The sequence below is a fragment of the Elaeis guineensis genome, chromosome 1 (genome assembly GCF_000442705.2).
Source record: "Elaeis guineensis isolate ETL-2024a chromosome 1, EG11, whole genome shotgun sequence".
In the NCBI taxonomy this organism is placed as follows: Eukaryota; Viridiplantae; Streptophyta; class Magnoliopsida; order Arecales; family Arecaceae; genus Elaeis; species Elaeis guineensis.
In genome coordinates, this window is record NC_025993.2 from 144,149,482 (window position 1) to 144,221,570 (window position 72,089).

Below are 72,089 nucleotides of genomic sequence, written 5' to 3' on the forward strand. Positions count from 1 at the left end.
CGATAAGGCTCTCTCGAAGAAGCTCCAACTCATGTGATTATAGGTTTACTCCATATCAAGCTTGATTATCATGAAACTGCGACAGAGTTAGCTCACCCAAGATCATACATGAACTCCTAGGTAGTGAGCACGTTATCAGATATACTCCGCTTGCCAATAAATGCCCCCTGCTCAAGGCAAATCAGTCGAGGGAGAACAGGCTTCATCCTGCATACCATCACTTTAGCATAGATCTTATATAGAGTAGTACATAAATTGATCAGTTTGTAGTGGCCAAGCTCCGATGCATTTTGTCTCTTTGGGATTAGGGTGATAAAGGTCTACTTCCACACTCTATATATCTGTCCAGTGGCAAAAAACTCCTGTACAGTTGCGACAACCTCAGACCTGATAAGAGGCCAATATCTCCTGTAGAAGAGAGGAGGAAAGCCATCAGAATCCAGAGCTTTATCCTCGGACATCGTCTCTGCACCTCATCCTCAAACATAGCCTCTACCAGACCCCTATTCTCCTCCTCTATGACCACCTCACTGGTAAGGGGGGAGCGGTCCAGTTTCCTCCCAGTGCATTGACCAACAGGATCTAAAGAACTGGATAACTTCCTGTCTAATCTCCTCATCTGCCATCATCCATCACCCCGCCGCACCCTTGATCGCCCTGATCTGATTTTTGTGATGATGGTAGACTGGTGGAAAAATCTCATGTTCCGATCTCCCTCTCTAATCCACTGCATTCTAGACTACTATCTCTAGAGAGTCTCCTGCTACTGCAATAGGTAGTGATGGGTAGACAGTAAACTTCGAATCTCAGGTAGCTCCGCCTTTGCAAGCCTACCCTCATAGTCCTCCCACTCTTGAAGCTCCGAGTTAGAAGCTTCAACTATCTCAAGCCTCCTAAAGATGTCACCCACCTTAGTCCTATTCCACCTCAGCAGGCGCCTCTTTGTCAACTCTAACCTCCTGCTCACCCGATACCTGGCATCACTCCAAACAGATAGTCTCCAAACCTTCATAACAATCTCCCAAGACCTGAGGTAAGAGAGTCAAAACTTCTCAAACTAGAACGGGCTTCGGTGAGAGGAAGAAATATCCGAGACTAATAGCAATGAACAGTGGTTCGAGGCAATTCTCGGGAGGTAGTGTACAAGGTAGGAAGGGTGATCCTGGATCCAGCTAGTTGTGGCGAACATCCTATCAATCTTCTCTCATACCTTAGCTGCACCAAGATGGTTATTGCACCAGGTAAATCTTGATCCAATAAAACCAAGATCCACAAGGCCGATCGACTGGATAAAATCTTTGAATTCTCTAGAACTTGCATCCTCTATAAAGGGCCTGCCTCCTCTTTTATCTTTAAGGCCAATGGTACAATTGAAGTCTCCAGCCACAGCAACAGGGATTCCTTGATCAATCAGACTGGCTATCTCTTGCCATAATATCCTTCTCTTAGGATACTCAGTATTGGCATACAACCTAAGATAAAAGCCAATTAAAACTATTCATTTCTCTAATAACAATAAAAACTTGTTGAGTACAGCGATGGAACATGTCTGCAGAGGCAACCTCAGTCTGCCACACAACAATGATCCCCTCCGACAAAGCCTAAGACTCAATAGTGTAGAACCCCCAATTTAATTTCCATCAACACATAAAGATCCGGGTTGCATTACTGCATCAGCCTTCTAAAGGTGGAGCTAAAGGACTAGTTTATTTCTTCAGTTGTGGAACCTTGCTGTAGTTAGAATTGGAACTAGTTTTTTACTGTGCAGCATCCCAACACTAATTTTTCACCTCTTAAGATAGGGGAGTGGATCCATCCGTCAGCGTTGATGAGACTTGAATCCCAATCATCGAATACCATGGCCTAATGAATTCAACATCTAGAATGGCTGGCACCCGTTACCTTTTTGTGGCCTCCCATCCTTACCGCAGACAGCTGACCTGAAAATAATTTAAACCTAATTAAAGACATATGAGCAAATTTGTCAAACAGCTAGTGGGACGATAAACTTCAAAATAATACAAGCCCCATTTAGGATCCGAGTAGTTAGGCCCTCGGCAGAAATTAATCTACTTGAGGGCTTCAAATAATGCTGCAATTCCTCCACCCAAACCATCGTATTTACACCTGACACTTCAAAATAACACTGAATTCCCTAGATCCAAATTAACTAGGAGAAAACTTCGAACTTGAAGCTTTGCAGGCAACCGATTGCTCAGTCCAACTGACTGAGCAAAACAAGCAACCTGCTAGGTGTATTAGGACCGAGTATATTACCATCCAAGTGCCAGGTCTTCACCTTGCCATCACCTGCCCTGCAGAAACCACTTTTCATGCCACTTCTCCTGTAAAGCTACATAATAAAAGAGTAACCTTGGATTAGTGAATGAGAGCTACAGATTCTATAGATGGCAGATCCTAGCATCTCCTGTTACATGCAACCATATAACTCCTGCATCCAACCTTTTCCACAAAACTCATTTGCAAATTAAGCTCGATTTTCTATGCATAATAAAATTCAATCAACATTTGAACCACTTCATATTCCGCTATAAACTTATGCAACTTATCAAAAAGCAAGGAAGGATGTTTTGCATTCTCTGTAATTAAAAGAAAAAAGAGCACACGAACTTTCTCCACCCCTTTTCAGGTGTACAGAAAGCAACTATCTTTCAGCGACCTATTATTTACAGCTAAGGTCCTAGAGGTAGTCTGCTCATCATCTGATGATAAACTGACCCTCCATTTGACATGGGCAGCCTGGACTCCGACATGGGTTCCTCCTTGGGTTCTCCTTTCGGTATCATAAACCCTGATTCAGCAACCTGGCGATGTCCCAAATAAGGATGGACTGGAGGAAGAACCGGCATCTTCATTGAGGCCATAGGACCTAATCCAGCCATCGCAAAGTTTGCCAGGCTTTGTTGACCCATCCCAAAAGAGAAAGTGGCAGCAGCTGGTCCTAGCTGTTCCCTGCCAGGCAGGCCAAATGAGCCAAGTGGTGCCGGGGCATCAAACCTGACCAGGCCATCTTGAGTTGGTTCCAGTCTTCGATGAAGGTTATGAGATTGGGATGCAGGGTTGCCTGCTGTTCCAGGGGGTGCAGAGTTTGGGTGGCTGCTGTTTCTTGCAGCAGGGACATCATGATTGTGCTTTCCCTCGTAGGTTGTGATCACTGATTTGAGATCATGCGATGCCCTCTCCACATGCTTTCGAACTGTGCATCCTGGATTTGTGCACTTGTAATAGCTCCTGTGCCAAAAAAAATCATTCATATCTTAGTACATACTTGTTTATGACTTCTTCAACAATTGAACAAAAGCAAGTATAACTGTTAGATTACTAAGTAGATAAGAGCATTGGCTGCAGAATGCTTACAATGCTCAGGAGCATTACTCAATATTATGGGCAGATTTATTTATAATGTCACAACGTACCTTGGATTTGGATTTCCTTTCACCACCTTTTGTCCATATTTGCGCCAACGATACCCATCATCAAGGATGTCAACCTCGCTTGTTGTCTGAACCACGACCCTTGGTTCACGAACAGCTCTAGAAGCAGCACTCATTTCAATTGCACAAGCATCAAGCTTCCTAAGTCAAAAAAGGTCAAAACAATAAATGCTGTACACCCTAAAGCCATAGCAAGCTTAAACAAATTAATTTCCAAACTCACTAATTAGAAGTTATCATTAAGAAGCTAAAGAATATTAACCTTCTTTTCGACTCTGTCTCATCTCCCTCACCATCACAACCCAGCGAGACGCTGCCATGAGTTGCCTGATCATCCTCTTCTTCATCATTGGATAGAGTGGATGAAACATCTATAGCATCTTGGGATTCAAAGCGAGGCCCATCTTGTGTCTGTATGGATGTTGATGGGTCACAGAATTCAGCAGCAATGGTAGCTGATGACGATGCCTCCAGGCCATCACCTCGCCATTCTTGGCCTCCAGTTCCATTCTGTGTGCTTGCCCATAACGGCTTGCCTTCAAAGCTTGCCTGTGAGCCAGGCTGTTCTGAACCATCAATCTGTGGATCATTGAATGGGTGGGAAGATGGAACACCAGTCCGGCGATTTGGAGGCGGCTTGGAGTGGTTGTGAGCACCCTTGTAGATTATCTCTGTGATATGGCCTTCATGAGAGCGCTCAACCTTCTTCTTCACCTGGCAATTTGGGTGAGTGCACTTATAGTAGCTTCGGGGAAATTCACTACCTTTTACCTGTTTCTGCCCATACTTCCTCCAATTGTATCCATCCTCAGCTGGGGCACCAAATGCCACAGAACAAAGTTCTCCTTTTTGATCGGCTTCACCATCTTGTTGGTCATCAGGAGGTGGTGACTGGTCATTTCCCATAAATGAATCAGACATCCTCTGGTTGAACATGACATCATCAGTGGCATTTTTTCTATCAGATGAGTCAGAAAAGCCAGCCTGAAGGTTGAATTGCTGTTGATTTTGCAAGTTCACAGTGCCAGTTTCTGGGCTTGATGTTTGAACCGGTTTTCCCGATTGAACAGAGACCTCTATACTTGGTAATGACTGCTGCTGATCAGCAGTTGAAGCACCCTAAAATACAAACTAATCAGACTGGAATACTGGGAAGCAGTTTGCAGACAAGGGTCTGCGAACCATTAATTTGTGCAAATGCTCAGATATATAACAGATTATATGCACAATTACTAGAGAAGGAGAGATAGAAAAGGTGGGGGTGCGCGGGGAATAACGAATTAGAAAAGAAAGACTGCCAGTTTTTATGAATATGGTAAACCCTAGCTGGTACAGAGCTACCAATCCTTAGAGTATAACAAATCCATAATCTCAGCACTACTGTAAAGCAGGAAAAGTTGCATTAATCTGACGTGCCATCTTGATTAGATAATTTGTTCCATTACATAAAGATGAATATCTCTTATGTTACCTGGAACCAATTCTTCCCGTCAACAAATCTGAGGTCATATAGAATATGAGCTTTTGCTAGTACATCAAAAGACAAAAAATAACAGTGTGGTGAACCAGATGTGTCATAGCAAAGAACTATTCAGTTATATACTTGGGTATGTTGATACTATCATAATAAGGTCTGATTTCAAGAATATATTGGGAATATCATACCATAGAACAAATTCGGCACCTTCATATACCAAACATGTCTGTACCATATCACAAGGTGCATGCATTGTAAAGAGGCCAACTTAAAGCCATGGAATCCTCACACAAGGTTAAAGAGCACAACCAATAAATGACATGTGGCATGGAAGAACCAACTAATTCATGGATAGAGAGAGAAGGAGAGAAGTAACATCTTGTGAGATTTCGAAAATGTGTTCTTGCAAACAAATGCCCGGAGATTTACAATTTGTAGAGAGATTGAAGTGAACAAACATTTGATGGAGAGGACCAAGGAAGCAGATACTAAGCTACATACCACAGCAAGCTCACTAGCATACATGTTCCTTCAACATAAATCAACGTAAGAAGTTTACAGCATAATGATGGACTGAAAACAATACTGGGTCCTCTGCTAATCTGCACTCTCAGGACATGAGTTTCTCATTGAGTTCATTGTTTAAAATTCAATGAAAACTTATGACTAGTCTTGCAAAAACTAATATAAGGTACTAGTGCCACATTAGCAGGATGTACTGATGTAATATATAGTGGAAAACATTGAATAGTTTGACTTGATGGATTGGGGACAACAAATGGCATGGATCTGAAAAATGAATTCTTAAGAGTCACCTGCATTAAAATAAAAAGTTGCTGCTATTGCAGTTGTTAGTATTCATGCGTAAAAGGGTGCCAGTATTGCAGAGCATGATAGAATTAGCTGTGTCATAAACCACAACAACAAATGTTTGTGCCATGTGTTGTATGAAGATCAATGACATATAAAGGGTTCCTATTATCCACTGTGTTGTCTAAGAAGCACTCTCGTATGTAATTTAAGAGCATCCATCCATTGTTTTCCAATTAAAAAAAGGGAAAAGGAAGACCTCACCTAATACTGGCTGGCTAATTGATTAGCACTAACACCCCTTAGAAATTTAAAAGCAAGAAATCCATTCAGAGTATTCTTACTCACCTCTTAATGGGGAAAAAGAAAAGAAATTAAATTCTTCACTGTACCACATGCATCCAGGCCATTGTTCAGTTCCCTATGCTCTTGTCTACACAAGGTCTCCACTGTATCATGGCTTGTTCACAAAACTCATTAATATTCTTTCTCGTGATTATACGCTTGGTTTTCAACACACATCAACCTCAACAGAATCATTACTGCTATGCACCAGTATCCTTTCTTTTTAATCCCTAAAAAACTCCAAAAGCAAGCAAACAATGTACTAGACATATCTCTAATAAAACACCATCATTAAGTCACTCTGTTGTATATCTTTTCATTCATCCAGCTAATGTTTACAAAGATAGAACCCAGTTGGTGAGATGATCAGCAGTCACCTTTTGTCCATTAGTTTTGGCTACATCCTCATTTTTATTCAAGCTCTTACTAGCATGTGACAACTTGTACTCTTTGTTTGTTTGACTAAAATCTAGGCCATCATTTTCGACTTCCCTCCATCTCATCGTTGTCCACATCATATAACAATAATACAGAACAATATTCACTATACAAAGTCCTCTTTAATATCATCAGTCAACTAAGCAATGACAATCGAATGCCAATGGCTTAAGTGGACATTTGTGGTAAGCTCAATGTCTAATGAAACTGAAAATCATAACAGCTTCTCACACCAATGATATCGACCACTCTTGACCATAATGAATCGACAAAACAGAACAAAAAAAAAAAAGAGAGAGGCAAAGATAGATAAAAAATTAAAAGCCACAGCCTGCATCTATAAGAATTACCACTGTAATGATGAATGTCAAATAAAAAGATTTGCACACTAGTGAGCAGATTAATTACTTAGTAAGTTAGTATTATACAGTATAACTACAAATGATAAAATCTCTAGAATTATGTAATAAATATTAGAATGCAGAATTGGCAAGCTAACAATATAAGCAGAAAAGCAGCTTATCCTTGCAATTTGGGGTATTTGTGACATGATAAGCCCTCCAAACTAAAACTAAAGTAAACAAAAAAAGGGTGTTATAATATAATTTTGTTGTTTTCCTGAAACGAAACACTTCATTGTTAGCTCTGTGGACATTACCCCATCATGACTTCCTATCTGATACTGACTGACCAGGATTCAATTTTGATGTACCTAGAATTGATTGAACAAACTGGGCATATATACATAGATTAAACCTATGCTAGATTATTATATATAAAACGGCAGTTTTGAAATCACGGGATATTCCTTCTTGATTCCGGCTATCACTTTTTATACCAAGAATATACCTCCAGTTTATCTTAAAAAATACTTTATTTATTCTACCAACTCTCTAGCCCAGGTTTAACAACCATACATTCTATCCTTCTTTTCCAATCAAATCAGACTACTTCCATAAAGCTGCCAAACAGATCGGACTTCATCTCTCTCTAATTTGACTTGTAAAGAATGGACTCTTTGGTTTGCCTGCTAAATAGATTGGACTCTATCACTTACTCTCTTCTCTCTTCCTTTCAACATGCAGTGGACGTGCTGACTTGCTAGTTAGTTCTAATACCGACAAATTGGACTCCATCAACATGCATTGCGCATGACCCATTGCTAATTGCTTCTAATATCTTGCCAGTTTCTAAAATGAATGAAAAGTCATTAAGTGAATTTCTTAGCACGATCTACTCTAAAAGAGCACAATTTCACAACTAATGAACATGACAGATATGTTCAAAGCAACAAAAAATAACACATCAGCCGATTACCTTCTTTTCTGCACTTAGGAAACTTGAGGAACTTGAATCCAGATGAGGCTTGAAGGTAAAAGCTCCATGAACATCTTCATTTTTACTAGGAAATGCCGATACTGAGGATGTGATTGGGTTTGAATTGCTGCTCTGCACAAATGGAAACTTTCCTGTAGTTGGAGATGGTTGAGACTGCAGAAATCACAAGTCCAAAACAGTCAGGTGACAACTTGCACAGAATTGATCCAAGCTGTTCTCAAGAAACATACTTGATATTCTCACAAAAATTACGACAATGTATCAACATAAACGGAAATAACAGAATTTTAACTTGAAAATTACATTAATCAAGGGACTGGATCTGCATATGCATTCTCATGCAACACATTTCAAGACACTGACTATAAATAAATACAGCCATGAATCACCACAGTGACACTCATTACATGGTTTCTTACAAAATTTATATCACATATAACCTAGCTTTCTAGTTTGATTGCTACATTTAATATCCATAATTACATTACAAAATGAGGGTGTCTTGGTGCAATGGTAAGGTTGCTCCATTATGACCTAGAGATCACAAAATCGAGACATGGAAACAACCTTTCCACATGCAGGGGTAAGGTTACATACATCCAACCTTCCTTAGATCTAACAATGGCAGGAGCATTATGCATTGGGCTGCCCCCCACGTTGTAGAGTACTTTGCATGTGCACACATGCATATGTAATATAGAAGTGCCTACGCACACATAAGAACTGAATTCAACAATGTTCACAATTCACTAATCGTACCTTTAAAGATCTTTGGAAGAACATTTGCATTTAAAACTATGTTGCTCGCTTATATTTTCCACAAATATCACATAGTAACTCCATTAGATAAATACTTAAGTGAAATTATGCTTACATAGCAAACAGAGTACTAACAAAATTAATTGGACTTAAGAAAGGCAATGCCACAATCCATCTAATACCAAAAAAAAAGACATGGTCCATGGTGAAGGATAATTATCTACATACTTCCAATGTGGCACTCGATAAGGCTATCACACAATCTGTATGACTAATTAACTCAACTCAACTAAGCCTTAATCCCAAACTAGTTGGGGTCGACATTCTATATGACTCCCCCCCGCCCCCCAAAAACAGAAAAAACACACAAAAAAAAAAAAGGAAAAAAAAAAAAGGAAAAACCCACAAGAATGAAAGATATGCATCAACAAATTCTTTTGAGGACATGTTAATCACGCTTCAAAATGCATTGACTAAGAAATTAAGACTTTTTCGCCACATGAAATCTAACAAAGGATACCTCAACTATTTAACAAACCATGACTCAGATTCACCGTGCAATCTCCATTTTTCTATTAATAACATATTCATATCCAATTGACATAAATCACTAACAACCAATTTAGAACCCGAAATATGAAATCGTACCATAGAATTAGAAAGAAAAACCGGAGACTCCAACAATGTTGTCGGACTGAGACCAGGCGGAATCGTCACATAAGGAGAACGAACATCCGAGGATGACGATCCCATGTTGGCCAACGAAATGTGAGCCATATTGAGTTTTGGAACACTAAATCCGGCCCTTGCCGCCATTCTCTCAGCAAGACCCCCTTGGGAGATTGATTTGTGAGCACCAAACAAGCTCGTTTCTAATGAGAGATCGCTCGAGTACTGGACTCCCTCTCGACCCTCTTCTTCTTTTGGACCCATAACCGTTTTCTGTTTCTCAGATCCCGGTGGCAGCCCCTCGATCCCATTCTCTGACAAGAGATCGGAGAATGATTTGGAACCAAATTCGCCGTTCAAAAAAGTGGACAGAAAGGTCCTTGGGCTGGGATTCGGAGGAGGCGCCCAGTCACCGATCATGGTGATGTTGTCGTCCGACGCAGCCATGAAGGATTCAATCCTTCTCCCGATTCAGGAACAAGGCTTCTTCCACCTAACAAGGCAAATCAACAAACAGGTTTCAGTCCCATCGAGCTGATGAGCAAATGCCACAAGTTACATCGATAATCAAAATAAATCAGCCTCCAAAAAAAAATAAAAAATAAAAAACACAACCCACCTTCAATTCCTCAGATAAACAACTGCTACACCCATCGGAATAGGGAAAAGAAAAGATTTCCCCCCTCAAATTCTACCCGAACCCTGCAAAGAAAAAAAGGAAATTAAAAAAGTTTCAATTTTTACGAACCTACCAACAAAGCTCGATTAACCTAACCACCCGAAATCACACAAAGACTTAAAAAAGAAGTTAAAATTTATAAAAAGAAAAAAGAATAACCACAAACCAGCACAGCCCTAAAGAGCCACAACCATCGAAATGAAACGTGATTTGAGCACTAAGGTCGTAACTTTGAAAGAAATGGAGCAGATTTGGAACGAAATTAATCAAACCCAAACAGCGAATCACCCGGATCACTCTACTAACAGGAAAGGAGAAAGGAAAAAGTTGCCAAATAAGAAAAAAACGAAACAAAATCAAACACATAAACTAAAAAAAATGAAAGAGAGGTGGGGAGGCGAAGGGAACAAACCCAATCACAACAAAATCGGCAGAGGAGGGCTGCCTCTTGGGAAACCAATGATTGGGCTCCTCCAAGGAGCTCTCAGTCCCACGTCACCGAAGAGGAAAGAGAAGAGGTGAACATAAGGAAATAAGGGCAGAGGAGAGAGAGAGAGAGAGAGAGAGAAAGGATCAGACCAAAATCATAGTGTTCTCCTATTGGGAAAAGAAAATTCCCGCAATAATTTGCTCCCAGAGGGAGAGAAAAAGAAGGGCGGTTTGACCGAGGAGAGAGAGAGAGAGACCGAGAAATAGGAAGGATTCGTTGGAACGGGAAGGGCGTTGATGGCGAGCTGTTCTTATCTCCGGCGTTTGTTTTCTTTAGTTTCCCCTTTCTTCTCTTAATTTGTTTCTCCCTATTGTTTCTTTTCTAATTTTTTAATCTAAGGTAGTATTATAATATGTATTAACCTTCGGTTTGTTTGGTTCGGGGACCGAGGCGTGTCGGAGTGCCACGTGGAAGGGGAAGGGTCGTCCGTGCGTGGGAACCGAATCACGCGGTTTCTTTACGTGGACGGCCAGAGCGTCTAACCGCGGTGAGAAAAAGAGATGGATGTTAAATTTACTCGCGCTTAATGGCACCCAGCTCTGCACACTGGGGCCCACATGTGAGGCCCACATTTTTTTTTTTTTTTTTTGTTAGAGTTGTGGCCCGGTCGCTTAAATATTTGATAAATTGTTTGAGTTTTAGCATTACTGCTTTTGATGTTTCTCGTATTTCATGCATGGTTATAAATTGCCCAGCGGATACCCCTCAAGTAATGGCCGCTTGTTCCACTGCATTATCTCATAATGATTTTAGAAAATACAAATTTCAAATAAATTTTAAATTAAATTATAAAAATCTTCTTCAAATTTATATTTATTATATTTATATTCAAAAATTTGTAATTTTTTTTTAACATCTAATTAAATTAATAATATTAATAAATCATTTATCTCACGTAGAATATCAAAATTATCCTTACATGAGAGGAAGGATACATATATTTTCTAATATTTCTGGATGGTCGCAATATCACCTAAGATTATTTTAGTTATTTTTTAAAATTTTTTTGATATGATATTTAGATTTTATTTAAAAATTAATAATTTGACTAATATTTTGTTAATTTATAGATTAAAATGTTAAATAAAAATAAATTTAAAAAAAAATAAGCATAAATTTTCTAGACCATAATATGTAAATACAATTTAAATCTAATCTCAAAAAAAAAATTATAATTTACTCAAAATTCTGTAGTACTATTGTTGGAGTTATAATTAACATTTAGAGGATTTTTATTATTAATTTGAATGGTTCATACCATCATTCTTCCCAATGAAATATTGTAAAACTATTAATAAAATAGATTGATTTTATATCCTTTTGATTTAAGCAGTCTTATTTATAATATAATTTCGGTGGGATCGAAACCAATACATCAAATGTTAAAAAAATCAGAAGTTCATATATACTATTTTTTATTCCAACATAGAATAATAGCACTCACCGGTCAGGTAGCGACTGGCACTGCCCCTTGGATACGTTTGGAGTTAATTTGTTTCTTCCATGGGTTGAAAGAGAGCCAAAGTGTTCCATTACCAACACTAGGGATAACTTGTTCAAATTGCTTTTGAGAAAGTATTATGTTGAAATCGTTCTCGAAGTCTTTTTTTTTTTTTTTCCTCCAAAAGGTTTTCTGATGGGGACAATTTTGCTCCATATTTCAACATACATGGAATTTGTTTGGACGAGACAATGGAGTCCACCGGATGGCATATCTTGACTCTACACTTGGTGGTGAAAGCGGCAGCAAATCTTTCTACTGTTTACCATCATTTTTTCTTGGTCAACAATATTCCTGAAAAGAACATTGGCTCTGTTTTTTTAGGTGGCTTCTAGGACCTGCAAGGTCCGGTGAAGTCTTAGGCAAGGTTGACAAAAAGTATACACTGGGATTTAATTTAAAAGAGATGAGAATTTGGAGTGGATGCATTATAATTTAGAAGGATAAAAAGGGATTTGAATCGCGAACAAAATTGATGAAAATCTAGTTTGTGATCAGAGATGGGAAAAATTGCGCACGGAAAATTATAATAAAAGATTATGTACTATCAGCATGGCATGATGCAAATCTTGAGATTTTCACAAAAGTACTTGTTTACTACGATTATAATGCAAGATTTATTTTTCAGTTAGAAATGTGATTGAAAAACAATTATGTGAAATCAGAAAAATTATGGTCACCTATCTCCCTCGGTAGCTCATGTCTTGTCACACTCATCGTAAATTAACAAAAAAAAATTATTTTATTGATAAAATCTATTTATTTATTTTATAAATGATCCTAAAGAATTTTGTTAACCCATTTAATTCAAATATCTAAAAATAATTTTTTTTTAAAAAAAATTGATGAAAGTAAGATTAACATCCTTTTTCTTTCATTGATGGTCACAAAAATAAAATACGTGGTCCTTATTTACAATGATGAGGTTTGCTATTGCACAATCCCAATTGAATTTCTCATCTAATTCAACAAAATTAGTTTTTCAAAAATAGATATAACTAATAAAAATAAATATAAAAAGCTCAAATTCTATGTGATGTATATGTCAAATTCTACATCAACTTTTATCTTCTATCAATTCTTTCTAAATTAAGAGATGTTTGGTCAAGTTTTTTTCCAAAGAAAAAATTTTTTATTGACCAATCTATTTCAGGATCTAAAGTATAAAATTTGAGTCTCATTGTTAGGAACAAAATCTCTTTTTGGAGAATTGCAGCACATCATAGATATCAAAAAATTATCTAATTTATATAAAAAAATAAATAAAATATTATATGATCAAGTTATAATTTTTAAAAATTTGATGTATGATTCAATTTCTCGATATAATGGATCTTATTTCTAGATCCTAGTGCTATCTGTAGTGGTCGAATTAATTCATATTGAGTCTGATCATCGCTGTCACATCATCTTCCCAAATGTGCTCAATCTACTGTACAATAAGGGAAGGCTTGATACTTATTCCACACATATACCTAGCTCATCAAACAGATCTTAAAAGTATTGGTTGGATTGTACATGGTACCATGTTCTATGACACAAAGAAAGGCTTGGAAGCCACTTTAGCCTTGCCCTCATGACCTTGAAGACCAACCAGCACATCCTGTGGCAAATAAAGAAAATCCCGTCCTTGCCCTTAAGAGCATGTGCATCGTTGTCCTATCAGCCATGCAAAGTTCATTCTCTGAACTATGTACCATAAACACATCTTTAGACTTCCTTCTCTCCATCATTAGGATTCGTTGGTATCTTTAGTTTGCCCCACTGCATGCTGTCAGTAGTGGGATCCGTTTTCAGTAGTACCTCACATGATGAGGATTCTCTGAAGCTTTCTTGCAGTCACCACCCTCCACCCAAGTCTCAACCGTTCCGCTTCCTTGTCTCCAAGTGAGGCACTGGTCCTTCTCTTAGGAAGAATGCTACCTATGTATGTTCCTTTTTTGAGATTATAATATAGTAGCAACGTTGGATTTCCCTTGCTAGATTAGTTGTTTTGTTCCATTTAAACAATGCCATGCATGTATGTATAAAATAAGTATAATAACATTTCTTTGTTGTTTGGAGACAGCTCTACCATTTTCCAAGTTCTTTCTTCTGAAGTCCAAGCAGATATTATTACAATATAAAGACCAACTGAATCATCGGCGGATCCGATGTTAAGAAAACCCTATAAATGGCCGGTTATACAGATAATTGATCAGTCTGACAGTTTGCTAATTAAATATCTGCAGCAAAGCTGTTGAGATGATTTAAAATAACATGCCAGTAAGAGCTGAAGGCTGGAAGCCTCTTGTTGCTATTGGCGACGGTATAATTGGCTTTATTATCAGAACATAGAAGTTGGTGGCTTCTCCTTAGCTTCAAGACAAGCCAAGATCTGAGAATTAATGGCTAATGAAACCTGAAGGAATGCTAAATAATTGTTATTACCGGGTAAGATGCTCGCTTTCAACTTAACTCGATCGAGTTTGTTTCAAATCATCCTACATCTTCGAAGAAAAGTTCACTAATAAGCATATAGAACATAAGCACAATAATTTTGTTCATTAAAATCCTACAATCTGATCGATAAAAGGAAAGACCTATTTCACAAACTTTAATTAGCTTGCAGTGAGGCCTTGTTTATTTCCCTCCTGCCTTTGGCTTCCTTAAAAATCCGGTGTGCTTATGTTCAAGTATTTGTACACGTCAGCAAAAGCCAAAGCAAACTTGGGAATTGATGAACTTGGATGGTTGCAACTTGCAAGTAATGATTTAAGGTCACTTTTCAATGGAGCTTGAATGAACATTGGCCTAGACAAAGCAACAATGGTGTTGTGGGATCCATGCCAATGAAAACAAATGCAACAAGATGAGAGCGATGTGACATATATGTGAATCTCAATCAGCACATCTAATCATGTGACTTCAGTGCTAAAGGGACAAATATTCCTTTCTAGAACACCTTCTACAATAAAGACAATGTGGAAATGAGCTTAGGATTAGAGGATAAGAACGAAAGGGGAGAGGCTTTTTTCTTTCCACAGCACCCAAAGAAAGAGCCCGAGGAAGTGGAGGTGGTTGATACGGGCGCTAACACCACTCAAAAACATAACTTTAGGGAGTGTTTGGTTGGAAGGAGTGGATGTCTGAAATCGAAATCGGAATGAATGACTCCCATTCCAATCGTTTAGTTAGGAGGAGTCCCATTCTGATTCTGGGGTAGAATGTGAATGGATCAATCTATATAGAACTCAATCCCTACTCTCCTTCATGGATTCAATTTTTCATTCCGATTCCGATTTCGATTCTGGTCACGAACCAAATGCTTCGAAGGATTTGACCATTTCGATTCCGATTCTAAGTCATTCCGATTTCCATTCCTATTCTGACTTCGGTTACGAACCAAACGCCCCCTTAAAGTCTTCTCCGAAAAAAGAATCAAAGGAAATAGGTGGCTTGTGAACTCTTTGTTGGTTAAGCCTCTTAGTTGCTAATTTGCTTGTGAAACTAGCTAATGCAAGGTTAAGCTGGGTAGCTAACAAATACGTATGCGTAGTTAACAATTGTTAAACTTTACTTGGTGTCCGCGACATTACGTGGATGGTCCCTCACTACTGATGTTGGTTTACATCAAATAGACTACAATTTGTTTTGCTTTCCTTCAGCAAGAAATAGAGGCACTGCCATCCTTGAAAAAGCCAAAACTTTATGACATGCTACCTTCTCTAATCATTCTTAATGCACCAGACAATGGCACCAGATTCCATACCGACTAATATCTGTAGATTATATTAATCAAGAGTTAAAGGAGAGGTCCATGGAGATGACCATATAGCATCTTCCTTAATTAGCTGCATTAACCTAAGCAATTGTAAAGCAGTGTCTTAAACAACTCAAGCCTAATCAAAGGCAGGAGCAAAAAGAGAGGGGTATCAGAAAAAGATGGGCACCAATAAAGCAGTCATGACTCTAGACTTGTGAGCCATGAATCATGACAAAATTGAGAGAGACAGAGAGAGAGAGAGAAGGGTACAAAGTTATGTTTGCCGTTTGGCATGACCCAGATGCTCAACGGAACACCACATGGTAACACCAGCCTTCTCAGAAATGAGCATCTTCTGTACGAAGGGGAATGCAGAACGAGTGAGAGGTCGGTCAGAAAAACAGACCGAGAAAGCGCCAGGGCATCAGAGTAGTTTGAAACTTCTTTCTTTTTAGAAAATCTTGTTAAGAAATAGTAGAGTTCTTTTTATTATTATTATTATTATTATTTTGTTTTGCAGCAATGGAGTGTTTTTTTTTTTTTTTTTTTGCAATTAAATGAAAATGACATTAGTCCTTGTTACGGTGCCTATTTAAAAATTATAAATTATAAATATGAAGAAATGAAAGATAGCATTTTCCTTGGCATCAGACACATATGATGGAGAATTATCCAATAATTTGTTCTATTGGTCCTCAATTTGAACAGGGACTGAGGAAGCCAATAAAGAACAAAAAAATTCTTCAACAAGTTGACAAAAACATCATTGAAAAAAAAATATGCTGCATCATACTTCCACAAATGCGATTAAGAAGAGCCCGAGTCATGTTTCTTCCAAAATGTTAGACCCAGTACCAAACCTATCAAAGAGAGAGTTCTTATTTATGCTATGCTCATTATTTTGGTAGAATTTATGCTACGGCCATTAGATCTCCCTTTTTAAACGTATTGCAACATCTACAGAAGTCTGTACGTAATTCCAGCAATCTGAAGACTGCAACCACATGAGAAGAATATTAAGGTATACATCATACACAAGCATCAGCTCTCCAGTTCATTTTACCAGCTCTCTGGCTTTTCGCACCACAAAAATTTTCTGGCTCTTGGTCAAAATATACAAGGAGATTTATATACAAGGAGACAGAGTCCACCTACTTATTGTTGGTTCTTTATCTTGGATTTTCCAATAAGATTTAGGCTGAAAATCATATAGGATTTGTGGATTGGACTAGCACAACCATCAGGATTACAGACTATAGACTGGGCTAGATTTATATTTATAAAATATCCAAAACTAATTTTGGAGTGAGCGACCAATATTTTATAGCAAAAAAAAAAAAAAAAAAAATCTCAACAGATTTTTTTTTTCTCCACAGAAAGATCTAGTTAACATGGATTAAGCCAAATCTTATATCCTGTAATCCAAGAAAAGCAATAAACCTTGAGAATCTAATCAGAGTCGCAGAAAGTTTCTAACCCTTTTAAGTCAAAAATTGTTACTAATAAACCTTGTCAAATGCTTTACAAATGAGCCAACTTTGCGCAAATGAAACTTCAGTGTTTTTTTTTTCCCGGTGAGAATGTTATCACCGAGACCCCTGGAATTCCACAATTGTGTATCCATCGCTGAGGTACCCTTTCAGGATCAAAAGCATGCTTTTTGTGTATCTTTCTGTTCTCTTAGTTTGTTAAAAAAAATCTTGATTTCATTTCCTGAACGAAATCAGGTTAGGTTCGCAAACCCTCCCCCATTCACCTCCAAAGTAACACAAGCGTACTCACTTGGAACAAAAAAAAACTCGGCATTAAAAACAAATGGAGACCTTTGCCTCAAATTATCCCAAATTAATATGGAAATGTTATACAAATATAAGCTGCTGCCTGTCAGACATAAGCAACAAGTTTATCCATCATATGCTTTAACAATTGTTGATTTTCCAAAAACTAGTTAAGAATCTACGACTGGTGCTATATTCACCATACTACTAACATTAAAATCACCTGTAATTATGTAAAAAAGAAAAGAAAAGAAAAAAAAAAAGAGAGAGGGTATTTTGTGATATTCCAGAAGCATTCCATCTGACTGCAGACTCAACGGAGTACTAAATTTTGCATTCAACAAAACAAAGGCTGCTATTGTTGATGATTACCAGGAGCTTGCAGAATACAAGGCAACCTAGAGGGGAATACCCAGGGGCACGGCTTGTCCAACATCATCACCATCATCATTAACTCTGCCCTGTGGTGCCTGGGGCATCTTGATAACCATCCAAGAGATGGCCATAAAGCAAGCTACTTGAGTCACATATATAATGTCAAAATGGTGTTGCAACAAAGATGCTGCATCAATAAAGAGACAGAATGGCAACCTGGAGCAAAAGAAAAAAGATGGAATTGTGTAAGAGACACGAGCAAACATGCAGGCCCAGCTTTCATGTCAACAATTTAACTAACCAAATCATCATGATGTGCTAATACAGGAAATTTCCAATGTGTTTTACCACATATGAGAAGCATCATAGAATGTAGCAACCATAAAAGTGCACATGGAACAACAGATGTTAACAAATTTGTTCTTTAGAATGCAATTTCTTACTTGGACATTTACTAAATCAATAAGTATATAGATGACTTAAAAACTTATTTGGTGTTGGATTTATTACCAAAAAGTTTGTTGAGATTGCCCATTTCTCAATGTTGGTCACATTGATGTATGTAATTTGTTCATCCTATTATTTCTAGTCATATTCCAATTTATGATTGTTAAGTCCTCCCCCCAGAATGAGCTTCCAAGTTGGTATCAATGTATAAGCGTTTGGCTTTAGTATCAATATCACTAGCTATGTAATGTACCAATACCATGCCAATACTAATACAAAAATATGCACTGCTACTAATTAAAATGGTTCATATTAATATACATTAAATGAGGGATATCTGTACAAGAATGACCAACAGAACCACTAACAAGGCCGGTCCCTAAAGATTGTGAAGTTTTCTGCAAATTCATAGATCAAAAGAAAGGAAGGTCAAGAAGATCTGAATTACAATAACAGAATGCAACTTGCTTCTTTCTCTGAGCAATGTACGGATGAAAGGGATTCAAAACCTTCGTTTTTTTAAGTTCTAATACGTATGCACTGCTTTAACAGGAAAATCCAACAACATTGTCAAATTCTAATGGACTGACAGCGTACAAAGTTATATTGAAATTCCACACTTCAAAGCACCATCTACCATCAAGAGGTTTTAGAATTTGAGTGAGAAGAGCACCCCAGACTATTCCACCTCCACAAAACACACACCCTCCTCATCCACGTTAAAGTTGAACGTCTGCACAATCAAAAGCTAAAAGTTTGGTTTCACCTTTTGTTTACAGTGGCAACATACCTTTGTTTTCATATATATGTACTGTGCTCTGGGCACTCTACTCCTTGCATTCCTCTTCCCATTGGCAAACGTTTTGAACAGATAAATGGCATTTTTAAAGATCGAATATCCAAAGACATTTCTCCTGAATCACTTTCCTTTGCTCCTATTCCTCAGAATTCAAACAATACTTAAGAACTCTTAGAATTTGCTGCCCTCCTTGCTTGGCACTTCTTTATATGCTTGACAGACCACTCAAATGACATCCAATTTAACATCTAATTTACCTATCAAGAAATAAATAGAAAACAAGTTAAGCAGCAGACAGATACATTCCACTGAATCTACACATCAAAATAAGTTTATTAATCATATTTACCATCAACATCGACATGTGTCTCAAAAAATTTATGGGGCCATTGCTTGGTCCAATGGTAACAGCTTGGGATGACAAGTGCAACAACACAGGTTCGAGTCCTGGGACAGCTACTTTGTGTAAAAAAATGCCGAACGTTAGGCCTTTCCCCAGGTTTTTATGCATCTCAAGAAGTCAAACACTTAATTATTCGTTTCGTAGATAAGAAGATCAACATGAATGGCCAGCTAGTCATGTTGGTCAGGAAAAGGCTATCATAGCAAGTCAAGAACTAGTTAAACAAATTGTTACCCCATAAGTAATACAACAATTTCTAGATTGAAACAGGCAAAGCACAGTGAAAGATGTTTTCAGCAAGCGTATGGACCTTAACTTTCAAGATAAGGTGCCTATTATTTTGGAGAGAGAGGGAGAAAGGGAAGGAGACCCACCCAAACTACAATTACCCAGATCCAGATTTTTGTGAATGCATCACCTGGAATTGAACCCAGAACCTCTGGTTGCTAACTGATGGAGAGCGAACACTGGAGCAAAACGTGGTTCACTTCAAACAAGGTGCCCTAAAATGATAAATTTGTAGTTTTCTATTTCAAATAGAAAACAATCAATTTGGCCTGAAAATATTTTTTTGACTTTTGAGTGCCTAATTTATTTGAGACTTCCATTGGGTCTTATATCTTGAATTCTGACTTGCATAGTTTGCTACATATGAGACCTTAGTTGATAGTCAGGAATTTTCCTATCACAATAAGAATGCGCTTACAGTTTGAAATGGAGTTTTGCATGTGGTCAGTTGGAGCATAAGTAAATAAAGCAAACAAGAGGGTTCCTTTAAAAAATTTAATGCTTGCAAAGACGTTTGGAAAACAGTTTCTCATTCTGGGTTCAGTGTAATATTGTGGGTTCTCCTCCGTGGAGCTGATCAAAATGAGATAACAATTTCCCCTTCAAATTTGCTCCCATATGTGTTCATTGCACTCTCTGTTCTCCTTACTACTCGTCGATGAATTGGTTGTCATTACCCCCTTGTATTGAATTAGCCAATCAGGTAGTTTTCGTTCTTCTTGTTAAAAACTCAAACCAAATGTCTGATGGAAGAACTAAGAAGCCTTGCTTTAAAGAATCCATATCAGCACCAAGATGTAGATTGAACTAGTAACATAGTGGGGCAATATCAACAAAATATAGTCATACTTTAGTTGCTTAAGAATTTCTGTGCTGCAATTTCTCTTTTCAGATATTGGGAAATGCAGAAATTAGAAAAAAAAATAATTATAAGATAAACTCTACGGCACATCATATATATATATATATATATATATATATATATATATATATATATATATATAACAATACTCTGTGAAGGAGTATTAGAGTGTTGTCAACTCAGCTTCTCAAATGAATTTTGTTATGAACACCTCCTCAAATTCAATTATGCTATTAATGTATGGTATTATTATACTCTTATAATTAAAACCAATTTATATAGGTAGTTGAGAATATGAAGTGACCCTAAGAATTTGAATGAATATTATTTTATTATTTATATATATATTTTTTTTTCAATCTGATCATATTTAGAAGAAAAATTATTTCGTACATTCGGCCCCGTGCAACGCGCGGGTCTTCGACTAGTTATTCTATATAAAGTCAAACAAAGAGACAATACAAATATAATTTTGTTAGAGAAATCAAAAGAACTAGAAAGCAAAAATTACATTAACAATTATATAGAAAAAGAATAAATTTCATATGATGAATGAAAATGTAAAACTCTTACATTAATTTACGCTTTGAAGAACATGGTCAGGAGCCTCTACCACATTGAAAAATTGTGCATGCGCAATTAATGATCCACATAAATAAAAGAATGCGAATAAAAGTGTTGCGGCTCTTCTTAATCTGTAGAGGTACATCAGCAAATGATACCCAATATCAATGCTGTTTCTTCCTCCTGCCATAAGACAATATGTCCAGAAAGGACTTCATTTGATCAGCTGAATAAGGAGATGTTCTTGCCTTAACCAGCTTCATAATTTCCCTAGCATTTCGGTCCTTTGAAATGGCCATAAGACCTTTTAGCAGTTTATCAATGGTGTCAACGCTTGGAAACCAATTTCTTTCCATGCTATCCTTGCACAACCTGAATGCCAAATCAAAGTCTCCTTCTTTGCAGAGGTAATGAACCATGGTCTGATAGATCTTGCTGTTTGGTTTGCATCCCCTTCCATGCATAGCATAAAAAATCCTCTTTGCCATTTCGAGCTCACCCATCATACAGAAACCTTTAATAATCAGATTATAAGTTAATTCATCTGGTTTTATACCAGAAACATACATCCTACGTATCAAGCTATTGGCTTGCCAAGCCCTTCTTCTGTTAATCAGATACTGAATCCTAACATTAAAAGTGGCTAAATTAGGTGAACAGCCCTTAATCCCCATTAGATTCCATAACCCATCACCAATCTCACCCTGACCACACTTATAAAATGCTGATATAAGTGTGGTATATGTCACCACGTCTGGTTTAAGTCCTGCCTTCTCCATCTCCACCATGACCAAGTAAGCAGAATTCAGACTACCCATATCACACATAACCTTGATAATAGTATTATATGAAATCACATCCCGCTCGATTCCATATTTAGCAGGAATCTCATCAAAAAACATCCTGACATCATCAAACCTGTGAGCTTCAGACAAGACCTTGAGTGTGGCATTGAATGATTTGACGGTCCGAGGGCACTCAAACAGGTGCATCTGATGGAAGGTCCGGAGGGCATGATCCGGCATCCCAGCTTTCCCATAGAGCATGAGGATCCGAACAATAAACCCCTCACGCCGGCCTTGGGGAAGGGTTTTCTGGTGCTCGAGGAGGTGTTCAATGAGGTCAAAGCGACGAGCACCTGCAAGGCGGGAGACTGTATCCTCGAAGGCAAAGCGATTCTCCACTACAAGGCAGTTGTGGGCATTGGCTTTGAAGAGTTGGAAGAGCTTCTCCGGGTCTCTCTCTGTCTTAATCTTCAAAAGGGCAGGCTCACTAATTGAATTAATCTCCGAAGAGGCTATGGGATCGGTATCAGGTTTCGGGCTTGAGTAGCTTTTCGAAACTGCAGCTTTGCAAGCGGCAATTGTTGGGAAATTTTCAGGAATATGTGATGATGGGCAAGCAGCAATGGCGAGGTCGGTTTTGGTTCGTGATTTTGAAATATTGGCGGCTATAACGGTGACAGCAAGAGCATCAACAGCAGCACAGAGTCTGCGAATAGTGCGCAAAGAGAGCATGATCTGATTCCAAAGTTTTTCTTTTAAATCCCCCTATATAGCCTGAGTTAACACCATATCTTCCCGCACACAAAAAAATGAACAACGAATGCAAAATACCGATTTTAACAGATGACAATGCAACAATAAGCCATCTGCTCGGCCAAAAAGTGGGGAAACAAGCAAATTGGAAAGCAAAAATCCTACTTTTGATCTCATTTGTTTCATTCGAGGTGTGGAGATGAAGTGAGAACTCGATCCATGACCAGAAGGTGATCTATATATTTAAACGAAAAAAATAGCTTCGAAAAACTGAAAAAAAATGTAGGTGACAGCATTTGGGGAACAAAAGAAGGAGAAGAAGAAGAAGAAGAAAAAGACCTAGAACAGTCAGTACAGGGGCAACAGTATCCAATAAAAAAAAACGAAGAAAATAGGAAAATTACAGAGGATGGATATAGAACCCTACCTCTTGATCCTTCGTTCAACGCGGGTGGGAATCCTAGGGTTGCAAGAGCTATCGATTGGTGCGAGGGTGGTAGGGTTTTGTGGATTTTTTTGGGAGGAAGGAAGGAGAAGTAACCCTAGAGGAAGAGACAGCGCGAGAGATCGGAGAACCAGAGGCCACAAGCCGCCAGATTCGACGTGGAAGCTAATATCGTCTTATTACCGCAACCATCAGGTTTATGCTTCTCACGTGAGATGCACGTGAGAGAATTATGGGCCTCTTTTTTTTTTTTTTTTTTAATTAATAGATATATTATTGTTCAGAACACTTATTGTTCATTAAAAATTCTGCAAGAGAAATCCATTTTATTTTGTTTTTCTTCAAAAGTATATTAGTTTTCTTGAAAAGGGAAGGCCTATTTTGGACTATGCTATGTTTTCTCATATAGTGTAGAATCTTTGGGAGCGCACGTTCATACTCTTTGGGAGTAACAAAAAAAATATCTTATAATATGGAGTCAATATTCAAAGTTCATTACATAATATGAGTAGGCCACTAGAAAACTTAGTTGTTGTTTCATATATGATAATTTAAATCATGCATGTTTTTCTAGGTATTTTGGACATAGAGAATTCTATGATGTAGGTTAACTCTCTCCTCTAAAAGAAAGAAAGAAAGTGGGAAAAAAAAAAATATTACAATGATTATGATGTGATTGCATTGGTTTACAATCAATTTTCGTTGTTTTGCTTAATAAAGTACCATTAAGCACCATAATAATAAAAGGTATCAAACGTTCAAAGTTTCAGTCTTTAAAGCTTGCAGCATTGTGTCATGATAAGCATGCTTCAACACCAACAGCAGCAAACATCATGCTAACTCCAAAGAATCATACGACAATTGTTGTTTTATAAATTCTGAGCACTTCTAACCATTATGTCAAGGGATTAGAACTATAGTAACCAAGTTTATCATTATGCTTTTGCTTCATAGTGTCTAAGTGAATGAAATTGTATCAACAAGAGCTGTAAGATACGCAGTGATGGCTCATAATTTAGTTGGTGATGGAGACAAAAGCATTCGTAAGTATAGTGTGAGCTTGCCGATTATGGAAGTAGGCCCAGCGTATTGAATAAAAATCACAAACTGTATGAGCTATAGCCTGTGATATATTGAGCAGCATATCTTCTTGCTTCTTTGGACAATTTATTTGATAAACCAAGTGCTCAGACTAATTCAAACCAAAACATTCGACCTACTAACAAGCGTGAGTTGAGGAAAAGGATTAGTTCTCGTGATTTGGTAATACTTTAACTATGAATCCTTAATTTGGGCTAAGTTTTAGATTTCAATTTTTTCTATTTCCCAAGTGAAGTTTAGTGATTAAAAAGGAATGTTTACAATTCACAAGAACTAGAACTTATTTTTGATACCAAATCATGAGATGAGAACTTTATGATTTTGAAACCACCTTTAAACATATGTTTTCAAACTTTGGAAACCTATCGAGTATATAAAGTTCATGAAGAACAAATATTTATCTGAAACATCAAGTGTAAAATTGTAGATTTAAATATTTATTGAACTATTCAATTTTTAAACTTGCAGATTCAGAAGAAGTATTTGGTTATGAAAATAAGAATGCCTATAAGGGATAAAAGAATTTTTCAAGTGATATAATGATTTGAAAAATCTTTGATAACAGAAAATATTTGCAAGCTCCTCTCAAGAGGACGGGATGTTGATTTCTCTCAACTCCAAAATTAACATTTGGATATTTAAACTAAAGATTAACACCATCGATCATGATTTATAATATTTAGAAACAAAAGATCATATATTATGGTAGTCTCTACCCTATTCATTAAGTGGATTAAAAAATGAATGTTAAAATATGATATGAGATTGTGTTTTGCTATGATCTAAGAATTAAAGAAATCCATAAGCTTTTCATGTTTTAACATTTGTAGGTTATGATTATCAAGGTGTTTTCTTAATTTTAAATATTATATTATTTATTTTAGCACTATAACATAATGAAAATAGTTTATTTTTATGTTTGCATTATGCATAGGTTAGAGGTCAACAAAATATATAATATTTAATTTTTAGATATATCTAGTGGTATAAATCATGATTAATGGTGTTCGAGTCGGAAAATTAATAAAGGATGAATCAAGTCCACTTTGTTGCTTTTCGAGAAAAACTTCAACAAAACTACTGGAGCTGCTCATAAGTACTGTTGTGAGTCAGGCATCGGGAAGCCGAGCTTCGAAAGTCCCATATCGACCACAGTCGAGAATGTCTACTGCTTAAGAGTGTGGACTCTCCTTTGCCCACGTGAGGCACTTTTTGCAGGGCAAAATTGTGAGGGGTGGGGTTATAACACCGGATCATGTGGTCTGGACCTCGCTTCAGAGCGAACAATACCTCACGTGTTTGGTGGAGAGAGGAAGGTCCCGCACTCTGGGTACGTAGCCTCAACATTGGCGTGCCAGGAAGGAGAATCCGTCCCTGCACCCACGCATAGACCCTCTCGACTGGAGGGGCTATGTTGTGGGTCAGACATCGGGAGGTCGAGCCTCGAAAGTCCTATATCGACCACAGTCGAGAGTATCTACTGCTTGAGAGTGTGGACTCCCCCTTACCCATATGAGGTGCCTTTTGCGGGGCAAAACCGTGAAGGGTGGGGTTATAACATCGGATCATGTGGCCTAGGCTCCGCTCCAGAGTGGACAATACCTCACGTGTTTGATGGAGGAGGGAAGATTCTGCACTCTGGATACGTAGTCTCAACAAATATAAATCGAAAGAAAAGGTAGGAAATGTCCACACTGCATCACTGCATGGTGCTTACTGTCTGAAGCTTCAGCAAAGCCATCCAGTACCTGATAAAAGGACCCTTGTCCCAAGTTTTGGTTGAAAACCTAAATGGTGAAGCTGTCTGATGAGATGAGTTTCAGCCTACGTTCAGGTCGTGTACTTACCGACCCGGATGTCAGATAAGCTTGTCATGGCTATAGTTGCCCTTGAGGCAGGTTGCCTTACCAAAAGATCCTAACTCGAACGGAAACCACGTTTGGCATTCTCAAAGCAAGTTTAAATGTCACCTAAAAGGACTACTTTCTACGGTTCTGCACCTGGTGCTCCATAGTGCTCCGATTTGATTTAAAAAAATATTTTATAGAGTTTTAAAAGATTAAAATTTTTTTTGTGTACTGCAGATGATGTAAAAAATTTGATGTGAAGCGCATCATTTTATCCGATTGATTTACATAATCATCGCTTTTCCACATACATTTAATATTAGTAGATCGATTTTTTTATTAAAAAATTTTATATGATGAAAATATCATTTCTAAAAATTATGACACCTCTTCTTTAAAATTATGACATCCTTTCATAAAAATTATCATGCCCCCAGCATAGAAGGTTAAATTGAAGTGGGATGTTATAATTTTTATAAAAGGATGTCATAATACTATTTCCACATATATTCATTATTTTTTTTCCTTCATACAGTATTATGACATCCTTTCTTAAAAATTATGACATTCATTTATAAAAATTATAACATCCCACTTCAGTTCAACCTTTTATGCAGAGAATATCATAATTTTTGTGAAAAAATGTCATAATTTTTAAGAAAACGTGTCATAATTTTTAAGAAGAATATTTTCATCATATAAAATTTTTAAATGAAAAAACCGACTTGCTGACATTAAATCTGTGTTGGAAAGTGATGGCTATGTAGATTAATTGAAAAAAATGGTGTGCTCCATGTTGGATTTTCTACACCACTTACAGTGCACAAAGAATTTCTCTTTAAAAGATTTAATTAAGAAGATTTTCAATAAAAATTCTGATGGCTATTGTCATGCCTCTTAAAGCCCCCCATCTGTATTGCCCTTTTTCCTACATTCTTTCTGTAGCATTGTGCTACCATCTTTGTGACAGCCCTACAGAGTGCTACCTGTAACAGACTATGACAAAGGTGATAGTGAAATAATTTTAAGAAATATTCTTTTACACCACTCATAGTATAGAAAATCTGACGTGGAGTGTATCACCTCGTCTGATTGAGCCACATAACCATCGCTTTCTAACGCATATTTAATGTCCGAAATTCTATTTTTTTGATTGAAATTTTGAATGACACAAATCTCTATCCTTCTGAAAAAATTATGACATCCTGTTATGGTATTATAACATCTTATGTTGACATTATAACTTTCTGCGTAAAATATCATAATTTTTTGATAAAATATCATAATTTTGATAGAAACATTTTAGTTATTAAAAAATTTATAAAAAAAATTTAATGATAAAAATATTTTTTTCTTTAAATGATATCTTATGAAAAAATAATGACATACTGTACAAAAAAATTATAATTTTAATAAAAATATCATAATATCGACACATAATGTCATAATTTTTTTAAAAAAAATATTTTCATCTTTCAAAATTTTAATTAAAAAATAAAATTTTAAATATTTGATGATGCTCGACAGTGAATTTTCTACACCACATGTGGTGTATAAAAAATTTCTCATAATTCTAAAAGCTTGGGGGACTTCTTTTCCACCGAGAAATTGATTGGTTTGCAGCACTTGTTTTGACTAAAAACCATCATACATCGTTACCGGCCTTCTAATCTATAGTCAAATCCACTCAAATCCCAAATGTGCTGCATACATGGCAAATGACATGTAGCTGTGTGCATCCAATATTTTTCAAAAACCAAACCAAAATCTTAAAAAATCAAACTTCCAAATTTACATTTTATAAAATCAAAAATCAAATCAAAATAACTTAAAATCAACTAAATCAGACTCAAATAATTTTGATTTGACTCAATTTAATAATTCAATTTTGAACTTCTCTATGCTAGACTTTTGATTTTGATTTAAATTTATTAAATTTTTTAATAGCATCATTATTTAGACTGTAAAATTATATTTAAAATTAATATTATTATTCATATTCAAATTAACAACAAATTATTTAAAAAAATAATTCAATAAAAATATCTCAAAATCTTTATAATCTATCAATATAATATTTATCATAAGTCGATAATTAAACCAAACTAACTCACAAATAATATCTTAATTCTTGAACAAATAATCGTAAAAAATACATAGCTAAATCTATTAAAAATCAAACCAATTAATTAAATAAATCATACAATTATTACAGCACTGACTACAAAAGTCAAAAACAAAATCAATCAACCACAAACCGATTAAAATTAAACCAAGAGGTATTAGATAATTTTAATTTTTGATTAATCGAAATTATCAAATTAGATATCGAAGATCGAACCGATTAAAAAAATTTTAATTCTCATTTAAATCAAAACTAAAATTTTCAAAAAAAATCGAATCAAACATCAAAATAATTAACAATTTGATTCAATTTTCAGTTAATCGAATCATTTACACACCCCTACACACGTGCACACTGCTTGTCAGAGGCGGAGTCACGAAGATGAACAACCGCATAACAATCTAGAGTTTCAATTTAATAGTAGAATAGTTATTTTTCTAACCAGCATTGTGCTGTTCCTACTTGAACCTTCAACACCACCTTGCCTGTGCGCGCGCGCATTGGAATATGAGTTTGTAAAACACTCAAGTTTAAAATGCACGAACTGAAGTATGAGGTCGATCTTTGATGGACATACAAATTTCATAAACAATAAAAAAAACTTGATACTCCAATCCGGAGGCATCAAGGCCAAAAATTGGAAAATTAATCAAGTTTAAAACTTTGAAGCATATGACAAGCCCTTCTATCTGCATAGCTGAGAACCTTAAACTCTACAGCCAATTCTTGATGGAAAAACTTCTAGATTAGAATGCCAGTAAAACAAGCACGCCAACTATATGAAAGCGGTCCGGCCTCCCCTTCTACTGTGTCTGTCATAAGTGGTGTTGAATTTATCAACCAGCTCATTCATGGTACTGCAAAGTTCAACAAAAAGCAATCATCAAAAACCTGAAATAACTTGATAAACAGTTCAGATATATAAATTTCCATGGCTATCAAACAGGTGCAAAAGAATAAAATCTCACAAGACAACAGGCTTTCTAATTTTACTGCAACATATCAACTGTACTGGCAGTGGCAGAGAAGCAAGCAGAAAAGGTCACTTTGGTTCCTATAAAGGACCTCTAAAGAGAACTTGCATGAAAATAAACAAGCATCTGTATTAATTCTAAGTTAGGGATCACATATCAAAATTTCAAGGGACCACTTGGAAGCACATTAAAAAACATCTCCTTTTGTAACACGTGTACCATAAGCTCTACCAGGAGTGCAGATCTTCAAATTTCTGTATCTCCATGTAACAAAGGATTGGAACATAAATGAGTTACGGTACAAGGAGGTGCCGGGACAAGGCTTGATGGGCAGGGTCATGGAAAAGATGTCCAAGCTTAACATAAGTGAAAATCCAATTGGCACCTAAGAAGTGGAACTGTTGCAAAAATATAGCTAAGCACAATCCATTCAAGTCCATCAACCAATGAAACTCTTAAAGTTTAGGGTGGCTTCCTTCCAGAATGAAGCTACTAACCTCAAAATAGTAACATGGCAACCCCAAATCTGGTAACACAGTCATATGCAACAGGCTTTGACTTTTGAACTAGGGTGTTTTTGGTTGCAAGAAAGATGCATGCCCAAAAAGAGCAGTTTTCCGGAATTGGGCACTTCAGGCTGTTTGGTTGGTCCCAAATGACCACCAACGTGCCTTTCATGTCAAAGTAGGACTTCTCCCAAGTTCAGTGGGTTATAACCATAAACTCACTTCGGTGCCGAAAGGGAGCAACTTATGCCACTTTCATGCAACGAAATACGCCCTTAGGTTGAGTGCAAAGCTGCCATGTACCCATTTCCAGGTCATCTGTGCTATTATTAACTGATAAATCAACTAGTTCAATAATCCTTCTTGGATACAAATATTAATTGACACTGCTGTCGCGCACACCCCCCCCCCCGGCACCCTTTCCTCATCTTGCTGAAAAGTTCCTACTTAATGGAAGATGCATTGCAAAAAGGGTGACACAAGTTTTAAGCCTTCATTTATGAAAGCTGTTAAACCTTTTTTTTTTTTAACAATTAAAAGAGATTTTTTGCATACCTTGAACAGTTTGTGAACATTGCAAGGTAAGTCACAAGTAATGTGTCATTGAAGTCCTGTAGAGGAAAAATTAATATGGTTATGGAGGAACTGATGGATAATTAGAAGATAGCATCTCGAGAAAGAAAATCAAACCTATTATACTGCTTGAAAACAATAGTACTGTCATGATCATGACCTTATATGCATAAAGTAAGCACTATCCCAAGGTAGCCCAGCTTAGTGAAAATAGTAGTGTAATGCATCAAATCAAGCAAGTGCACAAAGCAAAGTGGGCATGCAAAAATTATTCAACACATACCATCAGAAAATCGTCTTGGAACTTCTCTGATTCCATGGCTGGCAATCTTCTCAGAAGGCTCGAGACTTGCCTAAGCAATGAATTGTCAAGGGGAATATCACCTGCATGTTTAAAACTGAGCATTTACTGCAAATTCAAGGAATGACACCATCAACAACAAATAAAAGCTATGGCACAATAAGCAGGAAAAAGTATGAGAGGGATTCTGATTATTTTCCATCTCTTTTCCTAAGGTATTTCATCATTTTACATTAAAGCCATCCATCACTAATAATAAATAAGATAAATTACCTGCGCAAAGAAAAAAAAAGATTCTACTATTAAGGATACAGTGGCAAGAAATGCAATTTAAAATCTTGGCGGTCTTCTCTATTTAATGAACGAGGAGTCCGTTTGGAAATCGTCCGCCCTCTCTTGATTTATAATTTCAATACACAAATAAATTGGTTCCATCAGGTTAGCTATTTGTGGTGTCGTGTCAACTATTTCCATGTAAGGTGGTGAGATAGCCCTCAGCATAAAATTTTGTGAAATTGGACAGGACTTAAAGAAATGGTTGATGCAAACTCGAAGCAGCAGGGCATAAAGAACCTCCACAAGCACTATGAGGAAAATGCTTTAACATGCCTGTTAGCACACGCAGAGTTTCTTAGGCCAACCTAAAGCTAGTTTGGAAACTCCATATTCAAACCCCATTCCTCCCCACCTCCCCCATTGTGTTGCACCAATTCCCAAGAGTTACATCATTCCATGTATGGCAGGAAGACCTTTTGTGTGCATGAAACAAGCACCCCCTACCATACTCCTATGAAAATTGTCCATTAAAGTCACAAATGAGCTTGAAAAAAAAATACAATATTCAATAAGTCTGAAAGGTTATTTTAAGTCATATAAAGGTACCTCTCTGCATGGCAAGCAGATATTGATGAACAACTCTGACTCTGCTATTTAGCATTTTGATGGCACTATGTATTCCAGTAAGATGGGCAGCCACTGCTCGCATAAATCATTTTTTGTCAAATGCAAAAGAAAAATAAGATAATAGAAGCTAAAAAATGAAACAATAAAATTCAGTTAAATAAGGAAGCCTCACATTGAGTTGCAGCTGAACCGCCATCAGATGGCTTGAGATGAGCTACATGATCAACCGAAATTCGTTCCGCCTCTACAGTCTTAATTATTGGAAAAAATGTCCATTTTAATAAATCTTTGCCACCTCATCTGGTTAGCGATGAAAGTCAATGGAAAGAAAAAGACTAACCTCAATGGTGTAGTTTGATCTAACAAATATGAGCTGAGGAATTCCATCAATGACATGCAACTCTTGAAAGCAAAAACATATTGCCAGAAAAGAAGACCAATTGTTAGTCATATTCCTGAATCAAATACTTCTGAAACAACATAATCTAATAGAGAGGCACTATTATAACTACTATTTCCTTCCTGCAATTAAATCAGTTTTATTAGTTTGTAGAAATGCAGGTCAGTGTATCAAATCAAAACCATAGAACAAGATTAATTAAAGATTCAATTACACAGACTGACCGACCAGACTGACAGAATTAAGGAGAACTTAAACACTGACATTATGTGGCCTGCTACCAAGAATTTGAAGTTAACCCACCTGTTTCATCATGGGAAGATCACTTCCCAATGACAGCAATGAAACTTTATTAGCACACTAATTCCACCACATGGGTTTCTGGTGACAAGTCCGTGTTTGAGTTCAACAAGTTAACACTATTTTACCTACTTTGTAGTAGTTTTACATAAATTGCAGGGTCATATTTGTAAAGCAAGTTGTCATGTCGATATCTAAGTCATGTCATAGGCCCTCAAAATTGTTATGTTTAGCAGTCTAATCTGGATAGGATTTATCTAAGAGCTTTCCAGTTTGAATTAAGTGGGCAAGGTGACTTCTGATTTTAAATAAGGTACTTTTAGTCATGACTCGCAACATGTGACAAGCTTGGTGAGAAAGAGGTATAAATCCATAAGAGCACTTATATAGAGCTCATCATTTTGAAAAAGAAATGTCTTGTAATTCATTCAACAAATGTTTCGGTACACATCCTGTAAAGAGAATAAGTCAAGACTAACACAATGCATTAACACAATTTAAAAGATTAAGAAGATTCAATGTGTTATTTATGAAATTTAGCTAACAACAGGAAAGAGATACATTTACCAACCCCCACATAAGATATGTGAAACAAGATGGTTGTGCAGTCAAAGTTTAACAACAAAAACAAACCTTGATTTTGCCCCAACAAGTGAAATATACTTCCATTAGGTAAGAAAGATGGAAACATATAATAGTTACATCCATGAGCTAGATTGGTTATATGCATTGAATGGCACCATGATTTAAGGTTTATTAAAAAAAACTGTGTGAATATAGTAATGGAAAAATGCTTTAACATTTAAACATAAGGGTTGCAAACCATTCAAGAAATAGGATAGACAACCAATAGTCTCTAAGGCTGCATTTGGCAGAAGGGATAAGCAGGTGGTCATCCTACCAAATGCTAAAAAATGGCAAGAAATAGCACTATTTAGAAAAATGACTTATTCAGATAATTCTATTCCACCAAAATTCTGGAATAAAATAATTCCATGAAATAGGGGAAAGCTTATCCCTTCCAATTACAATTTTGCCCCTATTCGCTCTTTAAACACACCAATATGAGGGAGGACAATTTTGTCTTTGTGATAAAATCCAAATAATTGCGATAATCTATGGATTCACTTTTTCCTCCACTTATCTATTCAACCAAGTAGCAAAAGGGAACTTATTCCATGGAATAGACTATTCCATCTACAATGGAGGAGATAACCCTCCAAAAGTTTTCCCTTCTACCAAATGCAGCCTACAACAATCCTAAAGTATTTAGACTATGTTGGAAGAAGAATAAGTTAAACCTAGAGTAAATTGGTTAACTTGCCCGCCTCTTTAATCCAGAATAAATTACACTATCCAGCATGGTGGAGTAATTTATTCCTGGGTTAACCGGGGCAATTGGGTTAGGAAGGCAATAAACTGTATGCCAACTTTTCAAAAACATCTGTTTCGCCTTTCCGAAAAAGTGATTTAACTCAAGTGCTCTAATGAGTGTTTTGGTTGAAAAGGGATAGACTAACTAGGTTAAATGACTTCTACACCCTCTTATTCCACTTCCAATCGTTGCCTAAAAGGTTCACCAGTTTTTAAAAGAATAGTGAATCACACAACTTATGAATCAATAAACATATACCTACATACATACATACATACACGATACATACATACATACATACATATATATGTGTGTGTGTGTGTGTGTGTGTGTGTGTGTGTAGGGGTGTGCGTCTGTGTCCATATATGTATATGTCTATATATGTGTGTGTGTGTGTGTGTGTGTGTGTGTGTCAATATGTGGGTGTGCATATCTCTGTGCATGTATCTCTGTGTGTGCATATGTGTCTCTGTGTGCGTGCGTGCGTGTGTGTACCTCTGTGCGCGCGCGCGTGCCTATCTCTCTGTGTGTGTGTGTCTCTATGTAAAAGGTTGCTTACATTCCTATGGTTCCAAATGAATAGTATGTGTGTGTGTGTGTCTCTCTCTCTCTGTGTGTGTGTGTGTGTGTGTGTTAGCTCCTTAATCAGCTAGAATTTGTTTAAAAGCCTGAATGGAAAAGGTTGCTTACATTCCTATGGTTCCAAATGAATGGTAAATCAGGATGAAATCACAAACAATAACACAGAACAGGGTGCAGCAGCAAATACAGTGGTCGTTGGAGATTAGTTTAATAGCCCAATGAAGACTATCATGCTTATCAGGATTGTAGTATTGACTAGAAATTTATAGTAGAGATTCATATCTCTCTACAGATATGGCCCTAGGAGAACTGCAATGCATTGGAGGGACCGCTGACTTCATCATAAATTGAACAGACCTAATATCACTACCATGCACTTGAATTTCTCATCTTGGATCCCACTGCTTGTTTGAGTACTTGTTAGCAATCCAAAAAAAAGAAAGAGAGAAAATGCATCGACCATTCAAACCTTCAAGATCAACGGATCCTCCAAGACCTCCAATCTGACAGTCTAGAATGTTCATAACGCATCAGAACTGTCAGATCTCTATGCCAGGAGCTTCTTGCATTTCTAACTTAATGTATCAACTATTAACTAACAATAACACTTTCCTGATAAAAATTGTGAAGGGCAGGGGGCAGGAGGGGGTTTTTGTTTTTGGGGATGTCTGGGGGGTGGTTGGGTGCGTGGTGAGTTAACATCAGATAAAAGTGTTAATGTACTTGAGAACAGTCATTCAAGCAGGACATCCATGTTTCTCTATATTAACCACTCAACAATGGCACAAACCCCAATAATTATACCTTCTCACCAATCAATTTTGTTGGTCATGGTAGCAATTTCCAATGATTTTAAGAGGCATCCAGAGGCTGTCAGAAGAAAGTGTATATGTAGGGGAGTTCTTCCCTTTTCTGCAGGGTGGGTTGCGAGTGGGTTTGACAAAGATTTCTATTTTATATTGCACCGGGATTGGATGCATGTAATGCACATGAATTTTTCAATTAGAGCATTTGATGGACCCCGATTCCAACCAATTTGATTAAAGCAGTACACTAAATACATTCTCTATCTTAATCCATGTACTTCTTTTCTTTCTTAATTATTTCCAATACATAAATAGGGAGAGGTATATGTATTAGAAGGCTCTGTTTTAATATAAGATTCTACAGGTGGGAGATTATCAAAGTCAGACACAAAGTTTTCATGGAAAGATTTACTCTATATATTGTTTTCATAATTAACTTATCAAGATAAAACCCTGGTCCTACTTTCCCTTTAATAATAATAATAATAATAATAATAAGAAACGTTCATAACAGGGGATTTCAGCAGATGGGAGACCTGGAATAAGATCCAAGATCATGTATTCATCAGACTCATTAATGGTGCAAAGTGCAACATATGGGTTGCCAGATTACTCCATTCACCTGCCATTCTTTTGGTTGCTATTACCACTAGACCCAACAACATTCTAACAAAAGAAAAAGAAAGAATATAATGTATTTATATATATAAATGGGAGGGGAACGAAATGCTAGCTAGGATCACAAGATGCACTTGCATGAGTTAGGATGGCAGAAGCCAAACTCGAAAAGTAAAAACAGAAATCTCTGGAACAATGAAGTCACTAGAGCGAAAAAAAAAAAGAAGAGAGAGAGAGAGAGAGACTACCAGGATTGGGAAATGGGACCCACAATTTGGTGGTTGGGAGGGGGGGGAGGCGCATACCTGGAGCCCCCAAAATAATTCTATTTTTTCCTTTATCACACTGGGATTGAAATTCCTAAGATTCATTAAGATTTACCGAATCACAGGAAACCATAAGAACAAATAATATTTTTGGAAGTCCAGCTCTTCTAAAGTCCGGATGCAAACAGGAAGACAGAAAAAAACCAAAAAAATCCCATAACAAAGGGGCATTGTCACTAAAATTTCAAAGATAATAATAGAGTCATGGTCCCACACAAAGCATATGCGGTGTGCTAGAAGTTACGAGGTAGACATTTGAAAAACATAAAAGCAAATAGAATTCATAAAAATCAGAAAGAAATGTATATTTTTTACAAAGAAATTTTAAGTATATACTTTTCTACTTATTTGAACAATATTGTCTCGATCATAAACCTCGTGCCAATACCTTAGTGGTATGGGTCAACATGTGCTTCTATGGCTGCATGGTACATTGTTGGAGGGTACAACACCTATACCATATGTCCGCACAGGGGCATACAATTCCCTGCATCTTTTCAGGTCAAAACACCTTGTAGCACGGTCATACAAGTACTTAAACCTTGTATTTGAGAGCTTATTTAATATAAAAGAACACCTTAACCTAAAAGAAAATAACAATACTTCCCTACAAAATGTACTTAAATTTAAAGTAAGCTAACCTAAGAAACAAATTTACAGGTTATCAAATTATGAACATCAAAGAAACAAGCAACAAAGATATATGACAATTAAGTTTAAAGTGCCACCTCATCAACAAGAAACATAGCATTTAAGCTACTAATACATACAATAATACATAAATAAAAGAAGATTTGGCCCTTGGGGTTCCCAATGATACCAACAAAAAAATATTGATACAAGACAATATTAATTTATTATTGCAAATGTCATTTTTTATTTAAGTTTTTGGTTAATAGACTCTTGTACACTACTAAAAATTTATAGTAGATTTCTCTTACATAAAAGTTAATTTATGCATAAGAATTTTCATATTTTTCTTGTGCAACTCAATGAGCATATGACATAAAAATGGATATTCAAAAAAATTCAATGACAATTGCCTGCATACTTGAATGTAGATCTGTACTATTGCACCTGATTTTCAAACTTCGCAAAAAATTAAGACCATGCACAAAAATTCTCTATTTAGTTTTAGATTGAGTAAAAGTTTCTTATTGTCTAAATCAGGATAAAAATGTTGCTCACATAACAAATGCATGTATCTAGACAGAAATCTCCCATATTTTAAATAAAAAGGAAGCATATAACCTTAAGCACACATCCTTCACTCCCCTAATAAGATCCCATTCTTCTATTTTGCTCTCCATCTAACATAGATGGGCATTAAATAGCGGAGATGATAAAGTGAGAATGAAGAAAGAGATACCAAGGAGGCAAGTAGATTGTGTGAAAAACAGAAAGAGAAATTGCAGGAGAAGCTTTATCTATGGTAAGGGTTCTTGTAGCAGATTCATTAGAATTTAAATCTACATGGATTTGTCTGAGGCTTCTATATCAGAATGTGTTTCAATTTTTTCAAATTTAAAGCAGCAGCAAATTTTCATTATCATACAAAAAGGGGCAGCTCATTGCATGAGGCTCCTGCAATTGCGATGTTTGGGATGAGCCAGACATATGCAGCCTTACCCCCTTGTGCAGAGAGGTTATTTCTGCATTTCAAACCCACCCATGTCACAATGGAGCAACATTACCATTGCATCTAATGCCAACCCTCTAGTAATTTTCACTATTATAAATCCAATTCCAATAATTGCGGATTTCAACTTTTTTGAAATTAATGGGATGAGGGTTCAATTTTTTATCTTAGGTTCTGACATAAGATGATGGATTGCATTTGTAGAAAGATAAGCTTGGGTGGCTAGACTTTTTTCGGGAATCAACTATAGGAGACCATGTAATAATTTTGAGCATTTTTTTAGTAAATTTATTTTGAGCATTTATAGAAGGGCATGTATAAAGAAAAGTTTCCAACTGCCACCCCCCCCTCTTCAAATCCACCCTTGTAACTTGTCCAATCACAAGTCATCATTAAAACAACCCATATGATCTCGGGGCCAATGCATGAGCCACTTGGGCACTATGTAGGCACCCAGCAATTCACTATGCAACCAGTCCCGATCGGTGCAATCACCAACCCACATCCACATATTTCGCACATGAACACTATAACATCAATGTAGTGTATGAAAAATTATACACAATACTTGTTGGTGATGATCACTAAACCAGGAATCCTAGGTTTATGTGGGGATGATGAATTCATAAAACCTTCTTTTTCTCCCCTTTTCAATTTTGCTGCTTAATTATATTTTTATCCTATGTATTTTTCAGTTTTTGTTAAAATTTCCTTAGTTTCTTCCATGGTTACTTGGAAGCTCGAATTCCTACAATTGCTTCATCAAATCCTATACATAGATTGATGTTTCCTCATAAATCTCCTTTTTATAGTGTCCCATCTATTGCTGAAATAAAGAATGACTTTATCCAGCAAGAATTAACGTTTACAGGCAAGACATAATTGATTCTTAATCATGGCCAGCTCTCATGCACCAAATTCAAGCAGGTCCCACCATATGATGTGAGACAAATCCAAACGGTGGATGGGTGTTGTGGAGTCTAAGGTAAAGAGAGAATCTTAGGTAAAGAAAGAATCCTCACACATTTGCTAAATCGGATCAAGTCTTTATGTCCACCAATAATTCAACCAGCCTAATATATACACCATGACAAAAATTACCAAAAGTATTACAAAGATCCTTGTTGCATATCTTTTTTTCACTAGGCTAAACTATGTTGATATATAATGAGACAAAAATCCTTGTAGACTTACCAGGCATCGTATGTCAGTAGTGGCATGGTTTATTATTTTGGAGATCACATAGTCCATCAAAAGGCTTCACTAGATTCAGACTGAATTGATCTAAATTATCATGAGATATAAGAAAAACAGGGGTTTTCCAAAAGTAAATTTAAAAAAATATTCTTTGTTCTTTTATTATCTACAAATCCTAAACTAGTGCTTTAAAGGCTAAAAGCAGGGAGAAAAGTAATATCATTTAACAAATTGAGCTAGCCTCTGAGTAATTACCATCAATCAAAGTTTCATCCAGTTCTCTAGAATCCTTCACCCTACTCACTGCTTGAGCATATGTGCAGAAGCATGAAAATACCAGACAGAGGGACCATCAGCGGTTTCATCCCCATGGTGGAAAGGGAACAAGAATGCCACAAATTTCACACATATAAATGAGAAGCAATTCCCTATAAATTCCTCTCTTATTTTTGAGTAAAAGGTGCGAGGTACATTCACCAGTTGGAATATTACAACAAATGCATCTCAATGATGCTCTTCTTTATATATCTCATGACAGCCAAGTTTCCCAAATACATTCAGCATACCTTCCCCACATCTTCTTACATAGCATGGAAATATAAATGGAGAGGTTTCCGGTTAAAGCATTATTGCCTAGCAATTCTTACACTTCAATGTGAGAAGAACTTTAAAGAAATGTGCCCACAAGCGAAAGAGACAGACACACAAAGTCAGGACTCAGGAATAAATCGGCAATGATTTCAAACAAACTTTGCCTCCATTTTTTTATCCAGAGAAGAAAACAAGAAACAGATTGGTGAAGTTTAAGGCCTCATCATACAAACTACAAAGCAGCACACAAGAGAATACGAGGAAATACAAAAGAAGGTTAAGGGCAAGCTCACACACCACTTTCAAATATGGTCACTGGAAGGTCCTTTTGAGCATGGTTGATCGAAGGATTCAGAAGGACATAAACAGGACTTTCATTAATATCCATCAACTGTTCCAAAAAGATGTTTTGTTAGCTAAGAGTAAAAGCTATAGAAGAACTGATTATTATAATAATCTCAGTGAATGAACAGCAAAAGAAAAAATAGAGTTCTCAAAAAAATATCTTATGAAACTATGATGCAAGAAGGATAGCATCTCCAATAATCCATATGAACTGAGAATGTTACAACCATGGTTCGCCGTACCGGGCCGAACCGCCAGGTACGGGGCGTACCGAGCCGGACCGGTCCCTTACCGGTCCGGTTCGGGCCTGTTTTTCGGAAAAAGACCCCGAACCGCATCGAACTGGGCGGTTCGGTGCGGTTCGGGCCCATACCGCCCGGAATCGGGCGGTACGGCTCGATTCTGGACCGGTTCAGGGTGAACCGAACCGTACCACCCATGGGAAAAGGGGGGAGGGGGGAAAGTGGCTCAGTTTGATGAGGATCTTGTGTTATTTTCTTGGTATCTAAAATAAAATGAAACCTCAAGCACATCTCTCTCTCTCTATCATATCTGTTATACCATCTGTCTTGTAGTATTCGATATGATGTATTATATCATATTGATATATTTCATATTATACCAATATTTGGTATGTTGTTTTGTACCAAATTGAAATATATATCGGTATTATAATAGAATGATGTCGGTATAAGATCTGGTACTGAGATTGTAAAGCTTGTACCATGTATTAGTTCATCGGAATCCAACTCGTAAAATGAATTTGATTTGATTTTTCATCACCAAACAAATGGAAATGCCTAGGGAAGCATTCTGAGAACTTGAGAGGAACCTGAAAGGAAATTTTGAACCTCTGATAGTTAGTAATGGAGGTTCCCCGCCCCAACAATTACTAAGCATTTACCATTACCCTTCTCCCTGTTTGGTACCATGACTCCTAGCTCATTTAACCCTGTGCATTCGTACCGTTTTAAGTATTCGTTTCCACAACAATTAATCGCAGTTGTAACAGATAGTTTAGAGACCTCAACAAGATTTTAAAATAAAAATCTCAGTATTATAATCACACAACACTCAGCATTTATGATTAAAAAAGAAGCATGGGCAATATCTAATATTCCAATTAGTAACTCAAAATGGCATCATAAAATTGAATAATATCCGGTTGTATCAATATCATAAATCTTGTGATGCTAGTAGTGGTATATATATCTCAGAGTTAATGAAGAAATTCTTATGGTGGAATCATAAAATTGAATAACTTCTGGTTGCATAATGTTGTGATGCTGGAAGCTTAAACTGTTATATGCGATATCATATAAGATCACAATTGGAGCAAGGCTTTTCATAAATAAGTCAAATAGGAGAGAGTTCAGGTGTTTTACCACCCTAATTTTAATCAAGTTAAATGGTTAAGGGCTTTATGATGTGTTCTGAATCTTCCAAACCCATTTTCTTCTGCATGAAACTGATTCGATTGCAACATATGGCTATTAAGAGTCTTTGTACCGCAATCTAACTCCAAATTGAACCCAAATATGTCAATAATATGCAATATAATGCCATATTGAAGTTGTATTTATCAATTATTAACTTCAAAAATCCAAAAAAAAAATTGAAAATCGAAAAAAATTGTGTACCGGTACCGGACCGGTATGCCAGGGTGTACCGTATGTCGGTACGGTACGGTACCGGTGCCGTACCGGTCCGGGACCGGCACGCCGTCCGGTACCGGTACAGCGAACCTTGGTTACAACTCATATCAGTCAGTACAGAATCACAGATATGTTATCACACACAAGAACATTACTACCACAACCAACATCTTTTACTAGAGAAGTGAATTTTGCCCTGGTACTAACATTGTCAATTATGCTACTCATGGCATAAATATTAATAAATCCATAAACCATGCAAGTTTGACAACCGAATAATCAAAAAACTATAAAAAGGTACAAGCAATATGAACATATATACATGTATAACCAAGGCAAGTTCAAGCACCCACATGAGACAAGAATAAGCTTCAGAATCAGATAATCAAAAAGCATGATTTGCTACAAGAGTTTAATAGAGGAACACTAGGCACAATTAATAAGAGATCTAGAGTGACATCATCATTGATAGATAGCCTTATCCACATCAGTCCCATGCCCAAAAAGAAACCAGTACATCCAAGAATTCAAATACCATGACACAGGACCTATGTGTACTGCCTGTATGAGGCCTTAATCAACCTATATCCATACAGGTTACCAGCCATGCAGATTGAACCATGCATCAGTATGGAACCTAACACAGTACATGCCATACAAACCAGTGATCTGTATGGTCCCATGCTGCAGTTTTTTGAACCTTGCCAAAAATACATTTCTAAAAATAATTAAAGCTAGCCAGGAAAAAAGAACTGCCCATAAAGCATTCTCTTCTTCTTCACTTTCCACACAAATCACAATCACAAATGGAAGGGTCATGGTCCTCCAATTAAAAAGGTTTACACGAATAGAACTATCAAATGTTTAGAAGCAGATCCAGTGGTTTTTTCTGGTTTTCAGTCATGATCACTACATCCAGCAAATGAAAATTAAAATTTCTTTTATTTAAAAATCATGAAGTAAAAATATAAGATTGCAGTTACTTTGCATCTGTAGTACGACAACGCTAGCAGAAAATGTTGGACCAATCAATTAAAAATGCTATACCATGTCTCTACTTAAAAGTCAACTTATAAAATTGCAGTTACTTCACATCTGTAGTCCTCATTCTTAACATATAACGAAGCATGGCCATCTGCCTGGACTACTAAAAAAACCCTATTCCTTGATTTTATCTTACTGACCTGTCTAATGGATGAAGCACAGCCTCCAAATACTCATGTCATCCCATTGTCCATCAACTAGTATTAGGATTGACTTTTGGCTATAGAAAGAAGCCAATGTGATTTTGATGAGTTTAACATAAGTACATAATTATTTCTTCTTCTGTCCCCTCTTTCTCCTTTATGCCTTCTGTTTCTTTTTAACTAAGCTTCGAGGATGTGTAAGATGTTAATCATTCCTCCCTTATTGATCTTTAGCAAGATTGATTTGGAAATTTCAAAATTAAGCATATATACTCAGATGAGTCCTTTGTTGATTGCATTAAGGATCCTTCTCCACTAAATTGGTATCAAAGTTCTGAAATTCAATATTTACACTACAAGATCCTATCATATGGTGGCACACAGATCATGGGACAAGTCATGGACAACATGAAGAGCGGCATCCACAACTCAAAAAAAGATTTAAACATCTAGATCATACAATCAATGCCAATAAACAGCAATTAAGAGCTGAGGTTGTGGGAGCAGATGGAAAAGAAATAAAATGAAATATGGCAGCAAATGGTTGCTTCAAAACTATCAAATGAAGTTTCAACACCTGCAAATCAATCACTTGAAGATCTTGAGACAGAAGACCTTGCAGAAGAAATTTTCAAAATTGAAGATCAACTGCCAGTGATCTCATGATCAAACATCAGCAAGATTCAAGTGTTTACAAATTTGTAACCAGAGCAACAGAAAATCCTAATTACAGATATTCAAAAGAGCTAAAATTATCATCAAATCAAACTATTATTTTGGAACCATCATATATGTTCTAGTCCTCAATATGTGATCTTTTCTATCCTGATTTCAAAGACTCAGCAGTCTAGGTAAAATTATCATCAAATCAAATCATTCTTTTGGAACCGTCAGATATGTTCAAGTCCTCAATATGTGATCTTTTCTATCCTGATTTCAAAGACTCAGGGTCAAAGTTCACAAGAGAATGAACGAGGTCATCAAACAAACATCCCCAGGGGCACCCGTTCATCAATATTGATGAAATAAAGTTAGAGTTCATCCATTAAATCATGACAAGAGATAAAGCTGGATCTAACAATGGAGCAAGCTATTGGGCATCACCAAAGAGATCTTCTGGATGATCTGATGCTGTAGATGCATATAAAGCACTGTAGGGTTTAAATTATGTTTGGATCTAGATATTTAAGTTTTTAAAGATTTATCATTTTTGATGTTTTTGTCATCTGAGAGAATCAATTTTACGGTCTTAGGAATCTTATTGCAATTAATTTTACATGCTAGCACTTTTTTAACCTTTTAGAAGATGGTCTAAAGGTTGTCCTTGTTTGAGTTGACTTGTCACTAGCATGGTACACCGTACCAGTGCGTAATGGATGTACCATACTGTACTGCTATCAAACCAGTACACAGTATGAAGGGCCCACCAAGCGTCAATATGCTGACCAACCCCCCTACTAGGCGCACCAACACTATACCAAGATGGTACCACTATGGAGTCCAATACCAAGATTGCAACCACTAGGATGATCAGTGAAGTTTTTTCTTCTTCTCTCCCTAGTCTCTCTCTTTTGGCGGATCATCTTCAACAGGACTTGACTTATGGACTTCAGAACATAGTTGCAACCTTTTTTGTTAATTTCATCCACACAAGAATCCTATAATCAGCAATCAAATATGGCAGTTCTGCAGGACTCTAATTGAGAGATTGGCCTCATCCAAAAACCACAAGAACATTGATCCAAAGTCATACCACAAACATTTAAAAAGAAAGGATTGGTACCCAAACTCCACTCCAAAGGAAACATGTTTACTTATATTACTTTACCACCATTAGGGACTCTTATCACATGCAACACTGGCATTGCTACATGGCTCCATATGCTCACATAAAGTTCTGCCCAGACTCTGAAGCTTTCATCTCTACATGTTTCTCTCAGTAGTATCCTTCCCTCCTTATAGACCACCATAGTCATGTCTGCTTCCTCTCCAAAGAAGATTATTTTGGATGCTTCTTAATTAATTTGCGCCCTGATAAGAAGCATGAGCAGAGATTCATGGTAACAAATTCAAATAAACTGAGCAAACCTTCCCATTTTAACATCACCGATCTCTAAAAGAAATCTCAATATCTGCAACAATCACCTCATAATTTATCTTTCATGCTGCTCCTTGTTTGCCCTCTCTCTCTCACCATTTTATGTTTTGGTTAATAGCAGACCAGCTATATCCAAGTAGGCAAACACTCAATGTGGCATAGCAATATTGTCTACTTAAACTACAGCTACTCAACTGTAAAGCCGAACACGTAATCAGAACATCTTTTCTCTATCCTAACTACCCCACACTTTCCAGTAATGCATCATCTAAACCTCCACCAACCACTGAATTTATGTCCAAGTTGTTTCAAGTTAGGATGACCTGCCCAATCATCTAATGCCAGCACCATAAAAATAAGCATGCTGCAAGGTTATTGTAGGTAATAATATGAGGTCAATTCCCACCCCAACCAAAGTTCCATAAATATATATCTAGTTCTGACGTACATATATATAGGTCAAATCATTTCTTTCATTTGCATCTAAACTATCCTCTCTCTCCCTCTCTCTCTCTCTCTCTCACACACACACACACAAGCCACCCCTTCATGACATGACTTCAAGTCCTCGTGTCTATGTCTCTTTCAGTTAACAAGTGGATTTTCCATTTATATCCAACTTCTGTATATCCAGTGATAAGCCAACATTGGTGAACTCCTAAACCTTCTAAGAATTCCTCATTCAATAGACCGATCAATAAACGTCTCCTCTGCATTATTTATTTGAATGAAGGTGGACAGTGATGGTTTCCCATTCTTAACCCCACAATCTTTATAACATTGTTTCACGTACTTGAGTAGTCCCACCTTTTCAAGTCACATTATCTTGAATCTATAAGAACTTTAGCATGGTTGATCCCAATAAATTAATAAAAATCATGTATGTCAATATGACAACAAATAAACCTATTCCGATGTATCCAGTATTGTTCACAACACAGATCAAGCAACTGTCTAGAAGTCCAGGACACAGTCAAACTTCAAATAGAGTTTGAAAACTTTGTATTTATGTAGCGTTCCATAGACATACTTCCCTAAAAATGTATAGGTTACAACCCAATCATCTTCAATGCATCATAAATTCATAATACATTCCATTTTATCCCAAGTTGGTCAAATTAATGCCATCTAGGGTTGAAGTGCTAAGGCAGTCAAAAACACCACCGACATGCTAGTTCTTAAATGAAACATCAAACATGTTGGCTTTTCACCTTATTGAAGAATAAAAACATGTTGCTGTCCTGGAACCAACATTCAAAAACCTTTAACACAATTCAACTCAACCAAACCTTCACAGCTTCTAATGACAAATCAATAGCGACCTCATATTTAGTGTCTTTCTTTTCACCAGTGCACGATTTAATAATAATATTCAAGTGGGATCTATGTACAGAGGGTCTTTGGCTGCTCCCTTCCTCCTTAGGGCTTTTTATTTGCTAGACACCCGCACTTCTGCAAAGACTTGAATCCTGTCCATTCCCCCTTCAACGGAAGAGGAGTGGGATATCAATGCCTCAACGACTTAAGCAGAAGGAGACTAGTTCCGGGTAAGCCAACCACATTCCAAGAAATAATCTTCACAAGCCAATATTCTTGTTCATGCTCAACCATATCATGCGTCTCCTTTCTATGCTAAATTCGTATATTTGGATTAATCAAATCTTATTTGGAAGTAATCATAAGAGCTTGCAAAGAAACCTGTAATTCAACGTGCTAAGATCATCAAATACCAAGAACTTTTGTTCTGCTACAGTACTATTTACCACATTGTATAATCATACGCATATTGACTACATGGATTAAAAAATCTTAACCCGATATATGATAATTCTCACTGTAAACAAATAACCCTGTTAATTAATCCAACGTCAACTACATAAAATAAGGCATCAACTAATTTAACTGCAAAAAATTAGTCTAAATTCCCAGCGACAATGTGAAAACTTACAGCTCTGTGAATCTGCATATCTGACTCTTGGGCATCACTGCCTGTCGAATACCACCCCAATATATAAAAATTTGGGAAAACCTTCTTGTCTGCATCAAAAAAGAAGAAGAAGAAGAATTTAGCACAAGATCTACCATGCAAACAATAAAAGTAGCCCGACATCACCCCAAAAAAACCTAAATTGCATCATATTTTGATCTTTTTTCCTTCTGTTCTTTTCCTAGAGAAGAGGATGACCCCCCAAAAAAAAAGAAAAAAAAAACTAGAAAAAAGAAGCACGAGAGATAACGAAAACCCTAAAAGCAGAAAGAAGGAGCGGTGATTACAGAGCTCTTGCTTCTTCTCGAGGAAGGCACGGTCGAGGGTGTTGGTGACGGGGTCGTAAAGAAGCTCGAAGCTGTTGAAGATCTCAACAGTGCGGCCGCGCTGGACGCCGATGACGCACCCGAAGACGCGGGGCGGAGGCGGAGGAGCGCCACCATTGGGAGTGGCACCGGCGCCGGGGGCGGCGGCGGCGGCGGAGGAGGAGGAGTACTGGGCTTGGGCCTTGACGCGGGTGTGGTGATCCGAGATGTTGACGATCACCAGCGGGTGGAGCTTGAAGGTCAGCCCGCTGCTCGACGACGACGCCATCGAGCCCGCAGCGAGAGAGCGCGAGCGACCGAGCGCTGCGAGCGTGAACGAGAACGAGGCGACGAGAAGTCGAGATTTGGGTCTACAACCGCGCGGAAGATGCTTTGGAACACCTGAGGTGAGGTCGAGAAACAGAACTTAGGGCGCAAGGAAGAATTTTATAATATAATATCAGTGTGTGCGTCGGTTTTAACTTTGTTATGTGAATTCTTTTGGGTTCGTGTGCAATTTTATCCTAGATCGAAGAACATGCCACGGGACATCAAATACATACTTACTGAACATCTGGCAGCTATGTTTTGATCATCATATTTGTCTTGACTATATCCTATTTGGTACTTATACATGCAGATAGAATTTTCCATGAATCCCTAAATATTTTTTTGTACAAAATTGAAACATTTGTATATTTTTTATGCAAAATCTATTTTACTATAACATGTCTAGTATACTTGAATCTTGCTTGGGCATCGGATTTTTTTTTTTTAGAAAAACAAAAAAAAAAAGGTAGGGACAGCTTGATCTCCAGTCACATGGTCTAAATATTTTTTTTATTGTTTAGATCGACTTAAATCTATATTCTATAACGTGGTCCTCTTATCTCTCTCTTTTAAATAAGATAAAAGAAGTATAAAGTGAAAGTAAGATCGAACTGCAGTTGGTAATGAATTAAATCTCAATTTCTTTGGATTTTTGTTATCTTACGTGTTACTCTTTCCTATAGATAAAGTGCCCAATCCTGGAGCAAAATAACCAACATACATGATAGATTTAGGAAGCAGCTGGGCATAAGTATTCAATAGATATAAGTAGGTATGCTTTAAGGTAAAGTGCCAAATTTTAGAGGAACATAAACCAACGTACATGATTTATTTAATAAGTGGTTGGGCATAAGAATTTGACAAATCTAAGTAAGTTTGCTTTATCTTCTCGTATCCTCAATCTCACCCATGCTGCACTAGCACTACTTTCCTCATCAAGCCAACATCCTCTACAACTTTATTGGTTCGAAAGACAATGGATGAAAGTCATGGGAATAAGAGTATAAGAGGATGATGATTTAAAGAGATGTTTGGTTGGAAAAAATGAGAGTTTATAATCGAAATCGGAATGTGTGACTCTCATTCCAACCGTTTGGTTGGGAGGAGTCCGGAATGAAAATGGCTCAATCTATATAGAACTCAATCCCTACTCTTCTCTATGGATTCAAATTTTCATTCCGATTCCGGTCACGAATCAAACGCGTTGGAGGAATGGAAATGGCTCAATCTATATAGAACTCAATCCCTACTCTTCTCTATAGATTCAAATTTTCATTTCGATTCCGATTCCAATCACGAATCAAACGTTTTGGAGGATTTGGTCCCATTCGTGATCAGAATTGGAATCAGAATCGGAATTGAAATGAAAATTTGAATCCATAGAGAAGAGTAGAGATTGAGTTCTATATAGATTGAGCCATTCCCATTCTATCCTGAAATCGAAATCAGAATGAGACTCCTCCCAACCAAACGATTGGAATGGGAGTCATCCATTCTGATTTCGATTCCAGACCCCCACTCCTTCCAATCAAACATCCTCTAAGAGTATAATGCAATTCCCACCATCTTTGCCAACATTATTGTTTTAAAATTTCTACGGTGGCCTCCACTACTTTGTCAAGACATTCATCAACTGCTACTCTCTATGAAGGGAGTGTTTGGTTGGAGGGAGCGAGAGTCTGGAATCAGAATCGGAATGAGTGACTTCCATTCCAACCGTTTGATTGGAAGGAGTCCCATTCTGATTCCAATTCCGATTTCGAAGTGGAATGGAAATGACTTAATCTATATAGAACTCAATCCCTACTCTCTTCTATGGATTCAATTTTTCATTCCAATTTTGATTCTGATTTCGATTCCAGTCATGAACCAAACGCTTTGTGGGATTTGATCATTCCGATTCCGATTCCAAGCTATTTCGATTTTCATTCCTATTCTAATTTCGGTTGTGAACCAAACACCTCCAAAGTGTCACTGTTGTTATCTCATCTCTATATCTAAATTATGGGCAGGATGCATTCAAGCAAGACCCAGGGGACAAAGTGGGAAAACAAGCTGCCAACTAATTGCCATTACCAACCTACTACACTCAATTAGCATGGTTATGGTTGATACTTTTGTTGGTCACCACCTAGATTGGTAACTATTAATATCTTATTTGGGCTAAGATTAGTAAGGTGGAGAATTGGTAAGTGTATGGAAACAGAAAAGATTATTTTAGTTCTATGACAAAAGCAATCAATTAAGATTGGTCGAAAAAAATAACTTGTAGTATTCAATGTTATTGGAATAAACCGTGCACCATCGGCAAAACCTCTCTTACTCTATATAAGAATTAGGGTTAATATGATAAAATAAAAAATAAAACTATATATATATATATAATCATAGCTTTTCATTATATCCTTGCTAATTAGATATATCACGTATATTAAAATATAGCTACCCATAAAAAAAATTAACTAAAAATACTAATAGAACATAAAAAGATAATTTTTATAAAGATGAACAATGTATAATGAGTGTCAGAGATGGGCAAGATGGTGCAAACTTTATCATCCGTGGTCTTGATGCTAGACTTCTAGCAGCTGATGGCTACCATCTCTTTAAGCCTTCTGTTCCGAGTGCGCAGTTTCATGCCATCTGGACGGTATCACTTTTGTTAGACAGCAGCTTCATATAGAGAGGATTTGTCTTGAAGGTGATTCTCCTACTGTTATTGCTTGGATTCAGAGAGGTGAAAAGCAGCTTGACGTTCATTCGTTTATTTGAAATATCTGAATCTCTTTTCGCCAGACAGATGCGGTTAAAATTCGGTATGTTTATCAGGAGGTAAACACTGCTGCAGATTGGGTGGCAGCATTTGTTGCAGAGCACTTCGGTGATTGGATCTGGAGACAGGATAAGGACTGCCTATCGATACTATGAAATTTTGTGTATCTTGATTATTTGAGCTGCTCACTGATGTTACCGTCTATTTGTATCAAAAAAAAAATAATGTATAAGCAAGCATATACAAAATTTCCATGCGGATGTAGGTCCGCAAAGAAATGAATGCAAACTATATGCGGGTAGGCCGATAAAATTTCCATGTGGATGTCTCACATCATATAGAAATAAATATATAGGTCATATGCGGATAGATACATAAAATTTTAAAATGAAAGTAAGCCCACATAAAGATAAATACATGGACATCCATACTCAATGTAAGTAAATAGCTATCCCATGAGAATATATGAAGGTTTTGTATGAAGGGGCGTAACATGTAGAGGAAAATTCACATAAAATCATATATTTAGACATCCACACAAGCCCGAGTATTACTTTTGCTTTTCTCAAATTCATTAATGTTTTATATCTGGCTTATAAACCCTTACCCCCTATTCACGAGCTTCGACCTTCTCTCCCATGCTGCTGGCTAAGGACCTGGCAAGTTGATGGGTGTTGGCAGTTTTGGTGCCGATTGAGTGGGTGGCTATAGAGTAGTGGTAGAGGAGATCATTGGTCTTCGGTGATCTCCATAACATATCATGCCTCACCAACATCCAAGTCACTGCAACACCTTGGAGCTATGAGCCAACAGCCATCGATCCAAAAGCCACCTTGGAAAGCCACCATACCAAGATGGCTTTTCTTTCCCTTAATTGTAAAATACGACACTTGATTTGATTAAATTCAAGGATGCTTTTTGCCTCGATCTTATCAGTACTTGCATACAAATTGCCAAAATTTAAGTTAAGGATGTTGTTTTCTTTTAGAAATGTCCATTAGCTTTGATTGGATTCACCTGCATAAAATATATTAATATTGGTTAATCACTTGTAGGTGTACATATTTTGTCGTGAATGTAGCATGATCTGCCTATGGCTGAGGAAACTTAAAGCGTGGCGTTTTCCTGAGACAGTTTTGCTCTGACGTTCGTACTTTAAGATTCAAATGGCATCTCTTTTGGGGGGGGGATCGCCGACGTCCTTGCTATTCGTCGGAGCTGGCGAGGAGGTGAATGATGGCGCAGAAGTCACGAGCTGATTATAGAGTCCCAAAGGATGGTGACTGGCCGGAGACGAGCTGGAAACGGATATTACAAGAGAGATCGGTATGGATTTCTCCGGATCCATCACCGAAGGAGGTGGCAAAGCTAATCAGGTGGTTTTCGGAGGTTGTCAAAGCTCCGACGGAGACAGTTCGGGAGTGAACAGAGTGGTGGGCGGCCACTGCAGTGGTTGCAAGGAGTTTGGGACGGCATGTTTCGTCGGAGCTGATGCTCAGGGACTTCCGGCTCCAGAGAGGGGTTAAGGGGGAAATTGCTGTATACGGCCTGGAGAGGGGGATACTTCTCTTCCAGTTCGGGGTGACGGAGGAATGTGATCGTCCTCTGACGGCCTTGGATTGCAGCCGAACAGGCTCTTGCCCTCGAACTATGGAGGTCGGGATTCTTTCCAACGGAGGGGGCGATTATGACGGCACTTCTCTGGGTTCGTCCTCCTCGGCTCCCGGTGGAGTTCTGAGATGAGGAGGCATTGCGAAAGGTGTTGCGGCTTGTTAGAAAGCTGGTCTCTGTTGATGAGTGCATGGCAGAGATATGCCGGTTGGGGTTTGCAAGGGTGTGCATCTGGATCGACTTCAGCCATCCTCTGCAGTCGGGGGGTGCTCGTTGAGAGCCCATCTGGCCCATTCTAGCAGCATTTCGTCTATGAGAGTGTTGAAGGTGTTTGCCTTCGGTGCGGACTATTCCATTTGCTGCAGGAGTGTTGCTGGCAAGAGAGGTGCTGTCACGCTCCCGACTCGAGATTGTGAATCGAGGGCATGACAACCGCCGTATATTTATAGAAAACTCTTCCCATAAGCATGCAAGGCATCTTATCATGCTATCTTAAAACATCAGCGGAATAATTAGTCAATAATTTAAAATCCAAAACATAACGATCTAAATTTCTTCTTTAATATCTCAATAAATTCAACAATGATTCATAGTCCTTACATCAAATTCAATAAGACTTTCAACCTAAATTAAAAGTATGAAGATTCTGCTTCTGATCACTCTTCCATTCATATCTTGTATCATCTTAATTCTTCAACATCTGTAAAAATAGTAAAATAGGAGATAATGAGCTAGACAGCCCAGTAAGCAATGATCACTTCTCAACAGATTTCATCAGGCATTTAAGTAAATAATCATTTATAGAAAATAAGCATATATAGTTCATCAATTCGAAATCAATTTCAATTATGCAACATAATTCATGCCAAATTCATTTCTTTTTTTGAAAATTCAAGTTTCTTTCCAGATTTCAATTTCTTTCATTCTTAAATTCTTTTCGTCAACCATGAGCTATGACCATATTTTTTCTGTGGCAGGGTCATAATACCGCGTATCTACTTGCGGTAGACTGCAAATCATCTGACAGCCATGTCCTTTGGAACCGCTGGTTTCGCTGGCGGTTTGTCGCTGGTCTCTCTGGCGACATGTCGCTGGTCTCGCTGGCGACATAAACCCTCAGGACAATCAATTGCCAACGTATATGCCCCCATTGGCATGGTCCTTTACATAGTCAGGTTGTCAATTCATAATGATTCTTATATCATAATTCTTCATAAATCATATTTCATATTCTAATTTCGATAATAAAACATATAATCATATAGTATCGAAATCAATCAATGTAATACATCATGAAATCAATATGTTCAATCATGCTTCATCATAACATTTCAAATAAGATATTTTCATAACAAAATACGATTCATCCAATTCATGCATCGTTTCACAAATCATGTCAGAAAAATATATTATAATTTATCGATAAATCTAGAAAAAGTGAAACATTACTTACCTCGAACGCATTTCAATAAATCCACATAATTCTATAAATTTTCTTTCAAAAATTCTGTTCGTATATCATATCGCGATATCCCATGATCAAACATCCACAATCCTATATAGAATCAATTTCAATAATTAGAAAGAATACGAATACCATATTTCAATAGTTTAGACTGGGTCTGATCATCTAATTTCATCTAATCAAAATCTAATTAGGACCTAAATGATCTAAAGTTTAACTATCAGATCAAATCGGATTCGAAGTGATAGGACCGAGGTTTCTTCATCGATTTCATAAAATCAAGTGGAGAGAGAAAATTAGAGGGGAGAGAATTCATGAGGTACAATTCGAATTGATCAGGTGACATAATCCAACATCACGATTGGTCCAATATCTCGATTGGTGAAATCAACATGATCAAATCAAGTCATGGCTAGATCGAAATCATGGATAATCAAATCTAAAGATTCATGATCTGATTAAGGTGGGTGCCAGTACGCTGTCTGACAATCATGGATCAGGATTCTTCATTAGAATCAGATTATGACTATTAAAAGAAATTTCTTCATTCACTAACCTTTTTAGAGAGAGAATCAATCAAGAGAGAGAATACTTTAGAGAGAGAAAATACATCTTGAATTCTTCAGACAATATAATTCAATAAATTCGATTGATCAAATCAAATCATGCTAAGATTATCATGTGGATAATTCAATAAAATCATGAGAAATAAAATCTAAAAATATCTGATCTGATGAAAGTGGATGTCGGTGTACCGTCCGACGATCACAGATCAAAAATCCATCACGAGGATTCATTTAAATTCATCATCATTCTTTCAGAATTCTAAAAATCTTAGGAGAGAGAAATAATCTAGAGGGAGGATTTTAGAGAGAAAAAATAGAGAGAGAAAGTCTAATTCTAGAGAGAGAAAATATTAATTCAAGCTGAAGAGAGAGAGGAAAGAGAGAGAAACTCTCTTTCTTATTTTTTATTATTTATATCATTATTTATTAATTTATTTTTATTTTTTTCTTCTTTTCTTTTCCTTTTTTTTTTCTTTTTTTTTCTTCACGGAAGAGAGAGGAGAGAAAATCCTATTTATTATATTATTATATTATTATTATTTTATTTTTCTTCTTTTTTTTTCTTTTTCTTTTTTCTTTTTCTTTTCTTTTTCTTCTTTTTCTTTTCTTTTTCTTTTCTTTTCCTTCTTCTTCTTCTTCTTTTCTTCTTTCCCGTGGGTTTCTTTTGGGCTGAAACAGGGGACCTTAAGGTCCCCTCGTTGGCTGGTAGATCGGCGGCGCAGCCGGTGTGGGGCGGCCGTCGGCAGGAGGGGAGACGATTCGGCGGCAAGAGGAGGCCAAACCGATGGTCGGCGGTGACCACCGGCGACGGAAAAATGGCAAAAAGAAAGATTCTTCCGCAATAAAATCCAGCGACTTCGATCACCGGCGAGCGTGCACATCGGCATGGGAAGGAAGGGGGAGGAGAGAGGAAGGGGAGGAAGCTTACCTCCGACGCCGGTGAGGCTTTTCCGACGAAAAATTGGATGGCATAAGGACGGATCTCCGTGAGGAATTTTCGACGATTGCCGCCGTTTTGCCTCAGGATTCTTTGGTAGGGAGAAGGGTCTCCCCTTTAAATAGAACCGAAGGAGAGGAGTTTGACTCCTCTCTGATGAGGTTTCCGACTTTGATTAGGAGCCAATCGGAAGAAGAAGACTCCCTGTGGGAGTCTTCATTATTTTTTTTATTTGTTTGGGCTGGCTGGGCTATCACAGGTGCGGCGTCGGTGGGGTTGGTTCCGAAGAATATCCTCTGGGCGGAGGTGCCGGTGGGGGACAAGGGGATAGCCGGGCCCCCACTTGGACCTTGGTTAATGGCAGTGCATTGATGGGAACTGGGAAGTGACACTGAGCGAGCGGGAGGAAGCAAGAGACCAGTTCATCCCGCCCCATGTCAATGGCGAGTCAACTCAGGCCGGGGTTCGACTTGGTCTGGGCGAGTTCATTATCTAACACCAATGGCTGGAGTCAACTGTCCAAAGTGGCGTGGAGGAGATCTCCTGGCCGTGCACGTCTGAGGCCATCGGTCAGAAGAACGACGGAGAATTTGGAGAAGCATGCTGAGGGAGATGGCTCGAACCCTTTTGCCCCATTGGCTAGCTCTGCACCGGCGAGTGCGGGTGGTCGCACGAGCACGCTGGGAGGTTCTGTGGGTGACCCGACCCATCCAAAGATGGGTCTGGTGGATCAAGAGGGCACACGATGGGCAAGCCCAAGCGAGCTCGGCCCTCTGACTCTGAAGTGGGCCAGGCTCCAGCTAAGCCTTCTAGCTAGGAGTTGGGCCTGGAGGGCCCCAAAAAATCTGAGACAAGGAAGTCCAAGGGCAAGTATGTGGCCTCCTCATCTATGGATCTAGAGGCACTGACGCGATCTAGGGGCCCTGTTGTCTTCACTTTTTCAGCCAGGGCCTCGATGGAGGCAGTGCAGGGCCCACTCGAGGATGGTGGTGGGTGTCGGGAGCCCAATGCCTTTGTGGTGGTAGGGGTGTCGGAGCGGAGGCCTGAGGATGAGATGGAGGGCACCCCCTAATGGTGCAGCAGCCGAGGGCCAGATGAACATGGAGGCACCAGATGTGGACTAGGACCCCTCTCATGAGGTTGCGATGGCTAGACTCATGCAAGCCATCCATGATGAGGGGATGACCATGGTGACAGTGGATTCATCGCATGATGGGACTGGGGTGGATTCTCTGGACAAGGGGGGTGCGAGTGAAGGCCCCCTTCTCGGTGAGTCTTCTCCATAAGGATCCTGCTCTGAAATTGTCAGGGAGTGGGGAAGCCCTCCTTTCAGTCAACCTTCGGTCGGTTACTCCAGTAGCATAGTTCCGATATTTGTGTGCTGAGTGAGATTGATCTTTCTAGAGTAGGTCTGATCCAGGCAAGACGGAGGATCCCTAGGGCCTGGAGCTCCTATACTGTGGAGTCTCGGAGCCTTTCAGAAGGCATCCTAGTGATGTGGAGGTGTGGTTTGGTCCATGTGGATGCATTCCATAGGTGTGAGCAACAGATTGTATTAGTCATCACAGACCAGTCTGAGAGGCCCTGGCTCCTCTCTGATATCTATGAGAGCACTGAGTACAAAGATCGGAGAATGCTTTGGGTAGAGATATCCAGACTCTTGATGCAGGGTCTGCCCTCCCTTATGGCTGGAGACTTCAACTGTATTATGGGCTTCCATGAGAAGCGTGGTGGCAGGCAATGGAGGGACAATGTTGAGTCCCAGGAGTTTAGAGCTTTCATTAGTAGCACAGGGTTGATTGATCTTGATTTTACTGGTTCAAGATTCACTTGGTGCAATAATCATCATGGATCACCTCGAATTTGGGAGAGGATTGATCGAGCGCTTGCCTCTGCTGAGTAGATCTAGTGATTTTTGGGGTACTGTGTTCCGCACTTATCGAGGATTGTCTCAGATCATTGTCAATTCTTGTCTCAACGGACAGCTTGGATTAGCCCAGGGTCCCCTTCTGATTCGAGGAGTTTTGAACCTTTATCCGAGGTCGTGGGACTTGATCCGGGAGGTGTAGAAGATGTCGATCCATAGAGATGCAAGATACAGGGTGACCTGCAAGTTAGAGTTGGCTAGACACAGACTTCTCAGATGGAATCGCTTCGAGATAAGGGATTTATTTCGATGGATCGAGCTGGCCGAGGTGGATATTGCAGAGTTGTAGCAGAGGGAGGATCAAGAGGGGGGCCTTCATGAGCTGGAGATGGGGGAGCTCCGAGATAAGCTCTTCGAGCATCACTCTCTTCTGAGACAGCAAAAGATATTATGGAGGTAGAAGTCTAGAGTCCAATGGATTTGGAAGGGGGATCAAAACATCAAAACTTTTCATTAGTCCACCATGATCCAGAGGTCCACTAACCATATCAGGCAGTTGCGGAGGAGCAATGGCAGTGTGGTGGATGATAGTGGCAGGATCCGTGCTGAGATCCTTCAGTTCTTCAGAGGCTGGTGGATGGCATCACTGGGAAAGGACTATCCCATTCTGGGTGCTCAGTCGATGGTTTGAATCTCCACTTGAAAGAATAATGTTCTGACCAGCCCGGTGTCTTCTAAGGTGTGTGGGGCCCTTTGGTCTCTTGGAGAGAATAAGGCCTCGGGGCATGATGGTTTTCCATCACTGTTCTTCCATTGTTATTGGCCGATGATCTGGGAGGAGATGGTGGAGGCGAACAGGTGGCCTTTGAGTCCAAAGATATTTCAATGGAATAAAAATGGACTTTGATCACCCTCATTCCGAAGCAACCCGACGCTTCGATCTCTGAGCACTTCAAACCTATCATTCTTTGCACCATTCTTTATGAGGTGTGTGTGAAGATTTTGGTAGCACACCTGAAGCCGCTGATGCCTCGCCTGATCAGCTTGGAGCAGGGCACCTTTGTTAGTGGTCAGTCCATTATTGACAATGTTATGCTGGCCTAAGAGTTCATGCACGACCTTCAGAGAGCTTCATGTTGCCGCAGCCTCATGGTGATCAAGTTGGATATGGAGTGGACGTATGATTGGATGAACTGATCTTTTCTTCGATAGATGCTCCAAGAGCTGGGCTTCAGAGAAGAGTGGATTGGCTGGATTATAGACTGCATTAAGGCCCCGAGCTTTGCCATCCTTGTCAATGACACCCCGACGGACTTCTTTCACTCGTCTGTTGGCCTTCGCCAAGGTTATCCTCTATCTCCCTACTTGTTCATTTTATGCACTGGTGCCTTATCCAAAGCGTTGAGGGCTGTGGTTCAGAGGCAGGTCCTGGAGCTGTATTGGCCTGCCCCTGGTGCCCAGCTTCTCTCACACATCCTCTTTACAGATGACTGCCTCCTCATCGGACGTGCTTCAACCTGAAATGTAGAGTGCTTTGCTACCATTGTACGGGCCTACTGTCGGTCGTCCGATCAGTGGGTCAATATTTAGAAATCTGTTGTCTTCTTCAGTCTGAAGACTAAGCCACAAGTGAGGCTGGCGATCAGGGAGAGCCTGGGGATTCAGGAGCAGACTGGGATACTGACCTACCTCGATATTTCGATCACTGGGTGCCGCTTGTAGTGGGTTGAGTATAGACCTCTAGAGCAGAGGATCTAGAAGCGAATCCAGGGCTGGCAGGCCAACACTCTATCTTTCATGGGCAGGACAACTTTGGTGAGGTCGGTGTTGTGCTCTTTTTCAATGTACCTATTGGCCAACATAATTGTACCGGTTGCTCGCATCAGAGGGATGGAGCAGTAGCTTCGTAACTTTTTGTGGGGCTCTAGGAGCGATTGTCATCGAGTCCATCTGCTTTCTTGAGAGATGGTGTGCTAGCCTATGCAGGATGGTGGCTTAGGGATCCATTTCTTGCTGATGATGAGAGAGGCTTTGATTGTCAGACATGTGGCCAGATTTCTAATCCAATTGGATTGTTTGTGGAGTAGGATGATGAGAGTTCGATATGGTGAGTAGAGCTATGGGATCCCTATCCAGATAGCCCAGGGCTGCTCTTTCATATGGAAGGAGATTTATGCTCAGGGGTCTAACATTATGCACCAAATTAGATGTCTCGTTGGGGATGGGTGCTCGATAAAGGTGACCCAGGATGCCTGGATTTTCAGTATTTCTTTTTCTCGCTAGCCGATCTTTTTCAGCTACGAGGTGGAGGACCAAATGAGGATGTCTGATCTCATTATTGATGATGGGGCGAGCTGGAGAGCTTAGGAGATCACCTACCTTTTTAGGGGCCCTCTTGCTGAGCGGATCCTTACTATTTCAATTTCGATGCACCCCAGCTCAGATGTAAGGGTCTGGGGTCGTTCCTACTGCCTGAAGATTTTTTTGAGGGATCTTTTTCAGTGGTATGATTCGGTACCAACCAGGAGGATCGAGGCTACTTGGATCTGGAGAGTGGCCGCTCATCCCAAGGTGCAGGCTTTTCTCTAAAAGCTTGCCTGGAACCGGCTTCCTACTTGGACTCTCCTTAGGGATAGGGGTATGGAGATTCCACGCTATATCTAGTGTGTGGGGTGGAGGAAGTCTGTGGAGCACGTTATTCTGCACTGTCCTATGATAAGGGTCATCTGGAGACAAGCAGATGCCTATCCGTGGGAGACAAGCACTGATTCATGACTGGTGTCTTTTCTTGACTTGATCTGTCATAGCATGACTGATGGGCTGACTGTTGTGGGTAGTTGGATGGCTTATATCGCTTACCACATTTAGCTATCCAGGAACCATCGTGTTTTTGATAGTGAGGTGATCCCTACTCGACAGGTGTTAGAGAGAACTGTCTGTCTTGCTCAAAAGTATTACTGGCTTGATATGGCCACTCCGTCCCTTGACAACCTCAATCCCTGGAGCTCTCTGGCTGCCCCAATAGCGACCCATAGGGTTTTCTCTATCTCTTAGGAGCCCCCCTCTCTCGGAGTTTGTCAAGGTAAATTTTGATGGCAGTGTTAGGAATGGGAAAGGTGGTGCATGGTTCATCATCCGTGGTCTTGATGCCAGGCTTTTGGCGGTTGGTGGCTGCCACCTGGTTGAGCCTTTTGTCTCAGGTGCGGAGCTTCATGCCGCCTGGGCCGGTGTTATCTTTGCCAGCCAGTAGCTTCATGCAGAGAGAATCTGCCTCAAGGGTGATTCTGCTATGGTTATTGCTTACATCCAGGGAGGTGGAGGGCAGTTCAAGGTTCATCCGCTTATTCGAGATATCTAAACCTTCCTCCGTCAAGTTGATGCGATCAGTGTTCGATATGTTTATCGAGAGATGAACACTATAGTAGATTGGGTGGCGGCCTTTATTACAGATCATACCGGTGATTGAGTTTGAAAACAGGGTGATGATTGCCCATCGATTCTATAGAATTTTGTGTATCTTGATCTTTTGGGCTCCTCTTGCACTAGATTGGTGTGACCATCTATCTGTACCAAAAAAAATGAAGCATGATCTTTTTCTAAAGAGTGCCTTGCAATTGTTTCAAAAGAGTGCCTCGACGAGGTTATCTGCGGAGTCGGGTCGGAGGCTGGAAGTGGTGGGATCGAAGGAGAAGGATGTGGAGGAGAGGCGAAGGGTGGCGGAGGGGGCGAAGGTGAGCGGAGGAAGGTGGTGGCGAAGGGGGGAGGGGCGATGGGGCTGAGGGCAGCTTGGGTGCAGTTGTGGAAAATCCCACAGGAGAGAGAGAGAGAGAAGAGAAAAGGGAAACAATGGAGAGAGATGATGGATTTTTAATATATAAATTTTTAATAAATTTGATTTAATGATATTTTAAAAATTTGATGTTATATTACCAGTAATCTGATTGTCATACCAAACATGTCAATCAAAATTTTTAGTAATTTTACTGTAATATTATTTGCATGTACCAAATATAGTAATCAATATTACTGATAATTTAATGATGGCAATTATCCTGTAGGTAATCCAGATTATCTTTTAAGATTGTCTGGCGATGCACTAAATGCAACCTAAGAGTAATAAGAGGCAAGAAGTCCTGTTCTTTGGCTTGAGCTGTCCTCAAAGAACTTTTTGGGATGATAAAGAAATTATTCTTGGAGATGGGATAGGGAGATGTAGAGCCACGAGGTCAAGATGTAGAGAAATATATCTTATTATGTGACAAATGAAAGTTTAGATGATTTTTTTTCTCCAGAGAGAAAGCAAAGGAAATCTATCAACATTATAATTATCCAAGCTTAAATACCTGGATACACCAATCATGATTCAAACTCGACTCAAACCTAAAACTATGATTGCTAAGTAAAGAGATGTGACCAGTGGAATAAACCTAATTGCAAATGATTTGGACATTATGATGAGTTATTCTTCAAAAGTGGATACTTATGATGATTAAATCTCCAAACAGCTTATAAGGGTGGACTAAGAATCAAAAGGCTTTAGCAAAAAAGCTAGAGCAAAGACATATGATAGACCAACTTACAATGGACATGGGACACAACTCATTGATTTGAAATATGATTAATTAAGCAAATCGATATATCCAAATCCAACTTAGATGAATTTGAAAGACGAAGTTTTTTATTTTCTATGTTTCATCATATAGAGTTATTTATCATAGCTCTTCTGCATTTTGGAATTTCTTTCTTCTATTTGCTTGTTGGAAGAAGTCTTATTGCAACAGTAAGTATGAAGTCCTATGTTTATATGGATGTTAGAATATATTTTATGAACCGTTAAAACCTATCACAATTTTTATTTCTTAATAAAAAATATAAAAATATTAATTATGATTCATAATTTAAAATTTGAATTTAGGATCCTTGAGAATTGTTTTTCTATTTTTATAGCATGTCATAAATTATTTCTCAAGATGGTGAAAACTTCTAAATTTTTTTTCCTTATTATTTTTATTAAATTGTTCAAGTGAATGAATACTAGTCTACTCTACATGAATTGTGGAAGGATATGGCATCTTGTTGCCCCAAAGATGGTAGTCCAATAGGATATTGTTGCTGTTGAAATTGATCGAGATCGGAAGATAGACACCTGGATACTTCATGCAGGGCTGTTGGTGCTGGAGTCACCTGCAAAATAAGTTTCAAACTAGAAGTTGTAGCTTCGGCGAGGATCCTCCGACGCTCAAGTCAAAAAAATAGAGAATAAAAGAGCAGCAATGGATTCTCTAAGAGGGATTTGATTAGACTTATCTGGATCCTTGGAGCTCTGGTTATTTATATATAAGGATATCGGACAGCTGGATTGTTAACTATGAGATTACATGATCTCGAGATTATCGAACTGTTGGACATAGCAAACTGGACGAGATAATTCAGCCCTTAATCACTCCCGTGAAGTGAGAAGATCGTTGCTGGTAGCATACTGAGTGAGAGATTTGAATATCCCTTTTGAATAACCTCAAAGATCATGCCTGATCTTTTAGTCTTATTGAATGAGTAGTGTCATCTCATAGCAGATGAGGATCTCACCTATTAATTATATAGGTGGTCAATCAGAAGAGATTTTAGCCTTTATGTGCTCTCCACATGGAGATATTTATTACTTTTGATCTTAGCTCATATCAGCATAGATGCTTAGGATACTTCGTATCAGCATAAAGAAGCTCATATCAAGGTCAGCTCAGCTTATATGAAGGTAGCTCATACATATAACTCAGCTCTTCACAGCATGCCTCTTCACAGCATAGTCATAAAGCTGTAAATTCGAGACATCCATGATACCACCGTAACATACCCTCTTACTCCTAAGTCTGAGAATCAGATGAAAGGAGTACTATTGACATGATACCTCGAATCTAGGGAAGGCTTTTTGCTTCTAGGTGGCGTTCTGAAGATCTAATTAGTTATCCCTCCAGAGATTTCTTCAAGGATCTCCCTCTGCTCATCATGCGATTCGGACTCTGTAGGGGTCTGGTAAGTTAGCTCCATCTCGAAGTCGTTGAGGTCTTCTCGAGAGTCTGGTAAAATAGCCCTCACGAGTAACGTTGTGTGCCTACGACGATCTTGTACCTACGGTATGTAGCACTTCTCTTCTTCATGCAAGAGGTAGTGTGTGCCGATGACGAGTTTATGCCTATGGCATCTTGCACTTCTTATTTTCATGCGAGAGGTAGTGTGTGCCGGCAGTGAGTTTGTGTCTATGGCATCTTGCGCTTCTTGGCAGCATTCTGAGGATTTGATTAGTTTGCCCTTCGAAGGTTTTCTCAAGGGTCTCCCTCTGCTTCTCGTGCGACTCGAGCTCTACAGGGGTCTGGTAAGTTAGCCCCACTTTGGAGTCATTGAGATCTTCTTAAGGGTCTGGTAAGTTAGCCCTCATGAGTGGTGTTGTGTGCCTACGGTGATCTTGTACCTATGGTATTTAGCACTTCTCGTCTTCACGTGAGATGTAGTGTGTGCTAGCGGCGAGCTTGTACCTATGGCATCTTACACTTCTCGACGGTATTTTAAGGGTTTGATTAGTTATCCCTCTAGAGGTTCCCTCAAGGATCTCCCTTTGCTTCTCGTGCGACTCAGGCTCTGCAGAGGTCTGATAAGTTAGCTCCACCTCGGAGTCACCGAGGTCTTCTCGAGGGTCTAGTAAGTTAGCTCTCATGAGTGGCATATATGCCTATGATGATTTTTTGCCTACAACATCTAGCACTTCTCATCTTCATGCGAGAGGCAGTGTGTGTCGGCGGCGAGCTTATGCCTATGGCATCTTGCACTTCTCGACAGCGTTCTGAAGCTTTGATTAGTTATCCTTCTAGAGGTTTTCTCAAGGGTCTCCCTCTGCTTTTCATGTGACTCGAGCTCTGCAGGGGTCTGGTAAGTTAGCCTTGCCTCGAAGTTGCTGAGATCTTCTCGAGGGTCTAGTAAGTTAGCCCTCATGAGTGACGTTGTGTGCCTACGACGATCTTGTGCCTACGGCATCAGTACTTTTCATCTTCACGCGAGAGGCAGTATATACCGGCGGCGAGCTTGTACCTATAACATGTTGCACTTCTCAATGATATTTTGAGGGTCTGATTAGTTAGCCCTCTAAAGATTTTCTCAAGGGTCTTTCTCTACTTCTCGTGTGACTAGGCCTCTACAGAGATCTGATAAATTAGCCCCACCTTAAAGTCACCGAGATCTTCTCGAGGATCTGATAACTTAGTCCTCACGAGTGGCGTTGTGTGCCTACGACGATCTTATGCTTACGGCATCTAATACTTCTCGTCTTCGTATGAGAGGCAGTATGTGCCGTGGTGAGTTTGTGCCTATGGCATCTTGTACTTCTCGATGGCATTCTGAGGGTCTGATTAGTTATCCCTCCAGAGGTTCCTTCAAGGATCTCCCTCCGCTTCTCATGCGACTTGAGCTTTGTAGGGTCTGGTAAATTAGCCCTGCCTCGAAATCATCGAGGTCTTCTCGAGGGTCTAGTAAGTTAGCCCTCATGAGTGGTGTTGTGTGCCTATGACGATCTTGTACCTACGGTATCTAGCATTTCTCATCTTCGTGCGAAAGGTAGTGTGTGCCGGTGATGAGCTTGTACCTATGGCATCTTGTATTTCTTGACAGCATTCTGAGGGTCTGATTAGTTAGCCCTTTGGAGGTTCTCTCAAGGGTCTCCCTCTACTTCTCATGCGACTCAGGCTCTATAGAGGTCTGGTAAGTTAATCCCATCTCGGAGTCGCAGAGGTCTTGAGTTGTGGATCTGTGCAAAAGATGAGGAAACTTGCCAAACTAGCTCTAACTAGACTTTCTGATTTTTTAGTCAGATCATACTTTTGGAGGTACATAGACTGTTGTTATCCATTTGAGCTAGTTTGCCTCTCCTTGACTTGCTCAGATTTATTTTTTGGTGATGTCGACCCTTTGAGGCTGAGTTGGAGGTCATCTCATAGGTCTCACCTCATCTTTATGGCTTTGGTTTGATCTCCACTTCAATTTAAATACTTGAAGACCTATTGTTCAAAAAGAATGATACAAAATAATAGATAAGGTTTAAAAGCTTTTTACAATGAGAGTTGTGAGCACTGTTTGGGAGCTTTTTGGATTTTACTTGACTCCTATTGTTTGCCTCAGTTTGCGTTTATTTTTAGCTTCAAACTAGTCTAATTTTTACCTCAGATTTGTATGCTTGGACCTTAGATTTGCATGTTTTACTTCGGTTCTGCATGCTTTTACCTCAAATTTGAAGGATTTATCTTGGATTTGCATGCTTTTACCTCAGATTTGAAAGATTTACCTCGGATTTGCATGCTTTTACTTTGGATTTAAAAGATTTACCTCAAATTTGCATGCTTTTACTTTAGATTTGAAGGATTTACCTCGAATTTGCATGCTTTTACCTCGGATTTGAAGGATTTACCTTGGATTTGTATGTTTTTACCTCGAATTTGAAGAATTTACCTCGGATTTGCATGCTTTTACCTCAGATTTGACCTTGATGTCAACTTGGATGATGAATTTTTTAGCTCAGATCGGTTGGACCGACCTTGACCGGAGCATCGAACCCATTTGATACTGATCCAACCTTGGATGGCCATGTTCCACCATCCCCATGCATTCCTATGCTTCATTTTTGACTTAGAATATTGTGGGTCCATGTCCGACATATGCTCCACTACTTTTTTCTGCAGATTATGCACCTAGGCCATAATAAATGAACATAGCATACTTTGGGGCCCCTCATGGGTGGCCACGATACAGTCGTAGGCCAGACCTTTGCTGTGGGTGATTTTCATGCCAAGACGTGTGAGTGGAGAGCATCGCATGCAAATAACTTTGGATCTGCCACCCCCCCAAGCCTCGGATCTAGCCAATTTTACCTCGAAGGAACCCTATATGGCCTTGAATATTTAAGATGACAAGGCCCTCGGAGCTCGACAGGGCCCATAGGAGGAGTGATTGAAAAATTCAAATGAAGGTCGAGAACTCAGACGGGGGCCAGGAGCTCGGACGGAAGGAGCCGAAGCTCGGATGGAGGCCAGGAAGCACGGATTTAAGCTTGCAAATGGCTGGCGAGTATGAGGGGATGAACCTACAGAAAGAGCAGAATAGGAAAGCTCACCTCAAAATTCGATCAAAGGCTGGGAGCTTAGATACTCGGAGAAAGCTCGGAGCGGCGCGAGCTTAGAGGAAGAAGCTCGGACTGATGCGAGCTCGGAGGAAGAGCACTTGAGGCTGGCTCAGTGGGGACCAAGGTGATGCTGAAGAGAGCACCAATGAAGAGGTTGTAGATGTCGCTGCTGAAGGTGGCGCGCAGATAGGCCTTCGTCAGATGAGGATGAAATGAAAGAAAAGAAGGTGGAGCTTCACCATGCAGTAGCCCTTGCTACCGCTGGAGGTACCAGCCGCCTTTAGAAGGTCAAGCTGATCGACGAGCATCTCCATCTGGGCTCGCTTCTTCATGTGACAGTCAAAATTTGGCCTAGAACATCAGCATCTCCGCTAGTGGGAAGGCTGCCCATGCCACCGAGCTTGAGGACATGGGGGGAAAGGGAGGACCTCAAGGTCGCTCGCAGGCGAGTTCCCCGATGCTGTCGGAGGTGAAGCACATGAGTGGGGGAGGCTTCAGAGCCTTCGAGCCCAGCTCTGATGTCGAGAGGAGCTCGGTGCCGCAGACGCATGCATGGAAGGTTTTAGGTCGGGAAGCTTCAGTGGTGCTGGATGGTGATTTCATTGGCACCACAGGTGGCTTCTATCACATCGACTGTGGGAAGGCTTCGGACCGCTGTGATGGCTGACTATGACACCGACTGAGGTGGGCATACGGGAGCCCAAAGTTGTGGGTGCTGGCCTTGGCATCGATCGAAGGCTCTAGGATGCCACGAGGGAGGCCGATCGGATGCGCAATGGGTGCAGGGGAGCCCTACAGCCGCCACATCTTTCCCCTGCATCTTTTCCCCTTTCTTCTTTTCCTTTCTTCCCGATCTCTCTTCTTTTTCTTCCTTTTTCTTTTTTTTTTACATCTCGGGGATCTGCTTAAGCCAGATCTAAGGTGCGAGCAAGGGAGACTTCGAAATCTCTTATGGGGAGAGGACCATGGCCTCGGCTTAGCCAAAATCTTGGCTCGATCTAAAGCTTCATCTTGAGTTTTGGGTTTTATTTTGGCTCGACCTCAGAATTCACCTCAGCTCATGTGCTCAAGGATCTGTGGTCCTGCAAAAAGAAGCTAACATGGAATAATAAATGACGGCCTGAGGATTTTTTACCATAAAGATTTTTGAATCTGTCGTTATCTTTCTTATTTGGATCTTCATTCCTTCCGCATGTGGGGATGCCATGATCTTCTTCTAGAATTATTTAAAAGGTGCTGACTGATTCGGGGCCTATTAGATCTGATCGATGTTAGATGGATTGTGAATGATTGGGCCATCTGGCTGATTTGGAGGTGGACGGCTTGAATCTCGTCAGTGGTTGAACTTGATTGTCAGCCTGATTGGCCGTCTGTCAGAAAGCAATGGTGGCATTGAAAAGTCAGAAAGATGTCTGTCCTTGAGCCATGAATGCGAATGTAGGCTCTTCCTCTATCTGTTGCTACTGAAATTAATCGAGATCGGGAGACGGATATCTGGACACCTCATGCAGGGATGCTAGCGCTGGAGTCACCTATAAAATAAGTCCCAAACTAGAGGTTGTGGCTCTGACGAGGATCCTCTGACGCTCGAGTCAGAAAAATAGAGAATAAAAGAGCAGCAACGGATTCTCTGATAGAAATTTGATTAGACTTATCAGGATTCTCGGAGCTCTGATTGTTTATATAGAAGGATGTCAGATGTTAGGTTGTTAGCTATGAGATTGCACGATCTTGAGATTGTTGAACTATTGGACATGTCAAACTGGATGAGATAATTCAGCTCTTAATCACTCTCGTAAAGTGAGGAGATCATTGTTGGTAGCATACTGAGTGAAGAATTTGAATATCCCTTTTAAATAACCTCGAAGACTGTACCTGATCTTTTGGCCTTATTGAATGAGTGGTGTCACCTCATGACATATGAGGGTTCCATCTATTAATTACATAGATTATCAATCAGGAGAGATTTTAGCCTTATGTGCTTTCTACGTGTGGATATTTATTGCTTTTGATCTCAGCTCATATTAGCATAGATGCTCAGGATACCTCATATTAGCATAGAGGAGCTCATATCAGGGTTAGCTCAGCTCATATGAAGGTAGCTCATATATATAGCTCAGCTCTTCACAGTATAGTCATAGAGCTATAAATTCGAGGCATCTATGATACCACTGTAACAAATATGATCCTCAAAGTGTGTGTGTGTATTATAAGTTTAAATTTGCAGAATCTATAAAATACAGAACTCTTATTAGTTGCAACAAGGTCTGAGGTTGTCCTTATCTAGCCCGAGCGATTTGCATCGTAAATGCTAGTTATTATTACTTGTAAAAGAAAAAATATTCTTTTATCAAAAAAAAAAGAAAAAAAAAGTATTCATCCTTGGGATTTTTTTAAAATATTATTTTTTTAATACATAATTTCAAAAGTTATCCCATTTCAAAAATATTTTCGGATCTATGATAGTGGTGTTCATATGGTTGAAATCGTGGGATCATCCTATGATTGTCGCTCCATGTGGCCAAAATCGTGCTTTCACCCCACATTTCCATGGTGATGATATGGCCTGAGAAATCACAGCATCTTGCTGTAATTTCACTAAAATCATCCTCCCAATATGTGATTTCTTCTTCATCTACCTCGGTCCCCTTGCCTCCCGAACAGCGACTTCTCTTTCCCCTCCCCCCCCGAGATGCCTCTGGTTCCTATTACTAGCCCCCCACCTCCCGAATGGCTAACCAACTCTCCTGTCTAGGCTTTTTCACTCGATTCCCAATATTAGATTCCCCCATGCTGTCGTCGGGCCCCCCGCTTCCCAAGCATCCGACCACCATACGATCCGATCTGATCTTAAGACCCTCTCATCCAATCTCAAGTCGGTCGATCCCGATCCAGCCCCCATACGATCCTGAATTGTCGGCCCCATACAATCCCGAATCAGAGCCCCTCTGGTCCTGATCCATCCCCTCATCTTCCCCTCTGTTGCATGCTTTTCTGGCTAGTTTCATCTTTCGATAAATGGTATTTATTATTTTTTTCAATCAAAATAAAATGAGTTTTATTGGTGTATCTGGTAGTACCCATTACAGAGGCAAATAGGAGTCCCATGTTTGCTATTGTATCGTAGTTTTTTTTATCAATTCCCATGATTCTTTGCTTTTGAATTAGCTATGTATATCAAACTTGTCATTGCTTTTGAATCAGCTGTGTACATCAAACTTGTCATATTCTACCACCACCCAATAGCAAACCAATGTTAGACATCATGCATTCCAAAATTTGAAGCTGAAATATGCTAGTTTTAGATGCATCAACTTTGAAAAAAGGATTTGCAATCGCTATTTGATTCAAATTGTATTTTGGATTATCCATAGATCGGTTAGGGCATAAAGTTGGTCATCTACACTAGTTGCTCTGTCAAATAGTTAAATAGTGAGAGCTCCAGCTATTTTGAATTAGGTCAATATAGTTTTAGTTTTTTTACTTTTAGTAGTTCTTTAATTTGCAAATGATGGGCTCACCACAACCATAAAACTGATTCATGAAGGAGCCAAGCTCCTAAAAAATAATTAGTTATAATTATTTAGATATCATCTTTCTGCTGAGCAACAACCAATGGGCTCATTTCTTAGATTGTGCATCTCAAAAATTTGAACGTAGATCACCATAATGATATATTGTATATGTTAAGTATGCTAGTTTAATATTTATGCTAAGCATGCTATTGTTAATCTATTTATTATATGTAGTGACAAATGGAAGATATTGTCATGGCTTTATGCTATATAAATGGTTTCATGATTAACGGACCACGTGGCATAGAGTATAGTGGACCTTCTCAAAGGGCAATTAGAATTAAATATGGAACAAAATTTGAAGAGTTGGAAGAAAAATTGTGCAAAGTTTTTCGTATAGATAGGATAAAAAATAGATTAATGATAATATATAGATATCCACAAGTTGTGCAGCTGATAGTATTAAAGTATATGCCTATTCTGATTACTGATGATGAAGATATTGAGATAATATTTTTAACTATTAGTTCACATCAATGTTTATTTGGTACAGAGTTGTACCTAGATATGCAATCTATTGAAGATACTGGATTTGCTCCTAATAGGATGGTTATCAAGTAGTTGATAGGGATATAGGAAGGACTTAGGTCAGCGAACATATTGGGCCCTCTAGTCCATATGTGATTGGTAATGTCCCAACGACTTAGAGTTTGAGATTGGCAAAGGATCAGCTCTCTACAGTGGACATTGATGCACCATGTACTATAATCAGATAATCTTCAGTTTACACAATTGATGACGATACAATTTATATAGACAATCGACTATTTGAGGAAGAAGATGTACCAAGTGAAGTTGACATAGACAATGACTTCCAGCAAGTTGGTATATTGAATGATGGAGGCTGTCCTCCTATTGTCGAGCATCCAAATTTGCTAGGGTTTGAAGTTCCTTCTATGACATTCGGGAGGATTGATTGGACAACCACTGATATATCAATGTCTTCTACAATGCACGAAGCATGCATCAGTTGGGAAAGAGATGCCAAGTTATGTAAAGGACTTTATTTTGTAGATAAGGCGGAATTACAAACTGTAGTAAAACAATATTCCATTGACCGGCATCATGAATTTAAAATTGTTGAGTTGCAGCCAAAGATTTGGATGGTTAAATGTAAAAATAGGGAGTCTGGATGTAATTGGATGCTTCGAGTGATTAAGAGGGATGATTATTTTAAAATCACATGGTATGTTGGTCCGCATACTTGTGTTTTGACCATGCTTTCTCCGGATCATTTCGGACTTGATTCGAACTTCATTGCCAATGAACTATGGGATGTTGTAAAAGAAGTACTCACAATTTCTATTGCTGGTATTGGTGCAATCATGAAGAATAAATTTTACTATACGTCTGATTATAGGAAGTTGTGGGAGGTGAAGCAAAAAGCAATGGCCTTAGTATATGGAGATTGGGACAAGTCTTATGACTTGTTGCCAAAGTGGTTGCATACTGTAGAAAAATTTAATCATGACTCTTGGGTGAAGTTTATTAGCGCTCCTATCGATCACCCGATATTTATCATTTTCGATCATGTGTTTTGGGCATTCGCACCATCGATTAAAGGTTTTAAGCACTATAGATCAATAATCAGTATCGACGCTACATTTTTATATGAAAAGTATCGAAAGAAGTTGATGATTGCAACTGTTGTTGATGGAAGCAACCAAATTTTTTTCCTTATATTTGCTATAGTAGATGAAAAGTATACTGATACATGGGATTGGTTCCTCACTTGTCTGAGAATCTTTGTTATATCACATCAAGACATCTGTCTGATTTTAGATTGGCATGTGGTATATTGTCTGCTATGCAAAATGAACACCTTGGTTGGTAGCCACCCCATGGATATCATGTATATCACCAGCATCATGTAGTGAGCAACTTTAATATAAAGTTTCGTGATTCAAGATTGAGAGATTTGGTAAAAAGAATCGATATGTAAACACAAATCAGAAAGTTCAATAAGTACATGAGGAAGCTAGAACAGTTGAACTCGGAAGCCATTCAGTGGTTGAATGAAATTACATTACAAAAATGATCTCTTGCACATGATGGTGGTCGAAAATTTAGAATGATGACTACTAACTTGTCAGCATGTCTCAATGGAGTGCTAAAAAATGATCGCTTCTTATCGATTACTTCATTAGTACAACTGATATTTTTTAGACTTGTATCTTATTTCAATGATCGATGTAGTCGGATAGAGGATGCATTAAGTAGCGGTAAAAGATTTACTCTATTTGCTACAACTCACATGACTGCTAATCAATCCAAAGCCACATCTTATAATATTACAAGTTTTGATAAGGCAAGTAGGGTGTTTCAAGTGCAAATAGCTTTCCGTGGGCCCTATATGAACAAAGGCAATAACACTCAGATGAATAGCAATGCAAAACTTTTGTTATACATTCATGTTGTCAATTATAATAAATGAATAAATTTATTTTTTAATCAAAAAACTCATGTGCAGATAGTACGATCATTTGAAAATTTGTGTGTGTGCCAAAAATGGCAATGCTATCGTTTATCATGTTCGCATGTTATGGCTGCTTATGCTCACATTTCAATTAATTTCTGATAATATGTAGATCAGTTCTATACTCTGGATGAATACCATCATAGATATAATTATAAATTTTAATCGATCCCTCATGCAGAGTATTGGTCGTAACCAACAACTAATATTTTGATAGTCCCACAGAAAGAACAGTTGCAACAAAAGGGAAGGCCATGATCCTCAAGATTTAGAAATAAAATGGATTGGACAGAAATTGACAACAGAACCAGATGTTGACTTTGTAGCGGAGGACATAGCAGACGAACATTTCCATGAAATCGAAAATGAATTTTGGTTGAAAA

The 72,089-nt window shown here is 38.6% G+C and overlaps 4 protein-coding genes across 10 annotated transcripts; 1 reads left to right on the forward strand and 3 right to left on the reverse strand.

Annotated features, from left to right (window-relative positions):
• Positions 1-2,517: 2,517 nt before the first annotated feature.
• On the reverse strand, positions 2,518-10,730 carry LOC105038993 (probable WRKY transcription factor 2). Of its 5 annotated transcripts, none has more exons than XM_010914948.4 (8): positions 10,383-10,646; positions 10,137-10,268; positions 9,911-9,993; positions 9,271-9,784; positions 7,843-8,016; positions 3,718-4,574; positions 3,438-3,596; positions 2,518-3,252 (listed from the first exon to the last, which is right to left on the reverse strand). In XM_010914948.4, exons 4-8 carry the CDS (start codon positions 9,736-9,738, stop codon positions 2,694-2,696), a joined length of 2,217 nt encoding a protein of 738 aa, XP_010913250.1. In that variant the 5' UTR covers positions 9,739-9,784; positions 9,911-9,993; positions 10,137-10,268; positions 10,383-10,646; the 3' UTR covers positions 2,518-2,693. The 5 variants fall into 5 exon arrangements, with proteins under 5 accessions (XP_010913250.1, XP_029118522.1, XP_010913251.1 ...); XM_029262689.2 differs by having other exon boundaries at positions 10,137-10,271; XM_010914949.4 differs by lacking the exons at positions 10,137-10,268; positions 10,383-10,646 and adding an exon at positions 10,657-10,730.
• A 6,781-nt stretch (positions 10,731-17,511) lies between these two features.
• On the reverse strand, positions 17,512-23,373 carry LOC105038992 (uncharacterized). Of its 3 annotated transcripts, none has more exons than XM_010914943.4 (4): positions 23,188-23,373; positions 21,232-23,030; positions 19,097-19,362; positions 17,512-18,075 (listed from the first exon to the last, which is right to left on the reverse strand). In XM_010914943.4, exon 2 carries the CDS (start codon positions 22,737-22,739, stop codon positions 21,387-21,389), a length of 1,353 nt encoding a protein of 450 aa, XP_010913245.1. In that variant the 5' UTR covers positions 22,740-23,030; positions 23,188-23,373; the 3' UTR covers positions 17,512-18,075; positions 19,097-19,362; positions 21,232-21,386. The 3 variants fall into 3 exon arrangements, with proteins under 3 accessions (XP_010913245.1, XP_073098837.1, XP_073098840.1); XM_073242736.1 differs by adding an exon at positions 19,455-19,561 and having other exon boundaries at positions 21,232-23,365; XM_073242739.1 differs by lacking the exon at positions 19,097-19,362 and having other exon boundaries at positions 21,232-23,365.
• A 5,417-nt stretch (positions 23,374-28,790) lies between these two features.
• Positions 28,791-47,373, reverse strand: LOC105038991 (COP9 signalosome complex subunit 6). Its single transcript, XM_010914942.3, has 9 exons — positions 46,929-47,373; positions 46,603-46,691; positions 39,667-39,760; positions 31,876-31,937; positions 31,708-31,786; positions 31,515-31,607; positions 30,615-30,715; positions 30,314-30,369; positions 28,791-29,135 (listed from the first exon to the last, which is right to left on the reverse strand). The coding sequence occupies exons 1-9, from the start codon at positions 47,233-47,235 to the stop codon at positions 29,054-29,056; spliced, it is 963 nt and encodes a 320-aa protein (XP_010913244.1). The 5' UTR covers positions 47,236-47,373; the 3' UTR covers positions 28,791-29,053.
• A 9,645-nt stretch (positions 47,374-57,018) lies between these two features.
• Positions 57,019-58,016, forward strand: LOC140856610 (uncharacterized). The gene is made up of 2 exons (XM_073254490.1): positions 57,019-57,180; positions 57,708-58,016. Exons 1-2 carry the CDS (start codon positions 57,019-57,021, stop codon positions 58,014-58,016), a joined length of 471 nt encoding a protein of 156 aa, XP_073110591.1.
• The last annotated feature ends 14,073 nt before the right edge of the window (positions 58,017-72,089 follow it).

Bases quoted from the DNA above. Each gene is read 5' to 3' on its own strand.
- LOC105038993 (XM_010914949.4), bottom strand. From the start codon at position 9,738: ATGGCTGCGTCGGACGACAACATCACCATGATCGGTGACTGGGCGCCT. The intron at 8,017-9,270 runs GTACGATTTCAT...TGATTTCTGCAG, and splicing joins TTTTTCTTTCTAATTCTATG to TCTCAACCATCTCCAACTAC. The intron at 4,575-7,842 runs GTAATCGGCTGA...TTTGTATTTTAG, and splicing joins TCCTAAGTGCAGAAAAGAAG to GGTGCTTCAACTGCTGATCA.
- LOC140856610 (XM_073254490.1), top strand. From the start codon at position 57,019: ATGATCCAGAGGTCCACTAACCATATCAGGCAGTTGCGGAGGAGCAAT. The intron at 57,181-57,707 runs GTTTGAATCTCC...TTTCTTCGATAG, and splicing joins TTCTGGGTGCTCAGTCGATG to ATGCTCCAAGAGCTGGGCTT.
- LOC105038991 (XM_010914942.3), bottom strand. From the start codon at position 47,235: ATGGCGTCGTCGTCGAGCAGCGGGCTGACCTTCAAGCTCCACCCGCTG. The intron at 31,787-31,875 runs GTTAGTCTTTTT...CCAATAATTAAG, and splicing joins GATCAAACTACACCATTGAG to ACTGTAGAGGCGGAACGAAT. The intron at 29,136-30,313 runs GTATGCAAAAAA...TGAACTTTGCAG, and splicing joins ATGTTCACAAACTGTTCAAG to TACCATGAATGAGCTGGTTG.
- LOC105038992 (XM_010914943.4), bottom strand. From the start codon at position 22,739: ATGCTCTCTTTGCGCACTATTCGCAGACTCTGTGCTGCTGTTGATGCT.